The 72,089-nt window shown below is 36.5% G+C and overlaps 1 non-coding gene across 1 annotated transcript; it reads right to left on the bottom strand.

Annotated features, from left to right (window-relative positions):
* Positions 1-33,506: 33,506 nt before the first annotated feature.
* LOC126023301 (U1 spliceosomal RNA) lies at positions 33,507-33,670 on the bottom strand. Its single transcript, XR_007500474.1, has one exon. It is a non-coding gene; the product is annotated as a U1 spliceosomal RNA (small nuclear RNA).
* Positions 33,671-72,089: the final 38,419 nt, after the last annotated feature.

Raw genomic sequence — 72,089 nt, 5'->3', positions numbered from 1 at the left:
ACATAAGTATAATCTGTTAAATCCATGAGGCTATGAGAATTCCAATACACTGCTACTTAGGGACCATGAATGATTCTCTAAGACTCTGTGTGTGTGTGTGTGTGTGTGTGTGTGTGTGAGAGAGAGAGAGAGAGAGAGAGAGAGAGAAAGAGAGAGAGAGAAAGAGAGAGAGGGAGGGAGGGAGGGAGAGAAAAAGATAGAGGGATCTCTATGTGTTATATATGTGTGAGAGAGACAAAGCAAAGAGGGAAAGCAAGAGAGAAGGCTCTGTGTGTTTTGTGACTGTGTATATGTGAGGTAGATAGGTAGAGAGAGAGAGAAAAAGAGAGAAAGAGAAAGAGCACAAGTTCTGTGAGGCAGCGCCTGTCTAGCTTCACTTAAGCTGCCCTCTGTTTATTTTGACTTCCCGTGGTCTCCACAATAAGGAAGCATTATTGGGTAGTTTCTGAGGTATGAGGAGGCATAGGGGAAATCTTATCTAACTCCATCCTGTCCTCTGTAGTCCTGATTTCCCTGGAGCTTGGGTGTTTTGAGACAGGAAACTTTGACTGATGTTTTGACATTTTGTTCTATTACCAGGCTGTATTGGGTTAGGAGCAGGTTTATAACACCATTTACAAGGCGCTCAGTATTTTTTCTCCTTCATGAAATTGTTTACAGACACTGGCCCATTATTTTGTTTTCCATTAACTTATATCTGAATTATAACCCATTTCAGAGAAAATACATACAGAATAGGGACTGCTTAAAATATAAAGTAGACCAAGCAGTTCAAAATAAATTATCTGGGGTTGGAGTGATAGTATAGGTGATAGGACATTTACCTTGCATGCTGCCAATCTGGAACATCTTGAGGAGTAAAATAATGATGCAAATTGAGATAGGTACCTTGTTCACTAAAATCAAGATATGTCCAAAATCTGTACAGGGCCCCAATAAAGCAGGGCAAAGAGAAGATAGGGGCTCTACTGGTGAGACAATCAGGCAATTATAATAGAATTGCTACTAGTTTTCCTCTTCCCAGTACCTTTACTCTCTCCTTCTCTCTCCCCCTCTCTCTCTCTCTCTCTCTCTCTCTCTCTCTCTCTCTCTCTCTCTCTCTCTCTCTCTCTCTCTCCCTCTCTTCCTACTTCTCTTTCTAAATATACATATATATATATTTGGTAGGTTGGTTGACATTGGTTTAGGGGCTACACCAAGCCAATCTCAAGGTTTACTCCTAGTTCTATATGCAGGGATTACTTCTGGTGGGCTTAGGTGATAATATGGGGTGCACTGAATTGAATCCAGGTTGGCCTTGTGCAAGGAAGTTCCCTACCCACTATCTCTCTGATCTTATCTACTATCACATGACAGATACAAGTCAGGTTCATCCACTATCTCATAAGAAGGCGTTTAGTTTCTTAATTTAGATTTAAGAAACCAAGACTCAGACTGATAGCATCTTTTGCTTGAAAATGATAGCATATATAGAATTTTCATTTAAGTCTGCTTGATACCAAATCCCAAATTATTTTCAAGAGCAATTATATAGTATCCACACATTATAATCAATTTTAATGTATTATGTGCTTATAAACATCCATGTAAATGATCTGCATATATATATTTCTATATATCTGTGCATGCATGCATTTTTAAGTGTGTAAGCATATATAATGACATTTCCTATTTTCTAGGGAATTAAATGTATTTTCAATTACTGAAAACATTGGTAAAATCTATGTTCCAGGTTTGCTATTCTTAGAACTCTGATGGCATTTTTTGCTACTTATATAATAATATAATAATGTCTCACTTATCAATCAATGAAGGATGTAATGTCACCATTAGAACCTTAGAAACCTTAAATCTTAACACTTAAAATATGGGTATGTTATAGTCAGATGATATATTTGTAAATTAAAATTTTGGACATTGATAGAGATGAAAAATGTGTGAGTTGCATGTGCATAAATGTTTCTCTTTTGCACTAGCTGGCTAAATGTACTAGTAGTATTTTAAAAGAATATGTGATTATGTATATATTCCAAGCAGCTTGTTTATATTTTCCCCTAGGGTTTTTTGATTTCTTAGATGTCTAAAAGACTCTGAGGGGAGGGAGGGAATGCCATAAATTTTACAAACAGACATTGTCCTTGTTTCCCAGGCAAATTCAATGCACCTTCTGTTGGGTAATTGGAATCCAAGAAGGAACATGGAGTGTTTGAACAAAATGTGAATGAGCTGTATTTATAATGCAATGGCAGTGGGTTTTGGAAATGCAAGCTATTTATATGAGAGAAAGTGGTTTAAAAGACACAATAAGAGATCCCAAGTATGTTGATGAAGTTGTCGAATTTGGCATTAAATACATTAAACATAGGTAAATGTGAATAAATATTTTCCTAAGACAGGTATCATACCCTCCAAATTATAAAATATGGTTCTGCTGCATTTGGATGGCAATTCATTCTCTTTTTTTCCCCTAGGGGCCAATGGAAAGTATACAGCACCATCAAAAATATTTTTGTGAAACAGGACATTAAACTGAGAAGCTTCTGCACCTCAAACAAAATAGTGACTAGGATACAAAGGCTACCCACAGAATGGGAGAAACTGTTCACCCAATACCCATCAGAAAAGGGGCTAATATCAAAGATATACAAGATTCTAACAGAACTTAGCAAGAAAATAAAGCATCTAACCTCATCAAAAATGGGGAGAAAAAATGAACAAATACTTCCTCAAAGAAGAAATACAAATGGCCAAAAGGCACATGAAAAAATGCTCCACATCACTTAATCATCAGGGAAATGTAAATCAAAACAACAATGAGGTACCATCTCATGCCACAGAGACTGGCACACATCACAAAAACACAAGAACAAACAGTGCTGGTGGGAATGTGGGGAGAAAGGAACTCTCATTCACTGCTTTTGGGAATGCCATCTAGTCCAGCCTTTATGGAAAACAATATGGAGATTCTTCAAAAAACTGAAAATTGAGATCCCATATGATCCAGCTATACCACTTTTAGGGATATATACCCTAGGAACACAAAAAAATGCCTTCTGTACACCTATATTTATTTCAGTGCTATTTACAATATCCAGAATCTGGAAACAACCCAGATGCCGGACAACAGATGAATGGCTAAAGAAACTGTGGTGCATATACACCAGGGGTCTTCAAACTATGGCCTGCAGGCCACATGCGGCCCGCCAGCAGTGAGCGCTGTTTGGTTGCCAAGATACCTGCCAGCATATACACTCAGTGTATATCCAAATATCAAGAACCATGCACTCAAAATGGGAACCATCTTTGGTAGCACTTATGCCTGTGAACAGACTTTTTCAAGAATGAAACATCTGAAGTCTCCAACCAGATCAAGATTAACTGATGCCCACTTGCATCACTTGTTATGGCTGGCAGTGACAAATATGGAACCGGACATTGACCATCTCTTTAGCCAAAATCAGGCCCACAGTTCCCATTGAAATACTGGTGCATGCTCTTTTTATTTATAAATGGTTTTCATTTTATTTATACAAGATATGTGCAGTATGATTAGGAATTAGTAGCTCATATAGTCTGGCCCTCCAGCTATCTAAGGGACCGTAATCCGGCCCCCACTTTAAAAAGTTTGAAGGCCCCTGATATACACAATAGAATACTATGCAGCTGTCAGGAAAAATGAAGTCATGAAATTTTCCTATACATGGATGGACATGAAAACTATTATGCTGAGTGAAATAAGTCAGATAAACAGATAGACACAGAATAGCCTCACTCATCCATGGATTTAAGAAAACAAAAAGAAAATATAGTAATAATATCCAGAGACCATAAAGATGAGGGCTGGAAGGGCTGGGCCACAGTATAAAGCTTACCACAGAAAGTGATGAGTTCAGTTAGAGAAATAACTACACTGACAATTATCATGACAATGGTAGTGAGTGATAGAAATAGAATGCCTGTCTTGAATACAGATGGGGTAGGAGAGGGGCATTGGTGGTAGGAAAGTTGCATTGGTGAATGGTTTTTTTTAATGACTGAAACCCAACTACAAACATGTTTGTAGTCACGGTGCTTAAATAAAGATATTATAAAAAAGTAAAAAAGAAGGACCTAAGAAAAGAAAGAAGAGAAAAAATATATTGTGAAACAAAGTACATCTTTTATTTTTATTTTTGAGTTAATTTGATTGGAGAACAGCACTGGGAAAAGGGTGCAATTGTGAATAAGCAAAATATTGTGTGTATATTGTCATTAGATAATTTTAGAAAAGCCCCTTGCCTAGGTTGCATGTATGTGTGCATGTAACTGTGTCCGAGCTCCTAAGACTTTCTAATGATAGTACCATCCTAAACATGGTCAACAACTGAAGACACAGGTCAAGTGCCATGTTGCTATTAGGAAGGACCAGGTGGCTGTTCTGGGCTGTGCAGTGTGGTAGGAGGAAGAGAAAATGGAGCTGGTATTTCTAAAAATTTCATGAAGTTTCAATTTCAACTCATATTCATTTTTGAAACAATTGTTCAATAAATGTTTATGTGTGTGTGTGTGTGTGTGTGTGTGAGTCCTTCTTCCTAGTCATCCATTAGAGTTTTCTGTTTTAATGTTGATTGTTGTAGCTCAAGATTTGCAGATTCTTTGACTCTCTGAGTGAGAACAGTAGAGAAGTGCTTTGAGTTCTATGGATCTAGATATCTTTCTCTTAAGAAAAGAATACCCCCAAAATATCGGGAACTCTGTAGTTCCTTTCATCAATAGACCCTTGGTCAGAACTATCATTTTTGTGACCCTCTTTATTCATTTAGCTCCTTCTTCTTTTGTCATTTATTTTATTTAGGCATTTATGATTGATACAGCTTTGTATGACAGAGTTACAGACATTCAATGTTCAAACCCACCATCAGAGTTCACTCCTTTCCTCCACCCTGCTTACTTATCTTTAATGCTTTTTTTTTCTTTTTTTTTTTTTTTTTTTTTGGTTTTTGGGTCACACCCGGCAGCGTTCAGGGGTTACTCTTGGCTCCATGCTCAGAAATCACTCCTGGCAGGCTCAGGGGACCATATGGGATGCCGGGATTCGAACCACTGTCCTTCCGCATGCAAGGCAAACACTTTACCTCCATGCTATCTCTCCAGCCCCATCTTTAATGCTTCTTATTCTTGTTCTCAAGAGTCTTGGTTTGACAGTGCAATCTAATGTAGAGTGTGTAAAGATGTGCACTTCCTTTTTTTTCATAATCTGACCAGTGTCAATTCTTCCAGGCCATGATTGCTTAATAAGAATCTTCCAGGTTTGGGACCAGAGCGGTGGCACAAGCAGTAGGGTGTTTGCCTTGCACATGCTAATCTAGGACGGACTATGGTTTGATCCCCCAGCATCCCCTATGGTCTCCCAAGCCAGGAGCTATTTATCCCATCCAGTTCTAACCAGGCCTGACCCTGCTTAGCTTCCAAGACCAGATGAGATCAGGTACGTTCAGTGGTATGGCCATAGACAAGCCAGGAGTGATTTATGAGTGCATAGCCAGGAGTAACCCCTGAGGGTAACTGGTGTGGCCCAAAAAAGCAAAAAAAAAAAAACAAAACCAAAAACAAAAACTTCCAGGATGTTTGTTTCCCATTTCTTTTCTTTTTCTTTTTTTTTTGGGGGGGGGGGAGTGTGGGGAGGGAGGTGGGGGATCACACCCGGCAGTGCTCAGGGGTTACTTCTGGCTCTATGCTCAGAAATCACTCTTGGCAGGTTCAGGGGACCATATGGGATGCCAGGATTTGAATCACTGTCCTTCTGCATGCAAGGCAAATGCCCTACCTCCATGCTATCTCTCTGGCCCCTTGTTTTTCATTTCTAATGGATTTTTTAACCTGATAGAGCTGCTGACATCCTATTGTAGAACATTATTATTACATAAGTTTACTTGGAATGGGAACCAATTCTAATTAATAATCTTCAGCAAGGACTGTCCTGAATTTAATACTTTTTATTTTGTAAAGTGGCATCTTCATGCAAATGTATTTTTGATGTTAGAAGTGAGCAGGTTAACTGGCTTCCACAGGGATCTCATTCCTGAGTAAGTAACAGAATGGAACTAATAAACATGAATACTTCCTGTTTTTCTTAAACTGAGAACTATCTTTAAAATAGTACAGTTATTTAGGATTGTGCATTTCTTTGCTCCAGTGTGGAGCATGCAGAATTATGCATTATTTTTACTTTGGGGGAGGGGTACATCGACTGGCTTACTCTGTGCTCAGGGGTCATCGGGTGAGGCTGAGGGGCTAGATATGGTGCCGGAAATTGAACTGGGGACTGTAACATTCAATACTTAACCCCCTGTGTTATCTCTCTGGATCTATGGAATATTCTTTTAAGAAATTGATTTTCAGTTGACAGTTACAATGAAAAAGTTTTTATGTTAGAAAATATGATCCCCAAAGACATCCACATTCTTATATCTTGAACTTGTAAACCTGGGTTTACCATAAATAATTGAAAGGACTTTGCAAAGTTGTTGTTGTTGTTGTTTTTTTTTTTTTTTTTTTTTTTTTGGTGTTTGGGCCACACCCGGCGGTGCTCAGGAGTTATTCCTGGCTGTCTGCTCAGAAATAGCTCCTGGCAGGCACGGGGGACCATATGGGACACCGGGATTCGAACCAACCACCTTTGGTCCTGGATCGGCTGCTTGCAAGGCAAACACCGCTGTGCTATCTCTCCAGGCCCGACTTTGCAAAGTTTAACTTTAAGTTTAAGATCTTTGAAACAGGAATATTATACCAATGAGCTCGATCTTATAAACTAATTACTTAGAACACTTGAAGAACCCACCCAAGCTACGGGTAGAGAAAGAGACTGGACAGCAGAAGTAAAATCAAGGAGACACTGCATTGCTATCTCTGAAGATCGAAGGAGGTCATTAGCCAAATAGGTTAATATTACAATGGCAAGAAAGTGAACTTGAATTCCCAGAAAGAAAGTTCACCTTGACTGACACTTTTATTTTAAGCCCAATGAGACATGGATCAGACTGGTGACCTCTGGAAATATAAAATAATAATTTTGTTCTTTTAACTAAGTAATTTTGCAATGACTATTATAGCAGTTATAGGAAACAAATATGGTGCTATTGTTAAAACTATTGAAAGATAATATATCGTTAACAGTGACATGAAAAAGTATATATATAATTTATGACTTCAACAGATGCCAGTGTATCCAAGGATTGTTGAGATACAAAGAATGAAATGCTGCTATATTTAAATATTTTAGAAGTAGTCTTAAGGTAGAATCCATACATTTTTTTCATCTGTGTTTTTTATGGGGTGACATTGTAAACTTTAAACTTTGTTGCTTCAAATATCCTTTTATAAAATATTTTTCTCCATGTACTGAGCTGTTTTATCTGATATTGTTTAAATTTCTCATCTCTCAACTCTCAGTTACCAACAGTAGCCTATAAGCGATGCCTCATGGCTTCTAGAAATGCTTCTATAGTCAATGGAAGTTAATTCTTTCTGGCAGGAGGCATTTATGCCACATCTGCTGATAGTTATGGGAGCTATTTCCAACTCTGTGCTTGGTGGTTTCTCTCGGAAGTGTTCAAGGAACCATACAGTTCTGGATATTGAGCCAGAGCCTCCCTCATGCAAAGCATATTCTCAGCTCTGTGAATTATGTCTGTGGCCACAGAAGTTAGGTAATTTTTAAAGATATAATTTAAAGTCCTCGTTATGATTACAATGTAGATTAGTTCATCTGAAATGAGATTCTTTCATGTGATAGGAACATAGCATCTCTCTAATGTGATACTTTTACTACTAGTTTGGTTATGTCATAATATGTCATTTGCATATGTGAGAAATATATATCATTAATACAATATTGCTGTTCCATTTTATATGGGGGAAGTATACTCCCAGTGGTGCTCAGGGAAAACTCTGGCTCTGTGCTTAGAGAAGAGGAGTGCCTGGTTGTGTTTGAGGTTATGTTTAAGGAATCATGTGGTGCCTGGGATAGAAACCAGGCTTTTCACATGGAAATCAAGCGTGGCTGAGCCTGTTCAACTATCTCTCTGAGCCCTGCTTATCCCCTTTATTGATAAAATGAGAGAGAGAGAAAGAGAGAGAGAGAGAGAGACATACAGGGAGATATAATAATAGGCCAAGAACGAATCATGAGAAGAATTGAGAGATCGTAGGTACATGGTTTGTATGCATCCAACCCAGGTTCAGTACCCACCACCCATATAGTTCCTTGAACACAGAGCCAGGAGTAAACCTATGGGCACCTAGGTGTACTTTACCCTCCCCAAAATAAAGATTTTGAGAGCTCGTACTTTTCTTCAGGGTGTTCTGAACAGATAATATCTATACTGAGAATAAAAATAGAATTCTCCTGTTAAGGGGGGTTGTAAAGAGATTTCAATCAGTTTATTTCCATAAGTCATTTAGATTGATTTACATAAACTATTTCTTGGTTTTGATTTTTCCTACAGTTTTTGACTTATCTAGATTTCACTCTATTTTCCCTCTCTCCACCCTACCCCCACTTATTTATTTGTTCGTATAATTTTGAACATTGAATGTGTACTCTGGGAATGGCAATGAGTCATGAGACTCTCTGATAAATAAAGCTCACAGTCTTACTCCAAAGAATTTACAGTCTACTGGGAAGCCAGAATGGAGTCTCAGAAAAGGTTAAATGACTAAACAAGGCATGCTTTTAAATCAGTGAACAATTATGTGCAAAAGAAGAATAACCAATGGCAATGGCAGGATTAGTTTCTACTGAGGACCTACCAAGCATCCTTTGTGTATATTATTACTTAATCCTCAATCAACTTTAAAAAGTGAGATTTATATTCTCATTTATGTAATTGCAGAATATTGAATTCAGGATACCAACAGACTCAGATTTGTCTTAGTCTAAAATTCATGCCCAGAACATTGGGCCACACCATCTTTGAGGTGTAGACACAGAAGGAAAGACTCCTTGAGGAAAGAGACACTCAGAACAAGTGTGGGAATCAGTTTTCAAACATCTGCTACGTGCCAGGCCCTGGCTAGGTTTAGATACTCCTATTTGAAGAATGAGGAAACAATGACAGACAGTTAAGTAACTTGCCCAAAGGCACAATTGTAGTCAGTGATAGAGTCAGGACATGTAGCCAGTGATCTGATTCCAATCTAACATTCTCTGGGCCCTGAAATAAAATGTTGAGTGCAACAGACATCTGGTCGCTACTTTCCAAATTAGATGGAAAGGAACAACTCCAAAGTTACACCATCAAGTGTGATAACTCACTGAGAAGGGTTTCTGAACTCTCTGGTGACACAGAAAGAAGTTTCTAACCTAGACAGAAAAAGAGAAATTAAAGGAAGGTTTTAAAATTTTTCTCCTTTACATAGCCACCATCATTCTTGTTTTCATCTAGTTCTTCACATCACAGTCCTCTCTAATTGCCCTTTGTCAAATTAGACCACACCCCACTCTTCCCAAATTCTGTTTAGGATTTCTGGTTTGCTCCATGACATCTACATTACTTGCTATTATATTATTTATATATTTTTTTCTATTTTCTACCCTCTGGGTATGCCCCATGTGCTTGAGCAACTCTCTGAGGTGGAGCTCTGGGTCAGTTTCTACAGTACTTGAAGTAGTACATAGTGCTGGGGATCAAGTCTCAAGTCCTACCTTTTGAAGCACACCCTCACCCCGAGCAAAGGTTGTTTTGTTTTGTTTTTCATTTGTGTTCACTGTGGTGCCACTCAAACTTAAAATAGTGTTTATAAAGACTGGTGGGCTCTTAGTATATACTCACAGGGTGAAGGATAAGATTTCACAAGTTTCTCATTTCATGACTTTACTTTGACCTATGAGCTTTCACTTGAAATTTTCTGTTGCCTTGACTATGTCCTGCCACATTCTATATACTCTGTAAGCCACTAGGTCACATGTGTGTGTGTGTGTGTGTGTGTGTGTGTGGGATCACATTCATATTATAGGTTGCTCTTTATCTCCATAAAGTCTACAGACAACTACAATTGTATTCAAGTTTGTGTGGAGCAGAAGAGTTTTTGTTTCCACTTATCACCTGGATATTCTCCTCTCTGTATTCTTCTTTGGCAGACACTTATTTATAGATTTCTTTTCCTATTTCCTCTGAAGCTCAGTCCTGGGATATATCATCCACTGTGTCATGTTTATTGTACCAAAATTTTACAGGGCTCTTTCCATGTTTAGGATAGCAGGGCAACCAACTATGTACTGTTTTGTCTAACTTTTTAGGGTCTGTACTTTTGGAGTACAGTCCAGTTGGCTTTACTTTACAAACTTAGGCTAACAGTTGGTATTTTGCTTATTCTTTATATCCAGGTGGAAAAATTGAAGCAGAGTCTTTAAAGCTGTGTGAAAAGAGTTAATCTTGTAAAGGAGTGCAAAAGTGTGTGAGAAAAGAGTTTGATGATAAAGGGTGGAGTGAGAAAAAAAAAGTGTGGACTAGGAAGCAGAGGTAGAGACCTAAGTAGTGTAGTTGACTGCCCAGGAAACAACAGGACAAGGAAAGCATCCCTTTACACTTCCTATCAGAAGGTTTCAAAGATATTTGAAATTTGTAATGATTACTGTATGGCCTTTAATAGAATCCCTAATTAACTATGCCAGATCCACTTATCTGATATCATTATAATAGTTGAAGACTAGCATCTTAGAAACCAGAACTGGAAATAAAACTGCAAGACCCTTTTCTCCTGTCTGTCTTCCCAATGGGGCCTAAGGGAGAGTGGGCCAAAAGGAGAGTATTAACCTCCTTCTATTTATTACCTGTCACCTCAGTCTCCAAGAATCATTCTTTCCTTCAAGCCTCACTCTTGCACTTGGAGACGAAGTGAAAGTGATTTTCCTAGTTACAGAATCACCAGCAACCTCTCAAGACTCCTTTCCTATAGTCTTTGTCTTGCTTCTCTAATATTAAATAAGAAACAAAACAAAACAAAACAATAACCAGAAGATCAGTTTTATGAATCTTTAAACCAAGTTATATATTTTCTATAACCTTTGAGCAAGCAACTTGAATTCCTGAAGTGCAAATGTGTGATTCTATACCAAGTATTGAAGAGAGTTTTGGGTTTCGTAACTGCTGAATTTGAGGATAATAGTTTCCATGTGTTTCACTGATGAATCTATGTATAGTCATAGTCATTTCATAGTTTCCTTAGGTCTTTTCTTTATTTTGCCGTGCCATTTGTTTACAATGTGTTTGTCCTCTTCCTATGTGAAATCTACTAGTTGCTGAGAAAATTTATGAATGAGAAGAAAAAATTCAAAAAAAAAGTTCAAACAATGAAGTGTTTTGATTGTCAGTTAGCCAAATCTTAAGACGCCAACCATGAAGGAAGAACAGGGTGGGGGTATTCAGGAAGTGGGGAAAACAGTGGCTGACTCACTTAGGGACTAGTATCCACATTTGGGTCAGACGACTTTGGCAGGCTTGTAAGGACTTGCCTGCAAGTCTTTTCCAAGATTATTGTAATGCCTAAACTACTTCTTCCAAATATGGTATCCATCTTTGGAGACACTTCCTTTACTTCAAGGGCCCCTCTACTCAATAAAGATTATTTAGGGAACTATTTGTGGTTTGGAAAAAGAGATTACAACGTTGGGTAGCCCAAGGTAGATTATAGATCTAGTAAATTAGTTAATCTGATAAATATTGGTTTCCCACTCTGATTGGTCATAAATAAAGTTTTTCCCCTAGGAATCAGAGTTCTAACTCACTGATCCATAAAGCTTACATTCTAGTGGTGCATGGGGAATAATAAACAAATACACTCAGCAGGTAGGTCAACAACAAAGACCAATATGAATATTTCTAATGATAATTTTTAACCAAGGAATAGACTTTGAAGTTATGATGGAAAATTTTGAAGGTATTATTGGGTAGAATTTTCTAGGAAGAGGGAAAAGAATTTTCAGAAAAGTAGTGATATACAAGAGAAGTTTTCATTTATTCTTCCTTTCTGAGAATAATGGTAGAATATCTGATGTCAACAAATGTCAGATTCAACTCCTCAGTTGTTTCAAACCTAAAGAAACACAAGTATACTAGCAGCATACTGTGGAAATGTGAACAAAGAGAAGAAAGAAATAGAAGAGTAATTTGGTTGTTTTCATTTTGCTATTTTACTTCCTCACTCAGATTTTTTCCACTCTTAGAACAGTTTTATCCTTAGGGATGCTATGAATCCTCCAGAGAAATATGGAATAAAAGTGTTTGATTAGCTTTCGTAAGTAACTGTGAAGAATTATATGATGACAAATAACACTGAGTTGAGGTAAAAATATTACCCAATAGGATGATGAGTTTTAGGATATTGAGCTAGCAATTTCTGATTTGGGTAATCCCTCTTAATCCAAAGGCATTGTTTGACTGTGTCTGGAGAAAGCTTGAAGGTCAGAGCACCAAGTGAGTAGAAGTCAGATATGCCACAGAATGTGCAGGTATGCACAGGAAAACAGAATGGGATCTGACCCTCTGCTAAGTGCTAAATTAAGGTTCTTATTTGCATGAATTTAATCTTGCACATACATCTCCAGTTTTTCATGGTACAGAGGTTAGGAGATTGTTGATCTTTAAAATCCAGTTTTGGGATTCAAATCCCAGCTCTCTATCTTGCCAAAGTTATAATACAATATGCGTATAAGAACTTGAGCAAGTTATCAACATTTAGTGCCTATTTCCTTTTATTGCAAAATGAGTTAATGAGTCATTCCCTATAATAATAAAGTTACTATTGAAGGAAAAGTACAGTGGCATATTTATTAACTAGCAGATAGTGGTTGCTCTATAAATGCCAAATATTTTATGTTTCTGTGACAGTGGCCTGATTTTTGGTCATGTTATTGGCAACTATTGGAAGAGTAAGTTAGATCACTTATATTATTATATCCTGTCTCATAGATTCATTTCACCCCTTTGTGCTGGATATTCTGAGATTATGACACTGAGTGGTAAAGAGGAACAGACAAATGCTTAATTAATTAAATTTCCTCTCCCTCTCTAATCTTTGTTGTTGTTGACATTACTGCAATGACTAGGGTTTGCACACATGCCTAATTGTAATGATCACACATGGATAAATATTTTAGAAATATCCTCCTTGTTTGCTGCAACATGATGACTCCAGAGAAAATAAGCAGAACACATTTGCTTCTCCATTGAAACTAGAGGTTATTTTTGAAGTCTCACTGAGGCATCTTGACTATCTGAAGTGTGTGTCATTGTACCACTATTCTCAGCAACCGGTCCTCAGGCTTTCTACAAAATGAATTTGATGCAGCTTTGGTATCTGCGAGGCTTGTTAGACAGCTTTGGGGGACAAGTTCACAAGTGAATGTCTCAGGCAGGGTTCTTTAGAGAAAACATAGCTAACAGGATGTGTGTTATTTATTTTAAGAAATTATCTCATGCAATTATAGAGGCTGGCAAGCTTAAAATTAGAAAAGATGGGCTAGAAAGCTGAGTGCCATGGAATAGTCAGTGTCGCCATTGAAGTCCATCTGTTGGCAGGTAGAAGTTATTGCTACTCAGGAAGTCAGGCTTTTGATGTTGTCCTATCCAAACCTTCAAGGGATTTGATGAGACCTCCTGTGGTGGGAAATATGATTTATTTTACTGAAAAATCACCAATATAATTATTCATTTTATGCAAGGATGCATTCATAGAATTATGAAGAAAAATATTTGACCACCTTTTTAGGAACTATGGTCCAGTTAATTGACTCATGAAAGTTATCCATGGAAGAGAATAAGGACCTATGTATGATACAACAGTAATCAGAAACAGGGTATGTTCTGAAAAAAATGGCTGCTTCTAAGGTGTCATTGTTGGTGCTATACTTAACAAGATCAGACAAGTAGAAAAGTGTGTCTTTTAGTCATATGTGTTACCTGGCAACAGAAACCATCATTACAAAGGGCAACAATTTCTTCTTTCTAAAAGAGTTGAGAGGCTCTGAATTTTATCTCATTTTATTTCACTTATTTTTCTATGTTTATATTTATTCTTTCTTTTCTTTGCTTCTTTCTTTTGTTTTTCTTTCTCTGTTCCTTCTTTCTTTTCCTTCCTTCCTTCCTTCCTTCTATCCTCCCTCCCTCCTTTCTTTCTTTTCCTTCCTTCCTTCCTTCTATCCTCCCTCCCTCCCTCCCTCCCTCCTTTCTTTCTTTCCTTCTTTCTTTCTTTTCCTTCCTTCCTTCTATCCTCCCTTCTATCCTCTCTTTCTTTCTTTCTTTCTTTCTTTCTTTCTTTCTTTCTTTCTTTCTTTCTTTCTTTCTTTCTTTCTTTCTTTCTTTCTTTCTTTCTTCCTTCCTTCCTTCCTTCCTTCCTTCCTTCCTTCCTTCCTTCCTTCCTTCCTTCCTTCCTTCCTTCCTTCCTTCCTTCCTTCCTTCCTTCCTTCCTTCCTTCCTTCCTTCCTTCCTTCCTTTCTTTCTTTTCTTCTTTCTTTCTTCTTTTACCCAGTTGTATCAGGGCTTGCCCTTAAATCTATTGCTCACACATCCTGGAGGGAGTCAGAAACCATACAGAGTGGTGGCAATTGAACGAGAGTAGGCTGCATGAAAGGAAAATGCCCTCTCTGCTGTGCTATCTCTTTAGCTCTTTCATTTCTTTTAACTTGACAGAGCAGGATTTTCAACTCTATCAAAGATCACCCTATGCAGCATTTTCCATACCAATTATTTTGTCGTCACTGTAAAGGAACAAATTCCATGTTTGGATATTTTTCTTATATTCCTGTCATCTTTTAAAAACATATTGATATGGATAAGGTTAAGCTTCCTTGTCATATTTGAACCTCAGGCTTCCTCAGAATACTGATTTAATAGGCTCAAAACTTACAGGAAAATTCCCTGAGGAAACAGCATATATATGAAAAGAAAATTGTCATTTGTTTATAATAAAAATCATCCTTTCTTAATAAATGCCGAATTAGAAGCTGTCAAATCTAGTCAGCATTTTGTTCTTCCAGTGATCTGTACATAAAAGTTTCATTCAACCACTACTTCTAGTTACTGATTTTTACCACAACCACCCAGCATGCAATGCCATCTATTCACCTTTCAGTTTTTTGAGCATACATTTCTTCCAAAATTAATAGCTAAAATATTTTGCAAAAAAAAAAAGCCATATGAATATGTCTTCAGACAACAGCTAACTCCAACTTAATTCCAAGAACTAGTGTTAACTCATTATTCTCTATGAAGAAACACAAGAGAATATAGTCTGTTTAAATGCATGGCCCAAACCAGCTGCTTATCAAGAGTGCAACCATCTTGAAAGGGATTATTGTAAGCTGAATTTCTGTTTTTCTTTTGTTTTGGGGCCACACCTGATTGTGGTCACATATTAATCCTGGCTCTGCATTTAGGAATCACTCCTGGCAGGGTCAAGAGATGATATGGGATGCCAGTGATCTAATCTGGGTCAGCCAGCAAGTAAGGCTAATGCCCTATCTACTATACTATTGTTCTGGCCCCACAATCTGAACTTCTTTATCTAATGATACAAAAGGACATTTTATTTGTTTGTTTGCTTGCTTGTTTTGGGGTCACACCCAGTGCCCTCAGGGGTTAACATGGCTCTGCTCTCAGAAATTGCTCCTGGTAGGCACGGGTGACCATATGGGATGCCTGGATTCGAACCACCATCTGTCCTGGATTGGCTGAGTGCAAGGCAAATGCCCTACTGCTATGCTATCTCTCTGGCCCAACTAAAGGACATTTTAGAGGCACAACCTATTTACTCTTTTACTTATATGTTTTCCTCAAATCTTCCCTTTTTGTAGACAGAAGTTCCAACATCAATCATTAATATTAATTTTTTATATTAGGCCCAGCCATTTTTGTTATGCTAGAAATATATTTTTTTTCTTTTAATATCTTTATTTATACAATTTGATTACAAACATGATTGTAGTTGGGTTTCAATCATATAAAGAACACCCCTTTTCACCAGTGTGACATTCCCATCACCCCATCTCCCTACCCTCCCCCTGCCTGTATTTGAGACAGGCTTTTCACTTCCCTCGCTTATTTACATTTTTAAGTTAGTTTTCAGTGTAGTTATTTCTCTAACTGCACTCACCACTCTTTGTGGTGAGCTTCCTTTCATGAGCTGGACCTTCCAGCCCTCATCTCTATTGTCTCTGAGAATTATTACAAAAATATCTTTTATTTTTCTTAAAACCCATGGATGAGTGAGACTATTCTGTGTCTATTTCTTTCCCTCTGACTTATTTCACTCCGCATAATAAATTCCATGTACATCCATGTATAGGAAAATTTCATGACTTCATCTCTCCTGATGGCTGCATAATATTCCATTGTGTAAAAATACCACATTTTCTTTAGCCATTCATCTGTTGAAGGGCATCTTGGTTGTTTCCAAAGTATGACTATTGTAAATAGTGCTGCAATGAATATTGGTGTGAGGAAGGAATTTTTTGAATTATATTTTTGTGTTCCTAAAATATATCCCTGGAAGTGGTATAGCTGGATTATATGGGCGTTCAATTTCCAGTTTTTTAGGAACCTCCATATTGTTTTCCATAAAGGCTGGACTAGATGGCATTCCCAATCGCAGTGAATGAGAGTTTCTTTCTCTCCTCATTCCCTCCAGCACCGATTGTTCTTGTTCTTTGTGATATGTGCCAGTCTTTGTGGTGTGAGATGATACCTCATTGTTGTTTTGATTTGCATCTCCCTGATGATTAGTGATGTGGAGCATTTTTTTCATGTATCTTTTGGCCATTTGTATTTCTTCTTTGACAAAATGTCTGTTCATTTCTTCACCCCATTTTTTGATGGTATTAGATGTTTTGTTTCTTGTAAAGTTCTGTCAGTGCCTTATATATTTTGGATATGAGCCCCTTATCTGATGGGTATTGGGTGAATAATTTCTCCCATTCAGTGGGTGGCTGCAAGAAACATTTTATGAATACCTTTTAGGAAATTATAAATATATATTCTCGTGATAGGTGCAGTGAAGTACATGAACTTATCAATGTTTGAGCTTATCTATTTTCCTGAAATATATGAGTACTATAAACCCATTCTAAATCAGTTGAATTTTATTTGTACGAAGGAAAACAGTAGCAATAACATAGAACCTAAGGAGGAAAGTAAAATGAAGGGAAATTCCAGAGTTTACAGTATTTTCCGGCATATAAAACGACTGGGCGTATAAGATGACCCCCTAGTTTTGCACTTAAAACATAAGTTTAGGCCTATATTCGCTGTATCAGACAGAACGTTCCTGTGTTGCAACTGTATGTACCACAGTGAGCCAATCACAACAAGCAAAGGTTCAAAGGTTATACTGTAATAGACTTCCTCTCTGACTCTGGCCAATCTGAGCAGGCTTTTTACAGTGTAGATTCGGGTCCAGAACATTGTCTAATTTGCATGCATAAGAAGCCTGCTTGGATTGGCTGAGTTAGAGAGGCAGTCCGAGCAGCCTTGCAGTGATTAGTCCCTTATCATAGGCACCTTTTCTGGCAATTCCCTGGTGGCTTTAGTTAATCTCCCCACTACATGAACCAAACAACACCCCATCCTTGGACCCTAGCACAGAATCACCAACACAGTTAGCTGGGTTTTGCCAGAAGTGGCCCCCAGATCTCCTGAGTACTGTGGGTAGCCCCCAAGAAAGAGATTTGGAAACTCTGCGGCCTGATTTTTTTTTTTGTTTCGTTTAGCCGCATATTGAAACATTTTTCGGGATATACTCGGCGTATAAGACAACCCCCGATTTTCGTTTGACTTTTTTTTGTTTCAAAAGTCGTCTTATATGCCAGAAAATACGGTATCAAATATTTCTTCTCTTTGGAGAAGATGTGCAAATGCAGGAAGAGGAAAATGTTAATTTGGAGGAGGTGATCTTGGAAAAAGCCCAAATGTATTAATTTGCTAAAGTTACCATGAAGTATTGTGAAGTGAATGGCTTACCATACAGAAATGTTTGTCATATGTGGAAGGTAGAAAGAAGTTCAAAACCAAGGTATAAGCAGGTTTGGATCCTTTGAAGCTGCAAAGAAGAATGTGTTTTTGTCTCTTTTTCTTTTCTTTCTTTTTTCTTTTTCTTTCTTTTTTTTCTTCTTCTCTCTTTTCTTCTTCTTCTTCTTCTTCTTCTTCTCTTCTTCTTCTTCTTCTTCTCTTCTTTCTTCTTCTTCTTCTTCTTCTTCTTCTTCTTCTTCTTCTTCTTCTTCTTCTTCTTCTTCTTCTTCTTTCTTCTTTCTTCTTCTTCTTCCTCCTCCTCCTCCTCCTCCTCCTCCTCCTCCTCCTCCTCCTCCTCCTCCTCCTTTTTTTGGCCACACCCGATGACTCTCAGGGGTTTCTCCTGTCTATGTGCTCAGAAATTGCTCCTCGCTTGGAGGACCATATGAGATGCAGGGGTGTCGAACCAGTCTGTCCTAGGTTAGCGCATACAATGCAAACGCTCTACCGCTTGTGCCACTGCTCCGGCCCCCTGTCTCTTTTTCTTATTCTGGGGATTTGCTGGTAATCTGGAAATTCTTGGATTATAGATTCATGACCCTAATTTCTGCCTTCAGGTTTACATAGCTTTCACCCTGTGTGTGGGGAGAACTTGCTCAACTGCAAAGATTCTATTTATTTCCAATAAGGTCACATTCAACTATAATGAGCTTAAGGTATTTAACTTACATTTTTTGCTGTGTATGATTTAGACTGAAACACCACTATAGGAGCTTGAAAAAATATTTTTCCTTCTGTAACAAAACTTGAATATGAAAGATATCAGGTGTGTAGATGGCAAATGTGAACATTCTTCTTAGTGTTATCAAAAAAACAAAAATACTGACTCTACTCTTTTCCAAATGTCTTGCACCATACTATTTTCTTACATTATTTTTAAAATTATTATTATATGATTGTCTCATTGTAATTTTTACAGGAGAAGAACTGCATGTTAGTCTTGGAAAATATTCATGAAATGAGACTTTACATTTCATGTATAAACAATTGATTCAAAGAGTTTAAATTTAAAATTATTTTGGGGTCCTTATTTATGACTTGGCTTTTGGATTTCTTTGGTTCACAGCTTCCCACTCACATAGCCACATGATCCTAAAGCACACACATAAATATGTTGATAGACATGCATAATATCCACAAACAAATATGTAAACAGATAAACATGCATAGTACACACACACACACACACATACACACACACACACACACACACACACACACACACACACACCATGGAACTTTTTTTTTGTTGTTAAAGAAATCCTTATCTTTGTCTTAAGTAAGCCCATCTGGTTACTGGTTTTAATTATTATCCTATGTAAATCCATGGTTCATGTTTCTTTTTTTTTATTACTGTCCACTTGCAGAAAACTTTCAAGTAAATATCCAACCAGCTGGATGCGAGCAGCAGAGCAAGGAGATAAACTGCTACTGGTTTCCTCCTCACCCCACCCCCAAAAACCTACTTTATCTCAAGAAGTTGAAACACCAGGTGGAGTTGAGTAAACTTTGGGTTGCAATACAGTTGAGGCACAAAGTTCACCACCAACGTAAAACAGCCAGCCCAGTTCTGCTTTTTGTTTTTTTTGATGTCTCCTAAACAAGAGTGAAGCAAGTGTTTCAGGAGGAGGGCTGTGCTGCCTGAACAACTAATGAGTTGACTTTATGTTAATGTCTCTGGGCAGCAGAAAAAAAATATTTTGTCAAATGCTGCGAAGAGAAAACTATGTGGAAATTATGTTATAAATGCTCTTTCCTGCTAGGTCATTGTTCATGCATGGGCTTAAAGAGATAGATTTTTTTTAATGCAAATTCGTTCAACCATATTGCTTTATTCAATAAGGAGCCTAAAATGTGGGTAAATTATCTGGCATGAAGTTGCATGTGGTTTCATAAAAAACACTGGGGACTTTGATTAAAGTCTCTAACGTTGCAGACTAGGAATACTACTTTGTAGTTTTTTAGGTTGTTATGGGGTTAAATAAGAAAACATTGCTTGAATTTCTCAGTTACCTTTTTGCTTTATGACCAGGATCACTCAGATAATGAGTCCCACAGAAGGGATTAAACATTTCTTCATTTTGAGTTTTAACTATGTTCAGATTGTTTTAGTATTTGAAGAACAGGATTCTTCCCAAGCCCCAGATAAATGAACTTATGGTGAAACAAAAAGCTCTTTTCAGTGAGTTGTTTCCAATGGCCCCATCAACTACTTTTACCAGAGCTGCTAATAATTAACCATAGGGAGTGACTGGATGGAAACTTTTCCAGACCTCTCCAGAGAGTTCCTTGCCAAAACTGGTAGGAGAGGCAGCCAAGGAAAGGACGAGAAGGGAAAGCCAGAGGCCTGCAAAAACACACATGGGTGATTGAACTTCTTGGCTCTTGGACAGACAGAGCTGTGAGACAGCACAGTACTTTCTTCATGTGTGTTTTCTAGATTTAAAACTTCATTTAAGATCTGCCTTCAGTCACATTTCCTAACTTCAGTGATTTAGTCACCTTCTGCTGTCTTATTTGAATCACCTTTCTATTCTGACCTCCTACTTATTAGGAAACCATACACAATGGATTTTGGAGTAGAATGGAGGTGAGTGGAGGAGGGGTGGTGAGTTTTGAGCATAAATTACTTTGTTGTTTTGTCACCCAGACATGCTTAATTTAGATGTAAAGCTATAAGAGACTAATTTTCTATCTCTATATTAGATATAAAAACAGAAAAATAGACAATAAGAATGTTTCCCACCCAAAATTATGGGTAGTATACATTAGGACAACCCCAAACTATAAGGCAGAGACTCTAATGGCCACCAACAAATTCCCATGGAATAAATTTGTTGAAAAGTTTTGAATGATTCCTTGGTGGAAGATGTAATTCTGAAGAAACTTGCCCTTGACAAGATGACTCACTCAATCTTAGCTCTGTAAACAAAACTTTGTTTATGGCACCATGCCAGATTCCATCTTTTTGGTTCTAGATACACACAACATACACAAATCAATATCACTACAGAAAAAAAATGAGATGATTGATTTAATTGAAATGTTTTTAACTTTCTGCCAAAAAGTTATGGAGCTATAAACTGGAATCTTTTCTAGTTGAAAGTGTGGAGAGTCTATGTCTAGAGAAATAACATCCTGACTTGCAAATGTTGAGTTTAGAACTGAGTTCAAATCCTCAGTTTCAACACACGAATTGATTGTGATTCTGACAACTCTGCAATGCTGTGTCCCAATTAATTCTGACCACAGTGCACTCAAGTTTGTGTAAGTGCCACAGTGTATATAACAATGAGCAGCGCAATGAAATTGAGGTGTGAGTGATGTGGTTAGAAAATGTGACCCCTGGGGCCGGAGAGATAGCATGGAGGTTAGGCGTTTGCCTTTCATGCAGGAGGTCATCGGTTCGAATCCCGGCGTCCCATATGGTCCCCCGTGCCTGCCAGGAGCAATTTCTGAGCCTGGAGCCAGGAACAACCCCTGAGCACTGCCGGGTGTGACCCCCCCCCCAAAAAAAAAAAAAAAAAAAAGAAAATGTGACCCCTGTCAAGCACAAATGTGAGTACCACATTAACTACTCATGAGCAACACAGCAAGAATTTGTTGCTTCGACTGACTGCTGAGTTCTATTTTTGGTGAGTGCACAGCTAAAGGTATGCAAACCTCATGAGCACTGTGGTAGATTTACTGATGAAATTTCATGTGTTTTTGATCCTCTGTTCAGCACTATAGCTGAACAAAGCAAAAAATTGCAACATCTATAGCCAGGCACTTATGCAATCACAATAGCAGTGGAGTACGGAGTGTGAAAAAAATAACTTTTTCACCTCGAATCTAAAGAATGATATTCTAAGACTGGTGAATACTTCCAAGTACATGCAATGAAGTGACTAGCCTTCTAGTCCCCAAGCCAGAAAGACAGCTCACAACAAAGAAAACTACAGATTGATAACTCTAATAAATATAGATACAAGTATTTAGAACAAAATCTTGGCAAACTGACTGAATACTCTATCAAGAACTTCATTCATCATTATCAAGTGGAATTGAGTCCAGGGAGGCTGATCAATGAATACAGTACAACACCTCACAACAAAAAAAGATACAAATTAAATTATCATGATATTAAGTGGTTAAAAGAGATTTGACAAGATTCACCATTAATTTTGAAACAAAACTTCAATAAATTGGGAATAGAAGGAACATACCTCAGTATAATAAAGGTTATGTGTTATAGGCCCACTCAACTCAATGATAAAAAATTGGAAAGCTTTATGCTTAAAATTTTAAACAGGATAAAGATGTTCACTCTCATTAACTACTTTTAAACATGGTTTTGGAAGTTCTATCCAGAGCGATTAGAAAAGAAATCTAAATACAAGAATTTTCAACCAACAAAGAAGTAAAACTATAGCTGTTTGTGAAGACTTCATAATATTCAAAGAGAGTTTAACTCTGGATCTGGAGAAAGAGTCCAAGAGATAAGGCACTTGCCCTGTGTGTGGTTATGGTGGTTCCAACACTGTTTTGAATCTTTAGTCCCACATAGAGACCCTAGAGTATAGAATAAGAATAGCCCCTGGATACCACTGTACCATTGGGAGTGTCCCATCTACCCACCAAAGTAAAAAATCAACCCCCAAGCCCAGTAGAGATAATAAAAAGTTCAGTAATGTGATAAAATACAAAATCAGCATATACAAATTCATTACATATCTATACAAAAATAATGAATTGGAGAAAGGGGAAATTTAGAAAACAGTTACCTTTTAAATCGCATGAAAAGAGATTATATATGTGGTAATCAGTCTAACAAAAGGGGCAGAGGAGGCATATATGGAAAACTATAAGAAATTGTTAAAATAAACAAATACACAATGAAATATCAATATTTCATATTTATGGATTGGATAAATAATAAAATAATAAAGAATATATATTAAAATAATACATATTAATAACACATTATTGTATATTATTATAGAATGTATAATATATAATTAATAATATATAATAACAACAATGGTTATTATTATTATTATTATGTAGGCTTTACCCAATGGAGTTCAGAACTTACTCCTGACTTACTCAGAGATCAATCTTGACAGACTCTGGGACAATATGGAATGTGAGGGATTGAAGTTGGATTAGCCATGTGCAAAGCAATGCCCTATTCTTTATACTATATCACTCCAGCCCTGAATTGAATGATTTATTGTTAACTTATCCATATTGGAGCAGGGATATAGCTCACAAGGTAGATGTCTGTCCAAGGCCCTAAGTTGGAACCATGGCATAGCTAGTTCAATTGTGGTGGACCTAAGCATTATTGACTGTGTCCCTGATGGTTCCCAACACTTCTTAGCCAGAGTCCTGATGCATTAAGCCCATATCACTGGATCCAGGTTTGCTAGGAATTGTTCCCAGTCCCATAAGCAGAACTGGGGATGATCCCTATTTTAAAAAATTCATACTACCTAAATCAATATAAATGAAATTTTTAGAAAATAAACAAAGTATTCTAAAATTATATTGAACCATAAAGGATCCTGAAAGGACAAAGTAATCTAGAGAAAAAAGAAGAAAAATAGAGAATTCACAAGCCCTAATTTCAAACTAAATAACAAAGCCATAGTAATGAAAACAATACATTATTGAATAAAAAACAGTTACATAGGTGAATAAACTAGAAAATAATATAAAAATAAATCCACATGCATATATATGTATATTTATAATAATCCAAGATCATATCTGGAGAAAGGAAAATCTTTTCAACAAATGATTTTGGGAAAACTGGACAGCAGCTTGCAAAAAAAATGCTTTAACAGAAATTACTTCAAAATAAATTCAATTTAAAATGAATGAAAGATTTGGATATTAGTCGCAAAGGCATGAAATGAATAGAACCTTCCAGATTCCCAATATAAAGAATAGGGTTGGTGACACAACTCTACTCCCAAGGGAGACCACAGCAAATCAAAGAAATAGGACTACATCAAAGTAAAAAGCTTTTACACAGTAAAGAGACCACTACAAAACAAACCAAAAATACCAACCTAACAATTGGGAGAAAATATTTGCACATAATATGTCTAACAAGGGGTTTCTATAAACCTATGTGAAGAACTCATAACAACTTGCCAACAAAAAAGTAACCGAGTTAAATAAATGGGTGAAACATCTGAGCAGACATGTCTCCAGAGAAAACATACAACTGGCCCACAGACACTTGAGAAAATGCTGAGCTTCACCTGATATTAGGAAAGTGCACATGAAAACCAGTAAGACAAAGCACCTCACAACTGTGAGAATATTAAAGATCAGAAGTAACAAATTCTGGGAAGGATGTGGAGAACAGAGAATCCTGGCACAGGGTGGACATGCAAATTGATGCAGCCTCTATGCAAAAAAGTCTTTATTGTCCTTGAAAGAATGCAAAAGAAAATGCTATATGATCCAGTGTTACCACTGTTGTTTATCTAGAAGGTATAAATGCAAACCCTTGAAAAAAATATCTTGACCACTATGTTTATAGCAGTAGCATAAAAGCCAGAATACAGAGTCCATTAAATTACCCACAATCAGATGACTGAATATGAAGCTGTGGAATTACATATTTAATGTATCATTTTTATATTTTACATTTATATTAAACACATATGTAATTTCCCATAAATATATATAAGTTATCTCACATCTATATTTTCCTGTTATTTGCTGAAGTCAGTTTGTGTTTCGTGTGTGTGTGTGTGTGTGTGTGTGTGTGTGTTTAGCTTTAGTTTCCTTTACTTTTCTGCTTTTCAACCTCCTGAGGCCCTCTTTCCAATGCAACTATTGTTAGAGAACCTATATGTGTTCCTATAATTTCCATTTGTTTATATAATCTCACATATATCTTATATAAGACACTTACACATAATGGGTAGTGTTGCTTTGGTCTTTTGCCTTGTGGATGTTGAAAATGTGGCCTTTCTTTAGTCTAATTTTTTTCAGTGCAAATGTATACTATATAGAATTTTTGAAAATTGCCTCTTCAGCTCTATTGCATTTGTTGGAATGATTGTAGTCTGTGTTGTGGAAGAACTGGAACCGATTAAGTTTTTTTATTGGCATTTACTTTATTCTTAACTTTTCTACCCCCATTTTTTACAGCTGCAAACACTGGCATGACGTGTCCTTTTTACATGTGCTCTTCTGCACTGGGAATCTCAAAGATGCCAAGGAGGGAGACAGAACCTGAAGTTAGCACATGTATATTCTTTCTTTTTTAATATATGCTGCTAAAAAAACTTTCTAAAACTGTTTTAGCATTTTAATTTTTTTTCTAAGTGTGTATGACTATCCCTTCCTCAACATAGCAACAATCAAGAGAGATTATTACCACCTCAGTGCTTGCCAACTGAAATCTAAACGACATAGTTTTTGATATAAAAAGATACATCAATGAACAGGCATCAATCAACTTCTCACTACAGAGGACTATAATAATGTTCTAAATGCCTTTATTCACAGAAACAGGTACAGAATGCATTTGGAAACCAGGGACTCCCACTACAGTGCTCTCTATTAGTATGTTTTAGAGTCTTAATTCTATTATTTCTAAAATAACTCTTCAATTTCTTTGTCTGCAGTGATTCTTGGAGATATAGGTTGGTCATCCTAGTTTCACATTTCAGTGTTTTTACCATATCAGATTCCTTATAGTGCTCATTATGACAATGTCTTGACAAATATGCTAATTTGTGCATTCGCTTTTGATTATATTTGCTATTATGATCTAATGCTTACTCCATAGAGACCACTGAAACAGGCAACTGCACACTATAAACTTATCACAGGACCCTTTCATTACCTCTTTTTTTTTTTGCAAATTATTGTTTTTCAATTCAAATTACTTTACTATTATATCATACTGCTCACACTGTCAGTTTGCTCTCAGGAGAGGAACCTGAATACACAAGACAAAGTAGATGATACTACATGGAGTAGACTCTTCTTATAGTGCTCACTACCATATTGCTTAGTACTCTATAAAATCATGTTTATCCTAAAATGCTCCATGCACAATCTAACCTTCGAAGCTTTATTTAGTAAAGTTTACCCCCATTATTTTTGAAGTGCCTAGAAATTGTAAAACTTTTCATCCCCAGGTGCTGGCCCATTTTTTAAGCGCTCTGACCCATCCCATAAGGCTCAGGACTCCAACTTCAACCTACAAATAGATCTCCAGTGTTTGTTTATGTGTGTGTGAGTGTGTGTATATGGTGGACCTCTCTATGTTTGTCTAATCTGCATTGTACATACTCCCTGCCTATATTGTATATAGTCCCTGTTATATATTATCCCTCCCCCTGACCTCATTCACCACCTTAAAAAAACTCTTCTATCTTCTCACCCTCTCAAAACTGACACATCATCTCTCCCTGTAATCCTCTTTACCCTCAGTTCTTAACTCCTCAGGAACTAAGGAAATTCTCAGGAATTTTCTTCCCTCACCCTAGCGAGCTGATATTCAGTTCCCAAAGTGAAAGGACACCTAGAATCACCCATCCCTCACCCCGGAAGAAGCCGTTCCTGCTGACTCATTCTTTGCGGCCCTTTTCCTCCCAGCTCCCCTCACTGCTGCTTGCTACAGGATTGGATTCGGTTCCAGAAGAATCCTTAGCTCGAGTACACTACCTGATTCCTGACTGCTGAGAACCATTACTCAAACTCCACAAGACCACAGTGAGGAATGAAAATGTGCTCTGTATTTTATACCACCCCCCTCACACTATCTCTTTTTTAAAGATTTAAAAAGGATATCTATATTTTTCTTTGTATGTTTCTGTAAACACATTTCCTTAATAGTTATAATCCTTAGTGTTTATTTCCATATATAGAGGTTGCTTCCCCTGTCTTCATTTTTTGGATCTGCTTAGGAAATTCTAGTAGAAAAGGCTTGCTTGGGATGTGAGCTCAGGTTAAAAGCAGGTCATAGAAACTGTTTAACTTGTTGTTTTTATCCCCAAATGCACCAGTAGTATCATATGGCATTGTTTCTTTTTGCATAGGCACACTAAAATGAGGAAATCTTACATACAGAAAGAAGTTCTTATCTAATCTGGATAAGAAACCATAAATTTTATAGTAAAGGAAAACCTTTTACCCTGAACAGTTGTAATGGGGACTTTACTTAGGCCTCAATCAATCAAACATTGACCATCCAACTCCAAACCCTAGATCCCAATCTTAAAACTGGCACAATGTTCTGCATCAGAAATCAAACTCCCCCAGGGGGAGGCCCTAATGTTGCTCTGGCACCAACTCGCTTTAGGGTAGGTTCATATTGACACCCTGACGACAAGGAATAGCAACAACTTGATTTAAGGGCAGGTTTCTCTACCTTGTTGCCCAGTCAATGGTGAGATGAAATCAGAAGACACTCCATGGCACCCCAGCTTTATCATAGGATCTGTGCAAAAACCAAGATCTTTAATTACAGAAGACTGACTATGACAACCATGACTGAGTTGAACTTTTCCTGGGATGGTGAAGAAAGACCTTGGGGTCCCACAACTAATATGTCTGGAGCCTGTAGTCAGTTTTGTGACAGTACGTTTCATGTGTAGAGATACCCTGTATCTCTTAGGCCCGAGAGAATTTCCTTTCTAATTTCCTCAGCATTTTCTGTGCCTATGCAAAAACAAAAAACTCTGCCACATTTGCCCCCCCCCCCCTTTTAAAATTTTATTTAAATCTTCTAAATAGGGACTCCCACCTTTTCCACAGAACCGTGGAACATGAATCATTTTGTTTTGCCTCATATTTCTATGTCTTCCTACAAATTGAGAAAAGAAAAGAAAAAAAAATTGGATGGAACCCAGTGGTCTCAGATGCTTTGAGTGGGGGGAAAAATGGTCAGAACTAAATACCCAAGCCAAAATCAATGACAATATAATCAAGAGACCCAAACTACGACAAGGTAAAAACAAAATGAATCTGGTACACTGTAGTCCAGGGGGCAAAGGGTGGAGGTATGGGATGCATGCTGGGAACTCTGGTGGAGGGAGGTCAACACTGTGGTGGCAATGGCTCTAATTCACTGTCACTATATGCCTGCAATACTAATATAAAACCTTGTAATTCATGATTATCTCAATAAAAATTATAAAAAAAGAAAAAAAAATAAAAATTGATACATTAAAACCACAGAGTCTAAAAATATAAAGGAAGAGAAAGAGAGAAAAGAGAGGAGGAGAGCTCAAGAGGCAAGGGGGAGGGTGGAAGGAAAACCAGGGATATTAGTGGGGGTAAATTTCACGGATGAAGAGTGGTATGTTGTGAGACTGAAACTCAATCGTGAACAACATTGTAATCATGGTGTTTAAATAAAAAGAAAAAGAAATGTATCATTACTTCTTTAATTTATATTTCCCTGACTGTGACTTAATATGAGTATATTCTCTTTTGTTTGTGGGTCTTTTGAGTCTCCTTTTTAAACTCCCATTCCAAATTTTTCTTATTTTTTTATGACTTTGTTATTATTGATTTGACCAATTTATTAAAAAAGAAAGCAAAGAAACAAAACCTTCTTTGTCATCTATGGTATAAATATTCCTCAACCTATTATTTGTTCATTGGTCTTATTTTGGAAGTGTTCTTTTGCCTAAAAAGATTTAAAATACTTTGTTAGATGTGCCCAACATTTTTTCACAATCATTGCATTTGATCAATAAATAGTAAAGAGATATACACACATATATTACTATAATAAATTTTTCATTCAAGTTCTTATTTTTGCAACCTTCACTAATACAATATTTACTTCTTTTTGTGAATACAATGAGGGAATGAGTTTTTGAAAAAATCCAGTTGAATAGATGTGTCAAAACAAATTAAAAACCTATATAAATGCATGTACACACATATGAGCTTCTTTGCAATATTTATGTTTCTAGGTATCTCCACATATGAATATGTATATATGATATATAACTAACTCTCTACATTTCTATATCCACAATTATATCTATCTTTAATAAATGTATATACATATCCATATATTCATGTACACATCTCCACAAAACTCTCTGCATGGATTTATGTAGATGAGGAACTATGGAGGTCTTGCATATGTGAGGCACAGGATTTTATTCCTAGCACTGTAAAAAGTGTCATCTACCTGTATGTAGTGTTTTCCTATATTTTTCATCACCTTTTTTTTTGTTTATGTTTTTGGGTCACACTCGGCAGCGCTCAGGGTTACTCCTGGCTCTATGCTCAGAAATCGCTACTGGCAGGCTCGGTGGACCATATGGGATGCCGGGATTTGAACCAACGTCCTTCTGCATGCAAGACAAATGCCTTACCTCCATGCTATCTCTCCAGCCCCTCACTTTTTGCTTCTACTTATACCAATTAATTCAGTAGTTAAAGAGAGGTTTGAATAAGTTGAAGAAGACAAGAAAGCTGCAATAAATTCCTCACTGATCCCCACACTTCTTTTTCAAATACTTTAATTCTGAGTCACCATAACCTACACTCTCTTTCAACAACAAATAAAACTCTTTAAACATGGATGTTCCTTCATCTTCTCACCTCTATATCTTGACAAGATATTTATTTTATTTTTGGGCCACAACTGACTTCACAGATCCCTCCTGGTGTTAGGCTAACATATGTAGTGCTGGGCATTGAACCGGCTGGCCTGCATGCTAGGCAAACACTTCAATCTCTTAAATTTCTTCACTTGGAAATTTTATTCAAAAGTATCTCCATATACTTCTTGGACACTTACTTTTCTAGAAAGGGGTGGTCATGCTTAGGTTACCAATCTGATTAGAGTTAAAGCAAAATGATAAGAATTAGCAAAATTCCACCCCTTCCTCTGAATTTTCTTTCACACATACACAGTTTTATATATTGCTACTGAAGATTCAATTTTCCTTATATCTGCATTAAAATGTGAGTATCCTTGCAGAAATATGCTAGCAACAATTATTTCAGCAAAATCACAGAGTTAACATATAAGTATTTTAGAAAAAATTACAATGGATAACCATTAGGCACATTTAGAACCATTTGGTAACAAACCAGGTACATTTCAACTTAAATTTTATTTACAGTCCTGGTATGGGGTTGTGGGGTTGTGGGGAGAACAAGGCAGAAAAATTTATTTAATCTTGGGTCCAGACAGATAATACAGTAAGCAGAGCACTTGCCTTGCACCCTACTGACCTAGGTTTGAACCCAGCATCCCTGGGCATCCCCCAGGAGAAATTACTGAGTTCAGACGAAATATCTAACCAACGAGCATTGCTGGGTGTGGTCCAAAACAAATCAACAAAATATTATTTAATCTAAAACATTAAGTGCAACTGTGTTTAGCCTTTATCTTAGAACAACATGTCTCAGATTTTCATGTGATTAAAGGGAAATGCATCTTTATGGAGTTTCCCTCTGATTTTTTTTTTTCCTCCTCCCTCTCACTGCTCTGGAGAGTCATTTTGGAGAAGTGTCATTTCTACAAATCAAGTTCTGACTCAATACCGAAGAGTTTTAAGAAACAGGGGAATTCCCATGGCTCATCCCAAGGCACACGTAATCCAAGCTAGCCTTATTTATTGATTTAGATTTTTTTCATCCTTATGAAATTTTGTTAGACTCAGGCTATTCTTTCTTTGCAGGGCAGGACTGTATTTAAGTTAATATATAATATAATATAATATAATATAATATAATATAATATAATATAATATAATATAATATAATATAATATAATATAATATAATATAATATAATATAAATTATATATAATATATATTAACTTAAATACATATATATATATCCTCCCAGCAAAGTAGAGGATCACAAAACAGCAAAGGTTACAGAAATTATCTAGCATGAGACATTAGCTGCTTTCAAGTCTTCTTGTTTTCAAGGTCCTGTGAATACCTGGGCTCTGGTACACTTCTATTTTCTTCTGAACTTGGTTACAAGGCTGCTGCAGGAGGACTTTCCCAGGGAGGAGACTGTTCTAGGACATTCGTGGCAACCCACTGGGCGTGCATTCTTCCTCAGGGCGGCAAAGCACAGGGTAATTTTTGGTTCAAGGAGGGAGGCTGGAGCAGTGCATTCCCTCCACACAAGCACAGCACAGCTGGCAGCTCCCTACAGACTGGAGTTTGTTTTGAAGTCACATGGTAAAGGTTTTTTCCTGCCAGTGTTGACTCAGTACACAGTCAGATACAACGCCCTGACTTCCAATCGTGAGAGAAATTCAGTGTTGCTCTCTAATTCTCCTGCCAGACACGGCAAGTTTACTCCCAGAGTGCAATTACTTTCTTTGAAGATGTGCGAAGTTTTGTGTTTGCCAGGCATATTTTATTTCTTGCTTTATTTAGTTATTTGTTTTGGTATTTTGTGTTGGGACCATGCTCCCAGCTGTCGTGTGTGTGTGTGTGTGTGTGTGTGTGTGTGTGTGTTGTAGTTGTTGTTATTTTTCTAGTTTTTGTTTGTTTGGGGACAGGGGCTGTTCCTGGAGATGCTCAGAGGATCGTGGTGTTCAGGGATCAAACCCAAGTCTCTCATACAAATCTTGGGTTCATTCCATTAAGCAAAAGGTTCAGTACTAATCAAGCATATGTTAGAATCGTTACTTTTGTGTAGCATTCATTGAATTATTTAATGATTTAAGAGATATGCTGCACTGGTTATATTTAGAATGTCCTTAATCAGTAACACATTTCTTAAAGAATAACTTTATTCTAGGAAGGTAGGCTGCAGTGGCTCTGTAGTTTACAACCTTAATAGACAGGAACAAGTTTGTGTATGTGTGTGTGTGTGTGTGTGTGTGTGTGTGTGCGTGTCCTGGGAAGGATAATACCTTTATGTTAGATTGTATGTGGACAAGGCCATGTGGGTCATTTTGACCAACAAACTTAATATGATAGTGCCATTTCTATTGAGGCAACATTGGTTTATAACTATGCATAGATTTCATTTATATAGTAATATAATTTGGCATCTATGTACTTATATATATGTGTGTAGTATTTGATACTCTACGCAGTTTATAGTTTATAGTATATATAGTGCTCTATAGATGACATAATTATGTATTATGCTTTCACCAAATGTCCAGTTTCTCTTCTCTATCATATGTTTGGTTCTTTAACCTAATTTTTCTAATGTTCTTTCTTCCTTCCTACTTTTCTTCCTTCCTTCCTTTCTTCCTGCCTTCCTTCCTCTTTTCTTTCCTTCCCTTTTCTTTATATTTTCTTTTTCTCTCTTGTTCTTCCTTCCTTCCTCCCTGTCTTCCTGCCTGCTTTCCTCCCTGTCTTGCTTCCTTCCTGCCTTCCTTCCTACTTTTCTTCCATTTTCTTTATTTTTTCTTTCTCTTTTGTTCTTCCCTCCTTCCTCTTTCTTTCTTTCTTTCTTTCTTCTTTCTTTCTTTCTTTCTTTCTTTCTTTCTTCTTTCTTTCTTTTTCTTTCTTTCTTTCTTTCTTTCTTTTCTTTTCTTTCTTTCTTTCTTTTCTTTCTTTCTTTCTTTCTTTCTTTCTTTCTTTCTTTCTTTCTTTCTTCTCTTTCTTTCTTTTCTTCTTTTTTCTTTCTTTTCTTTCTTTCTTTCTTCCTTCTTTTTTCTTTCTTTCCTTCTTTCTTTCTTTTCTTTCTTTCTTTTCTTTCTTTCTTTCTTTCTTTCTTTCTTCTTTCTTTCTTCTCTTTTCTTTCTTCTTTCTTTCTTTCTTTCTTTTCTTTCTTTCTTTCTTTCTTTCTTTCTTCCTTCTTTCTTTCTTTTCTTTCTTCTTTTCTTTCTTTCTTTCTTTCTTTCTTTCTTTCTTTCTTTCTTTCTTTTCTTTCTTTCTTCTTTCTTTCTTTCTTTCTTTCTTTCTTTCTTTTCTTCTTTCTTTCTTTCTTCTTTCTTCTTTTCTTTCTTTCTTTTCTTTCTTTCTTCTTTCTTTCTTTCTTTCTTTCTTTCTTTCTTTCTTCTTTCTTTCTTTCTTTCTTCTTTCTTTCTTCTTTCTTTTTCTTTCTTTTCTTTCTTTCTTTCTTCTTTCTTCTTTCTTTCTTTCTTTTCTTTCTTTCTTTCCTTCTTTTCTTTCTTTCTTTTCTTTCTTTCTTTCTTTCTTTCTTTCTTTCTTTCTTTCTTTCTTTCTTTCTTTCTTCTTTCTTTCTTCTCTTTCTTTCTTTCTTTCTTTCTTTCTTTCTCTTTTCTTTCTTCTTTCTTTCTTCCTTCCTTCTTTCTTCTCTTTCTTTTTTCTTCCTTCTTTCTTCTTTCTTTCTTTCTTTCTTTCTTTCTTTCTTTCTTTCTTTCTTTCTTTCTTTCTTTCTTTCTTTCTTTCTTTCTTTCTTTCTTTCTTTCTTTCTTTCTTTCTTTCTTTCTTTCTTTCTTTCTTTCTTTCTTTCTTTCTTTCTTTCCTTTCCTTTCTTTCTTTCATCTCCTTAACCCCTGGGCCCCTTCTCTCTAAGCCACAATTTTTAAAGGAGAAAATATGAATGCATTCCCTTTCTACAACAAATTATTCAGTTGGGTTTTCCCCATTTGGGAAACTTGCAGGGGTCAGCACATTTGGAGTAGAATAGATAAGCTTCACCCTGAGAAAACCACCTTTATGATTGTGGTATCTCTCCTGCCAGATAAGTGACCAATAGTCACTTTCTATCAGATGCCTTCATAAAGCATTATATTTTCCTCCATCCTCAGAGAGTAGTCACCTCCTATAAGGGGCTCTAACAATTTCTGTGAGATATGGCCATGCCAGCTTAAGTTCCAGTTACAGGATGATCTATAAGCTGGGTCCCAGTAAAGGACTGGGTAGAACAAAGTCAGTATGGAGCATGAATGAGCTCCTGATAGCAGAAGGACATGTTGTTACTGCATCATAACTTGGCTCACCCTAACTAAGGTAGGGCATACATTACTGCAAGAATACTAAAGACCTAAGCTCAATCCTAGCTCTTTCACTGTTACTATGCACATTACTAAAGTACCAGAGAACTTGACCACTTGAAAATCAGCTTTTCAGAAATGAATCAAGAATCATATTTTACAGGAGATAAATCAATCATTCATTGTATATAATGGATTTGGTACTAAAATAATATTAATATTATAGTTCACTAAAAAGGGTAACTTCCTATATAAGTATAAAACAATACTACATTTGTGTATTTTCCCTTTAATATATTGAAATCACTTTTTCACTTTTTATTTTATAATAAATATGCAGTTTTGAAATATAACATCCTCATAGAGTTTTATATGAAGCCATGTATTGATTCTCATATGTTCTTCATTGAGAATGAAACTTCTCACTGTAAAGGATTGTTCTTCCTCTTTGATTATTTTAATTTAGTCACTTTGAAATTATAAAGCTATTTCTGATTGGGTTTCTGGCAAATCCTATTGTTTGATTTCTAGATAAAAATTTTCCATCTTTTCCCAACCTCACTATTTCTCTTTCTCTGCTGGTATCTATCTCTTTAATATACTTTCAGGTACTTGATAGAACCTTTTGTAAATCTTCCTCAATATCAGAACTAGGAAATTACCATTAGCAAAATCAAGCTAAATGCAAACTCTTTAATGATCTGCATCAACAAAGGGAGAAAGGAAGGAATTTGATGCTTTCACAGTATTTACAATTCATTAAATTCTTATAACAACCTGGCATGATAAATGACTTTTTTGCCAGTATTTTTTTAATAAAAGAAAATATTAAATACAAAACATTTCAGGAATTTTCCCGAAGTATGCAATCAGTAAGTAAAGCAGGAAACCACATATAGATCAGTTTAATTCCCAAACCACTTTTTCTCCTTGAGTTATCTGGGCTCACTGTGTATTTATTATCTCAATGAATAATGTCACAAAGAAATCCAACATTATGGTGTGGAGCTAGCCTTGAAAACCCAGGGGACCTGGGTTCTCACACTGATAATGTCATTTACTAATTATGTTGCCTTGGGCAGTTTGCTTATCATCTCCCTGCTCCCTGCATTACATTTGTAAAAAGAGAAAAATCACCCCTTTCGGGTCATTTTAGTAAGAAAACTATTGACAGTGTGAGAAGAGTGCCTATGAGGTGTGAGTGGAAGCAGCTGATGCTATTGTCCTTGTGATTCTCAATATACAAATTCTGGAGGAGGATGATTAGCTAAACAGAGCTGTACTTGATATGTCAAATAGGTGATACAGATACCACGCATGCTGGAAGAGTGGCAAGGGAGAGGATTTCTTGTTTGAATAATTGGGACAAGATGGGAGGCGAGGCTAGACTGCAAATTTCACTATGATGGTGATTAGACCTGTGTTTCTCTTGCTGGTCTTTCTAGGATGAAAGACAATGAAAGGACTACATAAATGAATGCTGGGTTATTTAATGAAAATTGACCCCACTAATGAATAGATTTAGAGAGGTAATAAGGGAGACTGAAGGAAATTCAAGAAGTTATTTAATAAGTTAGGATGGACAATGGGATACAACTACATTATAAGAAAATATGAAATTAGGCAAAGGAGCTAGTTCAGAACAATGGAGCATAGATTTTGCATTCCAGAGGCCTTGGTTTTATCCTTGATACTAGAGATAGGCCCAGGTTTTATTTCTGGATCCCAAGGGTGCTGCTGGTAATGGACATTTCCCTGCGAGTAACCTCCCCGAAAAGTGAAATTATTTTTTTTTCTTTTTAAAAGAACATCCCCTTCACCAGTGCAACTAACTTTCTTATCACCAATGGCCCCAATCTCCTCCCCCCCACACACCCGGCTTGTATTGAGACAGGCATTCTATATCTCTCACTCATTAACATTGTCACCATAGTTGTCAGCGTAGTTATTTCTCTAATTGCACTCACCACTCATTGTGGTGAGCTTCATATCATGAGCCAGTCCTTCCAGCCCTCATCTCTATTGTTTCTGGGCATTGTTACAAAAATGTCTTTTATTTTTCTTAAAACTCATTGGTGAGGGGCCAGAGCAGTGGCCAAGTGGTAAGGTATCTGCCTTGCCCACGCTAACCTAGGACTGACTGCGGTTCGATCCCCAGGTGTCCCATATGGTTCCCCAAGCCAGAAGCAATTTCTGAGCGCATTGCCAAGAGTAACTCCTGAAATCCTGAGCATCACTGGGTGTAGACCAACCCCCCCCCCAAAAAAATCCACTAAACAAATAGCAAACAAACTAAAAACTCATAGATGAGTGAGACTATTCTGTGTCTATCTCTCTCCCTCTGACTTATTTCACTCAACATAATAGATTCCATGTCTATCCATGTATAAGAAAATTTCATGACTTTATCTCTCCTGATGGCTGCATAATATTCCGCTGAGTATATGTACTATACATACCACAGTTTCTTTAGCCACTCATCTATGGTTGGGCATCTGGGTTGTTTCCAGATTCTGGGGATTGTAAATAGCATTGCAATGAATATAGGTGTGAGGAAGGGATTTTTGAATTGCAGTTTTGTGTTCCTAGGGTATATCTCTAGGTGTGGTATAGCTGGATCATATGGGAGTTTAATTTCCATTTTTTTGAGGAATCTCCATATTGTTTTCCATAAAGGCTGGACTAGATGGCATTCTCACCAGCAGTGAATGAGAGTTCCTTTCTCTCCACATCTTCCCAATCACTGATTGTTCTTGTTCTTTGTGATGTATGCCAGTCTCTGTGGTGTGAGATGATACCTCATTGTTCTTTTGATTTTCATCTCCCTGATGATTAGTGATGTGGAGCATTTTTTCATGTGCTCCAGTGAAATCTTGCACTGTATGAAAACATGTATAGAAGTAATGATTATGTTAAATAAAGTAAAGGAGAAAAATAATTACTAGATGATCTCTCTTACATATGATAAATAAAGAAGAATATCAAGGGAGTATATAATATACAATGATAATAAGCCCTTATAATTCTAATAGAATTGACTATAACTCTTCAGAAGAGGTGTTACATATAGTCTGTGGTGGAGGTATAGTGACTCTTTGGTCATAGGTATGAAACTTAAGCATTTATCCTTATAAAGCATTGTTGTCTCAGTAAAAAAAATTATTATGGTCAGAAAACTTAATGTATTTATGGAAGATGATCTATAAGACAATATGGCTGGAGAAGAATTGGTGTTACATACATATTTGAGAACTCACCAAAAATGGGAGTTTCTCACAAAGCATAGTGATCAGCAATATGTAACAATGCCTAGAGTTTGAAGAAGTATGTCTTTAATAATTAGTTGATTGAGAGACCAATGTCAGTTCTTATAAAACAGACAACAAATTCATCCTTTTGTTGCAAAGAAAATAAAATTGTACCTATAAAAAGCTGGGTTCAGAGTTTGGCATCTGCAAGGCATTCAAAATATGTTATTGTTCAAGATCATATTATTGTTTATTATTTATTTGTCAAATTTTGACATTTGTATCGTGGGTGGCAATAGTCAAAGTCCCATTTGGAGTAGAAACAGTGAGCCAAAGAGATTTTGGATATTGATGTTAGGAGGAACCTGTAAAAACCAAGCACATATGCAGTCTTGCAGAGTTTGCTCAGACTCTTTTTGAAGGCTCAGGGCAAATCCAGGGTCTCACACATGTAAGACTTTACCACTGAACCACATGCCTGACCCCACTGACTATAGTTCAGAAGGACTTTTGATGGACATGGCCTCAAAGATCTTGTGGCCAGTGTAAAGGTAGTGTCTTCTCTGAGTAGAATGCAGTTATCTAGTCTTGTAAGTTCATCTTGCATGACCTTCTCCTGATATTTTCCATGCATTGTTCCTCTCTTGCTCTCAAATGCTATCTTGAGGGGGAAAAGAAAAGTAAAAGACTTGGGGTATGACATTAATCTGAATGTGAGTGGCAGAAAGCAACTGATAAAATTACCCATATACTGAGGAGGATATAATTTGTAGTTATGACTTTACTTCTACACTTACTTGCAACAGTATGGAGTTTTGTGAGAAAGAATTGAAATTGAAATGTAGACCAACTCAACAACAGTTTTCTAGAACAAATGTTCTGTGCATAGCTGAGTGTTGCATTGGGAATTTTATGACCACTCTGATAGTACTTAAATTAGTCCAATACAAGGTGAAAGTGATACACACATAGTACATCAGTGCTTGGAAATTTGTTGGGGTTATTTCAGCTAATTTGGGGAAATATTTGTAGAGGAGATAGAACTAAAAAACATAGGGGCTATTTTTCTCTCAAGAATTGATTCTGGGGGCCAGAATGATAGCATAGTGGTAAGGCATTTTCCTTGCATGCTGCAGAACTGGAACAGATCCAGGTTCAATCCCTGGCATCCTATATGGTCCACCAAGACTGCCAGGAGTGATTTCTGAGCACAGAGCCAGGAGTAATCCCAGAGTGCCACTGGGTGTGCCCCCTCAAAAAAAAAAAGAATTAATTCTGAAAAAGTATAAGGCCTAAAGAAAAATGAAAAGTTATATGAAATAAATACCTGTTTATACTTTCATGAGATTCAGTATTTAGCAATATAACAGTGTAATAAATTTCTTTCTATGTTAAGAAAATAAACAGTCAATTGGGCAGTTCTGGGAAAAAAAAAGTGTGATAAGATCCTTGAATGTAACTTGGAGGTGAATACAAGCTTCACGTGTATAAATTTCTTGAATTCAATACTTGGCACTGCCAAAAAACATAAGAAATGAAATAATTTTGTGTGAAAAAAAAAGAAAATATTTTGTGGGCCCAGGGAGATGGCTCAAAGGGCTGGGGCATATACTTTGTACACTTGAGCCTCTGGGCCCAAAATTCTGTACTGGATGGTCCTTTGAGCACTACCAGGAGTGAATTTCAAGCACGGAGTTGGAAATAGCCCCTAAAAATAACATGTGTGCATTCCTCTTCCCCCCAAGACATCAAGGAAGAGAGCAGTGCAAAAAATATATTGTCTTCTCCCCTTATCTCAATAAAATATATGTATATAAATAGTAGGCATATTATACATATTTGAGAAGCATTTAAAATTTGACTCCACACATTATGGCACTATACTCATACTTCAGAGTGCTCAGTAGAAAGTTTCTCCTACAAAACTGTAGCATCACCAAAGAAGATGAGGATCATGATAGGGATGTAGTATAGGGGTAGAGTATCCTGCCACCATGCATGTATGAAGGCCTGTGTTTCAATCCCTGGAATCGTATATGAACGAGAGACTGTGAGAGATACAGAAAGAGACTGAGATAGAGATAAGAGGTATATAGAGACAGAGGAAAGAGAATGGAAGGGAAATCAAGTAAAGGAAAATGAATGAAAGGAAAGAAAAAGAAAAGAGATTGGAGGATAAGTTCAAAGAAAATTTATATCTGAGATGGATTCTTGGGGATTTGTAGGACATTTCTATGATTAACTACAGGGCCTCTTGGGCAGATGACATTGGAGGATGAAGTCCAACACCATCTTCATTCACTAAAGATCATAGATATAGATATAGGGAAAGTTAGTGTTCAGAGCCATGTTTCATGCTTATTCTCAACTTGCTTTCAGTTATACTTCTCTTCCTAGCATGGTGCTAAATTGACATCCTCCTTTTGAATTTCTGCATAGGGCACCTCTAAGTCAGTCTCAGTTTAAGCTTTTTGAATGGCTCCATTTTCTGTCAGTTTCTAAGGTGCTTCAATTTGAATCATGCTGGTTCTCTTGGAAGATGAAGGTGGAAGGAGATAAAGAAATATAAACTGGGGGTGGATAATGATAAATCATAGAAAAAGAGAAATAATGTTGATGTTTCCCACTGCTTTGCCCCCAAAGTGACCTTGGTTACACTTTGTTGTGGTGTGGGCTGTATTATCTCTGGCACACTTGGCTTCTTATCTATGTGTCTTTTTGACTATAGTGGTTTCTGCCTCTTTATACTTCTTGTTTTTATTTGGTTTTAGTTCAAACCCAGTGATGCTCAGGGCTTACCCCTGGCTTTGTGCTCAAGGATCTTTTCTGGTGGGGTATAAAACCTGGGTCAGCTGCATAGACGATAAGCATCCTACCTTATGTATTGTATCTTCAGTTTCTCCACGTGACCTCCCACCCCTCAACTTCATATATTAAAAAGAAAAATCAGCAGATTCAGATATTGTTGTGTTGTGAATTTGGAGCTGTCCTGCTGACAATTTCTGATTTTGATGACTTGAGACTCCATTGGGTATTTTTCATTGGGGATGTCTTTGTAGGTATTTGGTCCTAGCTAAAGACATCTTTGGTCATCACATCTCTGAGGCTGACATTGTCATATAACTTGTAAAGATCAGAGTTGGCCCTAGATATACTCTAACATTCAGGCTAATCCCTAGGTACAAAGGACAACACAGTAACCAAAGTTAGGAATTCTGAGGTTAAGACTCTTCACACTTTCTTAAGAGAAAATCATTTTCTTTGAACCTTAACATCTTCACTGTGAACTGGGAAAAGATTGGCGAGCTCAACAGTTTTGAACATGAGAGTGCTTGAGAGAGCCCCATGATGCTTATTGAAAAGAAAAGATTTATACCCCATATTTAAGGATTCCATAGTTGCCCACGGAGAACCTCGGAACATCTCAGGAGAGGTTTTCTAAATTGTTTCTCCACATCTTACTTTCCAGTTCTAAAAATGCAGGTGATTGACAACTTTACATAAAGTTTTTGGCTGAATACAAGATAAATATGGGCACAAGAAATAATAATTTTCAAATATCTCACATTCCCACCCACAGTTCCTACACAAGTATCAGCTTTGTACATGGTGTATTTTGAGACTAACTCCTTTCACCCTGTCTTGAATCTGGGCGTTCCTTTGTGATTGAAAGTAATTTTATTGAGATAAGATGAGGAATGGTAGAGAGATTGAGAAAGAGTAACATTCAAGAGATAATACAAACTTCTCCAGAGAAGAGATCGCCATGGGTACCCCCCACAGAGTAAAAGAATGAAGTTACTCATCCCAACTAGAGGTCTCGCTGATTTCAAAGAGGAAGCATGCTTGACTTGTTTTTGCAAATTTGGCACTATTGAGTTTTCCCCAAATTCCTGTCCTGCCACATCCAGCCAGATAAAATTTTGCTGCAAGAATCTAGTCAAAGGGAAAAGCTTTGGCATTTATTGGCCTTCTTTATTGTTCTTATCATAGCCATTTGTTCCTCTTCAAACTTCTGCTTTCCTGTAGGGGCTTCACCATTTTCTGGTTGGTGCTCAGAACAGGACTTATCAGTCCTCCCTTTCTATACCCTAAAGGTTTTTTTTTTTTCCTTATTGACTTTGTGCTTCTTTGAGGCTGGTGATAAGCAACTTCTCTAGTGCTCCTTTAGAAACAGGGCCAGGAGGCCCCTAGTAGCTGCTATGGGTAATCTCTGGATGAGCGACATTGCTGGTGTTGCTTCCTGAGGTTCTGGAAGGTTCTCTTGTACTATTAAGACAAAATCTTTCTCAGGCTGTTCAAAGTGGTTGTTCAGTTTACAGAGTTCCATCAGAAGAGGTACAGGCATATTTATTTATCTAGGAGTGTGAAGTGAAGGCAATGGGAGAGGGTAAGAAACCAAGGTTAGCAGTTCTGACAGCACTAGTGTGACTTCCAGTTCACTTAGGCCATGGATAAATGTCTTTGATATGGCAGTTGATTTATTGATATGTGTTCATTCTTTCAAGTAGAAGGTACTCTCACTCTTCAGAGGCAGAAACACTTCTTAACTTCTCAAGAGCACTGTGTTAGTAATAAACAGTATCCACAAACCAGCTCAGCATACTGGACTCTAGAGTCCATGTGTTTGGGTAAAGTCTATCCATATTATCCAGAACATGGGAGAGCAATGGGATTTGGGTGGGTTCATTATTGGTGTTACTCCTTTTTAGTACCCTTGGAACTGAAGTAAGACTAGGGATTGATTAAAGTACGTGCCTAAATCAACACAATTACTGTCCAATAAACTGAGTCTTGCCTTGATGTATTCTCATTTACCAAAATATCATGAAAATAGAAATATAATGATTTCTTTAAATATAAGAATGCAATGCTAATGACTGACTGCAGTCAGTATGAAATAAAATAATGAAGAGGAATGATATGCCAGCAGTACTAGGAGGTCAAACTTGTCATTTAGTCTAGGTTTCTTTAATGTAAGTGCATTTCAGACCAGTGTCTTTTACTATTTATATGATTGCTATATCTTTGATTTCGATTTTTGTTTTATTTTGAAAGCTTGTATTTTATGAATGTAAAACATTTCTTGTAGAAAATAGAAAATTTTAGGCTGCTTTGCTTATAACTACTAGAAACCAACAGGATTTATGTATATTGAATGCATTTTTGAGAATTGTCTTAAAATTATAACTGTAATTTAAACACTAGTTAAGTGTTCTTAAGTAAATTGACTTCTAGTAATATTGCATATTATCTTACTTATAATGTGGAGGAACTTATAAGTAACCCCATTAGAACATGCTGAGTTGGAAGTTATTGTGTGATATTCACATATATACTGATGTTTAGGAAAAGATCTAAAGGATGAGCAGTGCAGGTACTTTTTTTTTTTTAAATATTAGGAAAGATGGAAAGAAAGCAATTAAAAGGGAGAGATTTTTAAGCCAATGCAAAAGAGAATTCACTCATATATGCATTTCTTCATTTACTCATTCACCAAAGTCAAACAAAGTATCTTCTATAAATAAGATCGTTTCGTGAACCATTGATACAAGAATACAGGAATAGGCAGATGTCTTGGGCCTTCTTGCTTCTGTCCTGCTGTCTGTGATTTTGATCCTCTTCGCCATTGTTCCCTGAGGGCTCTTCTTCCTCAGAGGTGAGCAGTCCCGCCCACAGAGATTAAAGCTGGTTTCTGCTGTGTGACCCAAAAAATGGAAGATGTCTTGGGCCTTCTTGCTATTGTCCTGCTGCCTGGGATTTTGATCCTCTCTGCCATTGTTCCCTGTGGGCTCTTCTTCAGAGGTAAGCAGTCTCGCCCACAGAGAGTAAAGCTGGTTTCTGCTGTTTGACCTGAAATACAGCAGATGTCTTGGGTCTTCTCTCTGCTGTCCTGCTGCCTGGGATTTTGATCCTCTCTGCTATTGTTCCCTGAGTGCTCTTTTTCTTCAGAGGTGAGCAGTCATGCCCAAAAAAGGTAGAGCCAGAGGAGTGCAGTCAATCCACTTCACGTCATGACCAGACATATCTTCTAGCCAAAGAACAACACCACAACATATAGAAAAATCCACAATACAAGAGGGAAAATGGGTAAACAATGCGGGCCAACACCGGGCACAGAGAATGAAGATGGCAACTCTCATGATCTAAAAACTGCCAACCACCTAGTTAGTCTCTTAGATATGGAGTTTAGAAAAGAAATATGGAGGATGTTCATAGAACTCAAAGAAAGCATAGATCAAGTTGAATGGAACACAAATAAGAGTCAAGAATATAAGAAGATAGAAATCAGAAAACTCCAAACTGAAATAACAGGTCTGAAAAATTTAGTAGATGAAATGAAAACCTCAGTGGGAAGCCTATCCAACAGGGTAACAGTAGCTGAGGATAGAATCAGTGAGCAGGAAGATGAGATGCATAACATCTCCATAAAGCAAAAAAGATATGAAAAAAGCCTTAGAGCAAATGATCATACCATGGAAAATTATTCAAAGAATGTGAACAGATGAAAATAAACTTATTTGATAAGCTCAAAGGAAACAACATAAGAAACATTGGAGTCCCAGAGACCCAGAAAGAAAATTCCCAGGAAGAATCAACAGTCAAAGACATCAGTGCAGGAAACACTGAGATAAAGGCTGCATGCAACCAAATCCTGCATGCTGGAAGAATACCAGCTAAGAGACTCAAAGAAAAGAACCCCAAAACACTTCCTAGTCACAATGATAAATCCCATAATAGAGATGGAATACTGAAAGTAGAAAGATCAAAAAGGGAAATTACATTCAAAGGAGTATTCTTAAGATTTACAGAAGACCTGTCACAAGAAACTCTCAAAGCCAAAAGGGAAGTGGTGAGACATAGTGACAAAACTCAATGAAATAAATACTTTGCCTAGAATACTGCACCTTCAGGTTTTAAGGAAGTATATATAGCTTAGAATACTCACCTTCAGGTTTTCAGGAAGTATATACAGCTACACAGATAAATAACAGCTGAGAAACTATACAGACTCAAAACCAGCCTTAAAAGAAAACTGAAAGGTTTCCTTTAAGACAAGACTGATCAACAAACACACCAAATTTCTACACAAAGATGGCACTAAATCCCATGACAACTCTCTCTCTCAGTGGACTAAATGCACCATTGAAGAGACACAGAGCTTCTAAATAGATTAAAAAAAAAAACTGAATCCTACAAGAAACACCTAAATAGTCAGAACATAGGCTCAAAATCAAAGGCTGAAGGAAAATCAAAGGCTGTAGGAAAATCATACAATCAAACAACACCTTTAAAAAAGCTGGAGTGGCCATATTAATATCAAATGACACAAACTGTAGACTCAGCAAAGTTGTAAGGAACAAAGATCGACATTTTGTACTAATCAAGGTATATGTAAAACAGGAAGAAATCATACTCATAAGTATATATGCTCCTATTGAGGGACCATCAAAATATTTATTAAAATTGTTGACAAATCTGAAAGAAAATGTCAATAGTAGCACAACAATTGTGGGAGACCTGAACATATCCCTCTCACCCCTCAATAAGTCAATCAGTCTGAAACCCAACAAGAATTTAATGCTCTGAAAAGAGAAATGGAAGAAAGTGGACTAGTAGATATATATAGAATACTCCATCCCCAGAAACTTGGATACACATTTTACTCCAATGCTCAAGGGTCATTCTCCAGGCTAGAATACATGCTGACACATAAAATATATTTTTATTAAACCAAGAGGATAGAAATCCTGCTGACTACCTTCACTAATCATAAGGCACTGAAATTAGTTGGAAAATAACAAAGAGACACAGAAGAAAAACTTTAATATCTTGAAATTAAATAGTTTACAACTGAACAACCAGTCAGTAAGAGATGAAATCAAAGAGAAAATCAAAACATTCCTGGAAAAAAATGACAATGAAAACACAAATTATCAGAATTTATGGGATATAGCAAAAGTGGTATTGAGAGAAAAATTTATAGCTTTACAGGCACATATCAAGAGGAAGAAGGGGCCTACATAAATAGCTTAATAACACAGCTTATAACATTAGAAAATGATCAACAAAATAAAAATAGGTAGGTATAGGAAACAACAAAGCTTAGAGTAGAAATCAGTGAAGGGGAAATCCAAAAAACAATCTGAAATATCGACGAAAGCAAAAATTGGTTCTTTGAAAAATAAACAAGATTGATAAACCACTGGAAAAACTCACCAAAAAAGGGAGAGATAAAATTGATATACCAGATTAGAGATGAAAAGAGGGAGATCACTTTAGATATTGCAAAGATTAAAAGGGTAATCAGAGAATACTTTAAGAAACTCTATGCCATGAAACAGGAGAACCTGGGAGAAATGGATATAGTTCTTGGACTCTTATCATCTTCCAGGGTTGAGTAAGAATGATGTAGTATATCTAAACAGTCCCATCACTATTGAAGAAATTAAAATGGTATTCAAAATCTTCCAGAAAACAAAAACGCAGACTCAGATGGATTCACTAATAAACTATTTCAAACCTTTAAAGTGGAACTACTACCAGTCCTTTTTAGGCTCTTTCATGAAATTGAAGAAACATGAACACTTCCAAATAGTTTTTATGAAGCTAATATCACGTGATACCAAAGCCAGACAGAGATGCTGCAAATAAATAAAATTACAGACCAATATCTCTTATGAACACAGATGCAAAGATCCTCAACAAAATTCTGGCCAATAGAATCCAATACCTCATCAAGAAGGTCATTCCCTACAGTCAAGTAGGTTTTATTCTTGAATGGAAGGATGATTTAACATCCATAAATCAATCAAGATAAAAATACCATATCAACAAAAATAAAAATAAAAAGCACATGTCAATAGATCAGAGAACGCATTTGATAATGCCCAAATCCATTCTTGATAAAAACTCTCATCAAGATGGAAATGAAAGAAACTTTTCTCAGTATAGTCAAGGCCATATACCACAAGCCAATGGCAAATATTATTCTCAATGGAGTCGAACTAAAAGCCTTTCCCCTAAATTCTGGTACAAGACAAGGTTGCCCTCTCTCACCACTCCTATTTAATGTAGTAATGGAAGTACTTGCCTTAGCAATTAGGCAAGGGAAAGATATCAAGGGCATTCAGATAGTAAAGGAAGAAAACACGCTCTCACTGTTTGCAGATGCGTACTATATTTACAAATCCCTAAAGACTCTGCCAAAAATATTCTAGAAACAATAGATTCATATAGCAAAGTGGCACTTACAAAATTAACATGCAAAAATCAATGGCCTTCAAAAAACGCTTATGATAGAAAAGAAATAAATTTAAAAAATACAAATAAATAAAAAAAATCCCATTCACATTAGTGTCACACAAACTCAAATATCTTGGAGTCAACTTAACTAAAGATGTGAATGACCTATACAAAGAAAACTACAAAAGCCTACTTTAAGAAATAAGAAAGGGGGACCAGAAAGATAGCATGGAGGTAAGGCCTTTTTTCTTTCATGCAGAAGGTCATTGGTTCAAATCCCAGCATCATATATGGTCCCCCAAACCTGCCATGAGCGATTTCTGAACATGGAGCCAGGAGTGGCCCCTGAGTGCTGCCGGGTGTGACCCAAAATCAAAAAAAAAAAAAAAAGAAATAAGAAAGGGCAACAAGGAAACGGAGACACATGTCCTGTGTCTCCAATCTTCATGGATTGGCAGGATAAACATAATTAATATGTCAATAATTCCCAAAGAATTGTACAGATTTAATGCAATCCCAGTAAAGATACCCATGACAATTTTAAAGAAGTGGATCAAAAACTGAAATTCATTTGGAACAATAAACACTCATGAATAGCTGAAGCAATCCTTGAGAAAAGGAATATGGGAGGCATTACTTTCACCAATTTAAATTGTATTATAAAGCTATAGTTATTAAAACATCATGATATTGAAATAAAGACAAATCCTCAGATCTTTGATAAAGGGACAAGAAATAGAAATGGAGCAAGAAATCCTCTTCAACAAGTGGTATTGGTACAACTGGTAAGTAACTTGCAAAAAAAAAATAACCAACTCAGACCCCCATCTAACACAATGAACATAAATCAAATTCAGAAGGATTAAAGACCTTGATATAAGGCTGAAATAATAACGTATATAGAACAACATGTAGGTGAAACACTCCATGATATTGAGACTAAAGGCATCTTCAAGGTGGAAACAGCACTCTCCAAAACAAGTTGAAGCAGAGAAAAAGAGATGGGAATATATTAAGCTGAGAAGCTTCTGTACCTTAAAGAAAATAAATAATAATTCAGATACAAAAGCCACCTATAGAATGGGAGGAACTATTCACTCAATACCCATAAAATAAGGGGCCAATATAAAAAATATACAAGGTACTGGGGCTGGAGAGATAGCATGGAGGTAGGGCATTTGCCTTCCATGCAGAAGGATGGGGTTCAAATCCTGGCATCCCATATGGTTTCCTGAGTCTGCCAAGAGCTCTCAGTGTATATCCTGGTGTGACCCCTGAGCACTGCTGGGTGTGACCCAAAACCAAATAATATATACATATATATGTATGTATATATGTATATATATACAAGGTACTGATAGGACTTAAGAAGATAAAACATCTAACCTAATCAAAAAATGAGGAGAAGAAATGAACAGAGAAGAAATACAAATGGCTCAAAGACACATGAAAAAATGTTTCACAGCACTAATCATCAGGGAGATTCAAATAAAAACAATTATGAGGTACCATCTCACAACACAGAGACTGGCACACCTCACAATGAACAAGAACAATCATGACTGGCGGGTCTGTGGAGAGAAAGAAATTCTTATTCACTCCTGGTGGGAATGCCATCTAGTCCTACCTTTATGGAAAACAATATAAAGATTCCTCAAAAAAAAAAATGGAAATTGAGCTCCCATATAATCCAGCTATACAACTCCCAGGGATATACCGTAGGAACACAAAAACACAATACAAAAATGCCTTTTGCACACCTATATTTATTGAAGCACTATTTACCATAGCCAGAGTCTGGAAACAACCCAGATGCCCTTCAACAGATAAATGGTTAAAGAAACTGTGGTACATATACACAATGGAATACTATGCAGCCAATAGAAGAGATGAAGGCATGATATTTTTCTAATCAAGGATGTACATGGAATCTATTTTGTTTAGTGAAATAAGTCAGAGGGAAAGAGATAGACAATGATTGAGAGAAGTTTAATGCCTGTCTTGAATACATGGCTGGTGAAGGATGATTGGGGACATTTTCAATAGGAAACATTTTCTAGAAGGAGAAAACAGTAACCACAATAAAAACACATGTATGGCATGATAATATTATTAAATCAAAGGATGAACATGTATAGTACAGCATCAAAACAGAATTACTGTTTTGTAATGTGACTATTTTGTTTAGTTACTCTTGGGTAGGTGATAGTTAATATAACATTTATATGACAAGAAGATCATCAGGCATAGATGAAATCGAATAAATACCTAATAGCAGCAAGCTATAATGCAATTATTTCAAGATGAGCTTGGCCTATCTAGGGAGTGTAAAGTGTAAAAAGGTGGATAACGAGATGAGATGGAACTTACTCAGGAAGGAAAACAGACCAGACCTTGACAGATCTTGTTGGTTATAGTTTACTTCTAGGTGAGATTATATATCACTAAAAATCACTTTTACTTCACTATGTATAATTTATTTACTTTTATGATGCTGTATTTTTATAACCTTTAAATTAGAACATGACTGGGCACTGAATTTTCATGAACAAAAATTTTTGAGCTTCTTTTTAAAACAGTTCACAACATACTTAGGGAGGCTGAGAATTGTGCCTTTGTGAAGATATATTTTAAGAGATAGAAGCAGAAGATGTGAGCCAGTTAAGATGCTGTTGTAGTAAAAGAGAGAGACTGTAAAACTTGCATTCTGTTGGAGAAGGCAAGAAATAGAAGAAACAAAGTCCTATTTTAGAATAGAGTCAAAGGATATGCTGACGTATGAGACATGAAGAGGTGCTTCTGAGGAAAAAGAGCTCATTGTAGGAGGACTGGAGTGGATTATGAATCCTTGTGACTGAGAAGTCTGAAGGGTATCTAGAGATCAATTCAATTATATCCCAACAGAGTTAATTTTTTGAAAGAGTTCTGTGCCAGAGATAAGGGATGAGTGATGGGCAGATTACTCGCAGGGATATGAATAGCTTTCAGCTCTGAAACTAGAGCAATATCTCCATTGCTTAGGTTGCATAAAAGCAATTGTCTCATCCATGTTAGGTTTCATTCTCTACTTAATGAATTCATTTGCCATCTGTTTTCTACTTGCACCATTTTTTGATTTCTGATTTACCCATCTGGCTCTAAAATTTATATCATTTAAAAATAATTTATTACATAGATACCAGTTTGAATCTCTACTCCTTGATCTACTTCCTTGATCTCAGTGTGATACTCAGTTTTAATATACACCATCATATATTACTACTTGTGTTTCTTACCCAGTTCACAATTCCATAAATATAGGCTAAAAGAACCATTCCAGGCTTTATTCCCCACAAACTATGGGAGAAGTCATCTATTTATAAGTAAATTCTTTGACAAGTCTAGCCAATAGTTTACATATCAGTTATAGTTATTTATATATATATTTATATGTTTATGTCCCCTGGTGATGCCATCATCTGTCACCAGCTCTGAGTATCTCACAGCAACACTTTTTTCTGGGTACATTAACCTGAATTGAAAATGGTTCTTTTGGTTCAAAAGCTGCCATCTGTACCTGTCTCTTCTCGTCTCACTGACATGCTCTAATCTGGGGGCAGTAACCTGAGTTCAGAATGGCTATTTGACATAAAATTCTGCCTGACTTTGCCAGTGTGGTTTACAATTCCTGGCCATCTCATGGGCAAGCTCTTCTGTGGGTGCACTAACCTGAATTATAAACAATTCTTTTATTATTATTATTATTATTATTATTATTATTATTATTATTATTATTGTTATTGTTATTATTATTGGCAGGCTTGAGGGACCATATTGGATGCTAGAGATCCAAATTGGATCCCTATGCTTTGCCATAGCAAGGTAACTGCCCTACCTATTGAAACTTTAGGTTCAAAATTGCACTCTTTCTCTTAACGTCACTGGCTCTATATGTCTTATGGCCACAATCATAACTTCAGACACTGACTTGAGTTCAAAAAAATCTCTTTTGATTCAAAAAGCTGCCAGCCAGATCTGGTAACTGACTTATCTCAATGGCCACACTGTTTTCACTTTTATTTATTTTTTTATATTATCTTTCTTCCAGCACCTTGATTATAAACATGATTGTAGTTGGGTTTCAGTCATAAAAAGAACACCTTCCTTAACCAGTGCAACATTACCATCACCAAAGTCCCCAATCTCACCCCGACACCCCACCTGTATTCGAGACAGGCATACTACTCTGTCACTCATTGACATTGTCAACATAGTTGTCAGTGTAGTTTTTGCTCTAAGTGCACTCACAACTCTCTGTGGTGAGCGTCATATCCTGAACCGGTCCTTCCAGCCCTTATATCTATTGTCTCTGGCATTATTACAATAATGTATTTTATTTTTCTTAAAACTCATAGATGAGTGAGACAATTCTGTTTCTATATCTCTCCCTCTGACTTATTTCACTCAACATAATAGATTCCATGTCGATTCATGTATAAGAAAATTTCATGACTTCATCTCTCCTGATGGCTGCATAATATTCCACTGTGTATATGTACTATATGTACCACAGTTTCTTTAGCCATTCATCTGTTGAAGGACATTTTGTTTTTTCTAGAGTCTGGCTATTGTAAATAGCTCTGCAATGGATATAGGTGCGAGGAAGGCAATTTTGTATTGTGTTTTTGTGTTTCTAGCTTATATCCCTAAGAGTGGTATAGCTGGATCATCTTTTCTTCCCATATTTTGATGAGGTTAGATGTTTTTTTTTTTGTTTGTTTTTTTCTTCATTGACTTCTGTCAGTACCTTGTATATCTTTGATAGTAGCCTCTTATCTGATGGGTATCGGGTGAATAGTTTCTTCCATTCTGTGGGTGGCTTTTGTATCCGAGTTACTTATTTCAGGGGTGGGAGTTACTATGTCAGGGGTGGCGGACAAGTTCGACACGAAAAGCCAAAATTTTAAACTGTGAGAGTCAGAGAGCCACAGCACGCAGTGACCTGCCAAAACAGACAAACACTCACACAAAAGCATATCATTTTAACAATAATCTATTAAACACATATTGCATTTTGAGTGAGGGTAAAAATCCTGCAGTGATGGTGAGGGTGTGCTGCGTCCCCCACACTAAGAACTAACGGCAAGATGTGACCCAGCATGTGACACATGGGTCCCCCGCTCGCTGGCCAGAGCAGTTGTTTCATAGGGATGGGAGATGGGATGACACAGCTTTGGGGTGGGGCTAGGAGCTCGGTGATCTCTCCTTAGAGGTCTCTCCTCAGAAGCAGAACAAAATCCAGACTTGGCAAAGAGCCACAGCATACAAAATAATGATAAGAGGCAAAGAGCCACATTCATTTTGGCCGGGAGCCGCATGCTGCTCGTGAGCCTTGTGTTCGCCACCCCTGTACTATTTATTTCCTTTGAGGTGCAGAAGCTTCCTAGCTTAATATAGTCCTATCTGTTTATCTCTGCTTTCACTTGTTTGTTTGTTTGTTTGTTGCTGTTTCTTCTTTGAAGATGCCTTAGTCTCAATGTCATGGAATGTTTTACCTACGTGTTGTTCTATTTACCTTATGGTTTCAGGTATGATATCTAGCTCTTCAATCCATTTGGATATGACCTTTGTGCTTGGTGTTAGATGGAGTTCTTAGTTCGCTTTTTTGCATGTTGCTGACCAACACCACTTGTTGAAGGGCTTTCCCTGCTCCATTTTGCTTTTATTATCCCTTTCTCAAAAATTAATTGATTGTATTTCTGGGGAATATTCTTTGAGTACTCAAGTCTTTTCCACTGATCTGAGGTTTTCCTTATTCCAATACTATGCCATTTAAATGACTATAGCTTTGTAATACAATTTAACATTGGGGAAAGTGATGCCATATTCCTTTTCCCAAGGGTTGCTCTAGCTATTTGCTGGTGTTTATTCCAAATTAATTTCAGGAGAGTTTGATACACTTCTTTGAAGAATGTCATGGGTGTCTTTAAAATGATTGTAGTAAATCTGTATAATGCTTTGGGGGATTATTGCCATTTTAATGATGTTTATCCTTCCAATCCAAGAGCAGGGCATGTGTCTCCATTTTCTTGTGTCCTTTCTTATTTATTGAAGTAGGCTTTTGTAGTTTTCTTTGTATAAGTCCTTTTCCTCTCTAGTTTAATTGACTCCAACATATTTAAGTTTGGGAGACATTAATGTGAATGGGATTATTTTATTGTCCATTTCTTCTCTATCATTATTGGTGATGTTTGAAGGTCATTGATTTTTGCGTGTTAATTTTTTTTTTTTTTTTTTTTTTTTTTGGTTTTTGGGCCACACCCGGTAACGCTCAGGGGTTACTCCTGGCTATGCGCTCAGAAGTCGCTCCTGGCTTGGGGGACCATATGGGACGCCGGGGGATCGAACCGCGGTCCGTCCGAGGCTAGCGCAGGCAAGGCAGGCACCTTACCTTTAGCGCCACCGCCCGGCCCCTGCGTGTTAATTTTTAAGTACCACTTTGCTATATAAATCTATTTTTTTACAATCTATTTTTTAGAGTCTTTTTTTTTTTTTTTTTTTTTTTTTTGGTTTTTGGGCCACACCCGGTGACGCTCAGGGGTTACTCCTGGCTATGCGCTCAGAAGTCGATCCTGGCTTGGGGGACCATATGGGACGCCGGGGGAATCGAACTGCGGTCCATCCAAGGCTAGTGCAGGCAAGGCAGGCACCTTACCTCTAGCGCCACCATCCGGCCCCGAGTCTTTAAGGTTTTCTAAGTATAGTATCATGTCATCTGTAAACAGTGAGAGTTTGATTTCTTCCTTTCCTACCTGGATGCCCTTGATATCTTTTTCTTGCCTAATTGCTATGACAAGATCTTCCAACATTATGTTGAATAGGAGTGGTGGACAAGGAAGCCTGTCTTGTACCAAATTTTAGAGGAAAGGCTTCAAGTTTATCTTCATTGAGAATCATACTTGCCATTGACTTGTGTTAGATGGCCTTGACTATATTGAGAAAAGTTCATTTCATTCCCCTCTTGATGAGTTTTTTTTTTTTAAATCAGAATGGGTGGTGGACCTTTCTCTGCACCTATTGATATGATCATATGGTTTTTATTTTTCTTTTTGTTCTTATGATTTATTTTGTAGATTGACATATATATTAAGCCATCTTTGCATTCCTGGAAAGAATTCTACTTGATCGGTTGTATGAACTTCTTGATGAGGCGTTGGATCCTATTTGCCAGAATTTTATTGAGGATATTTGCTTCTGTGTTCATCTGGAATATTGGTTTGTAGTTTTCTTTTTCTTTTTCTTTTCTTTTTTTTTTTGTAGCAGCATTTCTATCTGGTTTTGGTGATGTTAGCTTCATAAAAACTATTTAGAATTGTTCCTGATTTTTCAACTTCATGAAAGAGCCTGAAAAGGATTGGTAGTAGTTCCTCTTGAAAGGTTTGAAAGAATTCAATTTGTTAGTGAATCCATTCAGGCCTGGGTTTTTCGGGGGATGATTTTTATTTACCATTTTAATTTCCTCAGTAGTAATGTGTCTGTTTTGATATGCTAACTCATTCTAGTTTAACTTTAGAAGACCTTAAGAGTCCAAAAATTTATCCATTTCTTCCAGGTTCTCATGTTTTGTGGCATAGAGTTTTTCAAAGTAGTCTTTGATTACACTTTGAATCTCTGCAATATCTGTAGTGATCTTCCCCTTTTAATTTCTAATCTGGTGTATTAAGTTTCTCTCTCTCCATTTCTTTTTGAGTTTTATCAACCTTAAAGTTTATCAATCTTGTTTATTTTTTTAAAGAACAAACTTTTGTTTTCATTGATCATTTGGATGGTTTTATTGATTTCCACTTCATTGATTTCTGCTCTAAGCTTTCCTTCTGCCTATTTTTGGTTCCATTGTTGATCATTTTCTAATTTTATAAGTTGTGTCATTAAATTTTTATATAGCCCCTTTTTCCTTTCTGATGTGTGTTTGCAAAGTGATAAATTTTCTTCTTCCAGATTTGTCAACAATTGTATTATCAGTTATAGTTATTTTAAAAATCCTTTTTTGTTATAAGTACCAATGTAATAAAACAACTTGCTTGTATACTTATAAAATGTCTAAGTGTTGTGTTTATTAAACTAATATAATAAAATTACCATATTGAAGCCACCATATTTTAGTTGATTTTTTGTTTGTTTGTTTTGGCCACACCCGTTTGATGCTCAGGGGTTACTCCTGGCTAAGTGCTCAGAAGTTGCCCCTGGCTTGGGATGACCATATAGGATGCCGGGGGATGGAACTGTAGTCCTTCCTTGGCTAGCACTTGCAAGGCAGACACCATACCTCTAGCACCACCTCTCCAACCCCATTAGTTGATTTTTTCTTTTTTTTTTTACATCTAACTCTTTTTACATTTATCTCTTTTTGTTCCACTAATAATTCTTTGCAAAATATCAGTAGTTGATTTTTTTACACTAACTGATCTTTTTGTTCTACTAATAATTCTTTGCAAAATAACAGTGCAACTTCTAGAGCATAAACAATCTTAATTGTTTCCTTATGGCAAAGACTAAATGGGATTTAGTTACTCTGATAGTAACTAAAGTTGGTTAATTCTTTTATTCTTTTTGTTTGTTTTTTTTTTTTTGGGACACACCCGGTGACGCTCAGGGGTTACTCCTGGCTAGGCGCTCAGAAATCGCTCCTGGCTTGGGGAATCTAACCATGGTTCGTCCTAGGCTAGTGTGGGCAAGGCAGAAGCCTTACTGCTTGCACTACTGCTTTGGCCCCAATTCTTTTATTCTTGACAGAAACATTGAGGATCACCAATTATGGCAAAAAGCTGTTCTGAAATGTCATCTAACATGCATTTAAAATGAACAGAGAACACAATATTTATTGGTTAAGGCACTGAATTGCTCACTTTCCAGCCTATTAGATTAATGTACATGGCTAATACAGTTACAGACACTATCTCCAGCCCATCTCTCCTGAGTGTTGAAATCTCTGGGCATTCACATCTTTTACTTTCTCCAGGCTGCCCTGATTTTTCCCATCTCTAGATATTTCTCACATATTGTATAGTACTGCCTCCATTTCTACTTCCAATACATTTTCCCTTAGATATCAAAAGGTGTATTTGTATACATACACACACACAAATTGCTCTTGACAGTCTTAGATATTATGTTAGGAATCTCTTCTAAAGTAAAATATGTCAAACTTGACAGTTCTATACCATGTATATACTTTGGCTAAATCTTACTCATCTTTCAGAGCACAAGTAAACAATCACTTCCTCTTGGAAGCCCCATAAGATTTTCATTATCTTTTCAACACACATCAAGACAACTATTTGTGCTAAAATAAGTCTGCCTGCCTTGCTGTTTTTTTGATTCACTAGGGTCCAGATACTACCCTTCTGTGTGGTAATATTTGACTGCCACTAATATAGTGCCTGACATTTGAAAAGGGTTCAATGAATGCAATTTAGGAATATGTAATTCTTGGAAGCATATACCATGGTGCTTTAGGATCTCCAGGTGGGAGAAGAATAAGATTCAGCAGTTACACAACAAAAGACACAGAAAGACATCTTTTTATATGGAATGTAGTTGTTTTCAAATTTGCATGGTATAGAACTGTCAAGTTTGACATATTCTACTTTAGAAGAGATTCCTAACATAATATCTTTGACTGTCAAGAGCAATTTATGTGTGTATGTGTGTATGTATACACATACACCTTTTGATATCTAAGGAAAATTGAATTTAAGTTTACAGGTATAAAGTTTTTAATACTCAGTCAGGTGACCATGGGTTTTGTCATACTCAGCAGTCTTTTGTCTAAAGTACTGACACCTTAATAAAAAGTAAAATGTAGATTCATCAAAAAAGACAAGATTACTCAAATCATAAGTGAAGAACATTAGGGAGGCTAGCAACAACAACAACAATAATAATAAATTACAGCTATTGTCCACAGAAACTTGCTTTTCTAAGGTGCTTTTAATAATTGCCTGTCAATGTTTTAGTTTCAACACCCATTCCTTGAATTAATGGCATCTATTTATATCCCATGAAATTCTTGTACTTGCCTTCTGAATTGCATTCCATTTCTAGTTGAAAACAGGGCAAAAATTGCTTATTTTTTTTTCCAGGAAGGGAAGGTTGTTGGTTTGGAGCTGAGGCATGTAAGCATTTCTTTCTAGATGAAGTGATGCAAAACAAAGGAACAAATAACTATCCAGCTCAACAGGAAAGAAAAACGAAAGGGTTGAAGAGAGGGATAAATTTTCTTAAGGCATAATGCTTTTTGTCTCTCAGGGTATAGTGCATATTCCTTTTATGAGGTTATCTAGCTCAGGTGATGTGGCACTTACTATCTCTGTCATACCAGAGATGTGTTGAGGCTTAAAAGAAATACCTATTTAAATAAAAAAAAATCTTTAAGAATATGGAAAAAAGAACCTAAGAAGATCATTTTTAAAATATAGGAACCTTGGGGATTATAGTGTATCTTTATTGAAAGAACATCCTAACATGTATGACTAAATTTAATAAAACTAGAGATATAAAAAAGATGGGGCCGGAGCAATGGCATAGTGGTAGGGCATTTGCTTTACATGCGGCTGACCCAGGATGGACCAGGGTTTGATACCCAGTGTTCCATATGGTCCCCCGAGCCAGAAGCAATTTCTGAGCTCATAGCCAGGAGTAACCCCTGAGTGTCACCAGCCATGGCCCAAACACCAAAAATAGAAAAAAAAAAGATATTCCAGTAATTCAGTCCTTAGTTATTTTATTTATGAAAGCAGAGATGGGGAGATTGATGACATAGGGCAGAGAATTGTCACATTTTCTTCAAAAGAGAGTACCCCAAATTAATTGTGTATTCTAGTATCTATTGTTTCATGGTATCACTTAGGAAACTGGTTTGTCCTCATATTATTTTTTTAAACTTTATTGATTGATTGATTGGTTTTTGGGCCACACCCAGCTACACTCCGGGGTTACTTCTGGCTCTGCATTCAGAAATCACCCCCGGCAGGCTCGGGGACCATATAGGAGGCCAGGAATCAAAATGGGTCCCTCTTGGGTTAGCCACATAAAAAGCAAATGTCATAATGCTGTGCTATCTCTCCGGTCCCCATATATATAAACTAAGGAGCCTAGGACCAGATCTTATCCAGTTCTAAGATTCCTTTTGAAAAGTATTTTAGTTTCTTGGGGCTTGGGAGGTAGGTGGCTCAAAGGTTGGTGATATATTTGCTTTGAATCTGGGTTCAATCCTCAGCACCACATGGTTTTTGACCTCCTCTATGCATCTCTGAGTGTTGCCAAAACAAAACCCCAAAATTAAAACAAATAGAACATACTAATTATTTACATAGAATTTAACAAAATTGGAATTCAACCTAATTGTTTATTAAAACAATAAATAGTGTTTCTTTGAGACACTATTTATTTAACATAAATTCAGAAATACCAAAGTTAAGCATCACCACAAAAGTAATTTGTAAAAATTTTATTTAAAGCATACAGTTTATAAAATAAGGATACTCAAATCAAGCATGAATTGAGGCTCAGCACTATGTATAATGTGGAGGTACTATATTACCTTCACATTGATTAGTTATACCTCTATATCTTCTAAAGCAATAGAGAATTGGGCATATCAAGCTCAATAATGAGTTTATATTTTGTTTCTGATTTTCAGAGGTATAGACAAGAATCATCTCAGATTGATGTCCCCAAACAATTGAAATAATATTTTGTTTGTCTGACTATACTGATTTTGTTAGCTTAGGGAATTTTTAAGGCTGAATTGTCTCTGCTTTTTATTTTAGCATGTGTGTGGCCTTATTTCCAATTATTGGGTGCATAGTTTCTCAGAATTTTTGGTTTATTTGGTAAGGAGAACACACTTAAAAAAAAGTTTACCACAGGGGAAGATAGAAAGAGAAAAGTATAGGGTGGGGGATGACATTGGGCCAATGGTGGCAGGAAGTGGACACATAGGTGAGGGTGTGGTGCTAGAATATTTATGTATGAAATCCTGATGATAACATTTAAAAAATCACAGTGCCCCCAAATAATCATTTTTCCACATATATATATTGATTGATTGATTGTTTTATTGACGTCTTTATTTTAGTATAGATATTGAAGTTGATGTCTCCTTATTTATTTTATATTTTTTATCTTTTCTTTCTTTTTCTTTTTGCACTCTGGCATGATTTGAATTCAGAACTGAGACTATTGTGTGGTGCTTCTCTTTGCTCTAGGGCTCACTGGATATTTAATTTGACATTTATTTCTGTATTGTTATGGTGTTTCAATTACCTTTTTCATGTCCTCTCTCAAACTGAGGCTGATAGCCACTAGAAGAACTCCGCCCATTTTCAGCATATTTTTTATTAATTAATTAATTTTTTTCAAAAAAATTTTTTGCTTAATCTTTACCTCATTCTATTGCCTTTCTTTCCCTCAAACAAAACCACATAATGCGATTTACCTAGGTTAGCCTCTCAAATAGAGGGAGAAACAAGGGAGGGCACCAGGACCAAACAGATGTATGATGGCTGATAGTAAGCTAGACAAAGAGGGGACCTCCTACCCTAGCAGCCTGGGAGGTGATGGTGGGGGATATGGGTTGCAGAAAGTGAACAGGGAAGGGAGGAGGACAAATTTGATGGTGGGTATTCCCCTGATTCAATGTTAATATGTACCTAAAATACTAATGTGAAAGATATGTAAGCCACTATGATCAAAATAAAAATTAAAAAAAAAATCACAAGTGCCCAAAATAAAACAAAAACAATTAAAGAACCCATCATACATTTTACATGTGACTGGCAAAATATTTTTCTGCTGCAAAAAGTACTGTTGTATAATAATTTTATAAAACAAAAATACTTTCCGAAAAAATGTCCATTTTTTCCAAATTCTTGCTATGTGGAAGGAAGGCAAGGCAGCACCAGAAATGGCCAGGTCTGCTATTTACACTCTTATGCAATCTTTTTATTGTAAATGGATGCACTGACCCCCATTTGGTCATTACTTTCAATGTTAGGTTCCCTCAAATATTTTGCTGTGTTCTCTATTTCTGTTCATTACCTTTGAACCTTTGCTCTTGGGAAATTCTCCACCATGTGAAAGGTGTTTTGTGAAGAAGGTCATATGGCAGAGAATTGATGTCTCTAGACACCATCTAGGCAGTGATATCTTCTGATGGTCATATGAGTGAACTAAGGGCTAGATCCTCCTATAGGTGAACCTTAATATCTTATGGCTCTTTGAGACAAAGGCTCTTTAATTGGAGTCTCTTGAGAGTTATCAAATCATGCTTAAATATCTGACACCCTTTTTCAAAAAATTTTCTAATAATAATTTCTTATTTTTTATTTAATTTCGTTTTGTTTTGGGGCCACACCCAGCATTGCACTGGACTTATTTCTGACTCTCCTTACTCAGAGATCACTCCTGGTGGGTTTAAAAGACCATATGAAGTGGCAGTTTAGGTCAGCAAGCAAACAAGGCAATAACCCTACCTGCTGTTTATCTTTCTGGCCCCTCTCATTTTTTTCCATTTATAATCTTTGGGGTTGTTTGTAACATAACAATAAATAATAGATATGCTGTGCTATGAAAGGAAGTGAACCTTGAATGATATTTTAAAATATTATAATCTAAATTTGCCATAGAGCAAACACAACCATCTAACCTCCAATAATTCTAGAAATAAGTGAGTACTCAGAAATAACTTTGTGCCCCAAAATGAAGTACATAACCATTAAAATGTATTAACTCATTTATTTCTCATAGTTCTCAAAAAGACATGACATGGCCAGTCCACTTTGGAGATAAAACAAATAGATTCACAGAAAGTTGAAGTAAATTACCAGATGTCATACAGTAAAGACTGAAAACAGGATAGCTGGGGCTGGAGTGATAGTACTGCAGGTAAGGTGCTTACTTTTATTCTCAGACTACTCAGATTCAATCCACGCCATCTCATATGGTCCTTAAAGCCTACTAGGAGTGATTTCAAATCAAGAAACCAAAAGAAAACAGAAACCCTATGTTTTAAATCCAATGTTCATGTAGCTTATTTTTTAATCACTGCACCATAGTACATACCTGTTATTTTATTTATTTAATATTTTTTATTTCGACCGAAGTGGATTACAGATCTTCCACAGTAATATTTTAGGTACATAGTGACATTGAATTAGGGGCATTCCCACCAATATTGTCCTTCCTCCATTCCTCTTCCCAGCATGCATCCAATATCCCTCTCCTTTGCCCCTGGATGCTAGTAAAAAATGTATAGCTTTGTGTAGATTAGGTATTGATTCTATTGTCATTGGCTTTGGATTTGGTGTTTAAGTCTGATCACTTTGTATTTCTACTGAATGTTCATATAACTGTTTGCTCTTGGTACCTTCCATTATTTCCCCTCAAAATGATTCAACTTCTGTGGTTCTATTTGAAGGAAAAAAAGGTGGGGGCAAAAATCAAACAAGGAAAATATGGGATGAGTCCTTCTAGAGGCTATAAATATCAATTTAAGAAAAGAAAGGCAAAAAAGAAAGAAAAACGTCAGAACAATACAAAAAAAAATCAAAACAAAATACCCCCAAAGCACCACAACAATAAAGACAACCAAACAATAACCATGACCCTAAAATAAAAATAAAAAGAAAAATAAACACATAGCAACAACAATAGCAAAAAATTTTTTGTGTTTTTTTTTCCATAGGCACAGAAAATATTGGGGAGATTAGGAAGTGAATTCTCTTGGTCTAAGAGATACAGGGTTTCTTGAAGCATACTGTCATGGGACTAACTCTGTACATGCTCTTTTACTCTCCCCTAGGTTCTTTTGTGGTCTCTGAAAACTTTCCGCTCAGTTGTGGATGATTAAATCTTGCCTCTGTAACTAGAGATCTTGGTATTTGCACAGGTCATAGGATGGAACCTAGGATGGCGTCTTTCTTTACGGTTCTAGAAGTTCTGTTCCATCACTGTTGTTTTAAACAGTTTTCTGTAGTTGGTGATCTTGGTTTTTGCACCAATCCTAGGACAAACCATAGGATAGTCTTTCATTGTGGTTCCAGAAGTTCTGCTCAGTTGCAGTTGTCTCAATCAGACCTCTGCAATTAGAGATCTTGCATACCTGTTATTTTAATATATAGAACAGTTTACATTTGTAGGTAGTGGTATGGTGAGGCCTTTCTTGGCTCAGCCCGAGCTCCTGCAGCTTCTATGGCCTAGCAGGCCTGAAGGTTGCAGGGTGACAGTGAAGAAATTCACAAAGCAGTCTAATGAAGTTCTAGGAGTCAGCCAGCCTTATTTCATGGTCCTAACCACCGTGTACAATTTCTCACATGACTTTTTTCCAAGCAGCCACTTCTCTGCTCCTTCTCTGGCTCTCTTTGCCTGTTTCCATTTCAGCTGCTCTCCAAGGTTCCTTGCTGACTGACTCTATTTGCTGACTCCTCTACCAGTCCATTCTAGATGTGGGCGGTTTTCATCATTCAGGTGGGATAAACAAGAATTTGGAGGAGGGGATACCCACTTATCCCCATAAAGACAAAGGAACTCTCATGAGATGAATATATATTCAAAAGTTTTATATCAGAGAATTTGGAGGAAAATAACAGGTTTTTCTGGAGGGAGTGAGTAGTAAGATGAGTAATTTTGCCTGTGAGTTAGACATGTGATATAAACAGAGTTCTCTGTCTCAATGGACTGAATGCTTTCTTCCCCAAATTTACTTTATATTTTGTTAATTATATGTAGTTATTCTGTTGATAATAATTTCTTTATTTATTTGTGCCAGCCCTGTGGAGGCCTTTGCAATCTCTTCAACATTATCAGTATAAACTAAAGCTAATGAAGTGAGTCTGTAGTGAGGGAAGAGACTATGGTTTCCCATTTTCTTGATGGGTATATGGTTTCAAGACTGCCACATCACAGGCTGGGATCTCAAAAGTTCAACTGAGATGCAGTCTCATTTTTAGAGGTGTTACATTTACATAATCTTACAACTTATACAAGTTGCTCAGGTAAATCAAATAATGTTTTGCTACTGCAAAAATTATTATAGACTTGCTCCTATTCTCCAGAACCCTCTCATCACTTACAAACATTTCCTGGGTTCTGGCTCCTCTACCCACAGTGTATCTTATGCTCAGAAAGAACTTTGACCCTGACACCTTTTCACCTTGCCTCACCTCTATGTGACTTCTCTAGCAATATAGAATTTAGTTCTGGTGGTGTATCAAGGCAGGAGTAACCAGGAACCAGTTTTCATTATGGTACCATCAATAGCTAAACCATCTCATTAAAATCCTGTATGTCTGATAACTTTTTCTCACCATTCAGTGGATAAATGAGTCACCTAAAAACTGTTAATGGTTTTTCAAATTAAAAAAATAGTCTTTGTTATAAATCATAGTGCTTCAAATAAAATATTAGAATTAAACTAGAAAATAAAACAATTTACGAATATTTAAGGAATAATTTTTTTAAGTAGCAATAAAAAGAGGCACAAGTTCAAAAGTTCAGGCTAAGTCTTTGTACTAAACCAGCCTACTAGTTCCATGGATTTCCTTCTGTAAGGAGAAACATTTTTGTTTGTCTTTTGTGTGTCTTTTCTTTGTCTTTTGTTTACTTTTTTGTTTGTTTTTGTACCACAAGTGGTCCTCTGGGACTACTCTTGGCTCTGTGCTTAGGAATCACTCACTTCATTTACTTTATTTCTTTTTGTTTACTTGTTTATTATGGTGAGGGAAATTGGATCCAGAAATTTATATCCAGAAATTCATAATTCCTTCTATTTACTTTAGGATAATGTTCAAAATACGTAATATGGCCTTGAAACTTCTGTGTAAAGTTTTTTTTTCCTCATGGTGTGACTTAATCTTAAGTCAGCAGTCTTTCAATTTTCTGTTCAGCGTATTCGCATCTGATCTTCAGTTATCTAATCTAGATAGCTCAGTACTTTTTTTTGGAGATATATTTATCTTTGATCAAAATAAATTACTATCTGGAGTGAAATTTTTGGTCGTCTCCATCACACATAACCCATCTATACTTAGCAGCTACATGGGCTAGATGGAATGATGGAACCATCCTTGGATCTAAAATTCTCCTTACCCAAATTAATGGTAGAGCTAAACAGGATTCAAGTTAACCAGAGGTTGATAGAAGGATTGGTTCAAGGGAATTTTTTTCTCTTGGATATCAAAATTACACAATAGATGGATTTACATAGTTTTAGCTATTTTTTAAAGTCTTAGGTAAGAATCAAACAAATGACCTTGCCATTAGAACATTTGATTAGCTCTAGTAATTGCATATTTTACTAGATGTACTAGTTGTACTCTAGTTTCTGTAATAATATGTCTATGGGGAGCATATGTGGGTGGTAACTAAGAATCCCATTGTTTGGTGCAGGTAGAAGTCTGGGATTAGAAACTGAAATTTTTCATATATTGTTTTTTCTCTTGAGCAATACCAGAAGTTTGCTGAACTTTAAAATTATTTTATTAAAGTACCATGATTTTCAAGGTTATTATTCATAGATTATTCATAGGTAATTTAGACATTTAGTGTTTCAGCACTAATTCTACCACCAGTGTCAACTTCCCTCCAGTGTTATCCCTCCACCATATCCGTAAGCTCCATCCACCACCTTTGCCCCCTTTAACAGTCACATTTTTAAGTTTTATTGCTGCTGCTGTTGTTTGGGGGCTACACATGGAGGCCCTCAGTGATTACTCCTGGCTCTGTGCTCAGAAGTTACTCCTGGCTGGCTCGGAAACCATATGGAATGCAGAGATCAAACTCCAGGTTGGCCAGGTGTAAGATAAATATCCTATCTACTATACTATCACTCCAGTCCCAAGTTCCATTGTTTTGTTAAAGTTTGGCTCCTTAATTTTCAATGATGTTGACTCTGCATTTTATACATTTAACTATGTCATTCCTCTACACCACCAATGTACATGAACCCCGTTTCCCCAACTTCTGTTGTGTTCTATTTCTTCCTTTTTTTCTAGATTTCTTTCTTTCTCTCTACTTCTCCTCTCTATACTCTGAGGTCAATGGTGATCTAGAAACACCTCTCTTCCTTTCCTCCTTTACTATATCATATTCTCTTATTCAGTTATTCTATATACCACATAAAAGTGAGGCCATCCTTTGTTTTTGAGATTACTTCATTTAGCATAATGTATTTCCATTCTATCCCTATAGAAGTGAATTGCACAATTCCATCATTCTTTGCAGTATTTGCAGAGCATTTTTAAGTCTGCCTATTTTAGTTTTTCTTTGGGTGGCACCATACTCAGAGCTGCTCAATCATTGTGCTCAGAGACTGGTACAGGCTGCACTCAGAAGACTATGTGGAGCAGATGATTGAGCCCAGGTTCCCATGCATGTGTAAAGCATATTGCTCCAACCCTTTGAACATTAATTATGTTTACTGAATTATTGTGAAATTGTATGCATAATACATGCTAATGAACTTATTTGGAAAAATAAGGACTTGCATATATTTTAATTACAGTTAATAAATTAATATACCACATGATACATGTAGCTATTTCTTATTATTTCTTTTTTTGTGTTTTTTTTTTTTTTGAGGGGGACTCACACCAGCTATTTCAGTATTTATTCCTGACTGTGTTCTCAGAATTCACTCTTGATGGGCTCAAGGAACCATATGGAGTCCTGGGGATTAAATCCAGTTGAAGGCAAATGCCCTAACTATTATACCATCTCTCCAACCCCAATTTTTTTTTATTATTTCTTTTTAGCTAGACAATTGAGAATTTTTAAAAACTGTATTTCTGTCTTATTCACTTTCTGATTTGACTCTGTCATTTATAACATTTGTTGTTTGTCAAAACAAAAAAGAAAGTGGATGTAAAGGAGTATTTACTGATTTATTGTTGGTTGTCCATTGAAATGGAAATAGCTTTGAATGTGACACTCACTGGGACAAGGACAGTACTTTTTATAATGGACAAAATAGCCCTGTTTTACTTTAATAACCTGCTTGTGGTCAAATTAGTCATGGGATTCTCTACACACAGCAGAATGTTTGCGAGTATCATTTGCATATCAATGAATAGATAGAGTTCTGCTGGTGCTATTGCACTGCACTGCCTTTTCTCTAACTTGGAAGCTGTTGTGGAGTTGAAATGTGAAATATGCACTTTTTTTTCCCTTTAAAAAAGATGCAAACATATCAAGTCAAGGCAGTAGCTACTGAGGCAGTCCCACAACTTATCAATTGTGTATTTGTATAGATTCAAGAAATTAGAAATTAATTAGCTATTTTTAAATTCTTTGGGGCCACATCCTGTGATGCTCCTGGTTATGAGCTCAGAAATTCTGGCTTGGGAGACTATATGGGACTCCAATTGGTCCCATATAGACAGATCCATTTAGACCAACTCAGGTTGTCCTAGGTCAGCCACGTGCAAGGCAAACACCCTACCACTGTGCTATCTCTCTGGCCCCTAATTAGCTATTTTTATGGACATTAGCTTGATTTCTTTCTTAAATATACTCATTTCTTTAAGTTCTATTTTATGTTCTTTCATTTTTTACTGCTTGTTTGTTTTTGGCTTTGGGGCCAGAATGATGATACTCAGCATTCATTCCTGGTTCTGAGCTGAGGAATCCCTCCTGGAGGTGCTCTGGTCTAGTGAGCATCTGTGGTTCCAGGGATCAGTGATCGAACCAGAATTAATCACATGCAAGACAATGCAAGAGAAACCTCTACCCTATGTCCATGGCTTCTCCTTTGAATTTTCAGGATGAGTTCATAATCATCATTTTGCATTTTTGCATTGGTTGAAGAAGGATTAATAGGAATTTAAAAAATCTCTAATTTTACAGAAAACTAATTTTGGATCTTAAAAATCAGAAGAAAAATGTCCCTAGGCATATTTCCTTTATTGTCCCACCATTCCTGCCTATCTTACATTTAATAGATGGAAAAATAAATGAAGTCATCAGACTTTGGCTCAAAGGCCAAAGGTGTTTAGTTTGGATACAGAAGTTTGTTATTTTAGATCTATGTCCAAAGGAAATAAGGGCTTCTACTAGAGTGATCCAATCTAGGCCTTATTGACTAACCTTAGCATAATTATTTTAATAATCTAATTAAGTGACCTTAATTGCTGCTGTATCATTAAACAGCAGTTTTACCACTAAGCCATGATTTGGTTTTGAATTTATTGCTTAAACCAGTTTAGTAGGAAGAAAGGCTGAGCATAGAAGTCTATACAGCTTATCACTCTGTACTGATACCAGATGATGAAAGTATGGAGTACAGTTAACACCCATATTTTAGAAGATATTTTAAAAATTTAAATTAATTATCTATATTGTGTTCACATATAGAAAAATGTATGAAATGAAAACATTTATCATGCATATCCAGGAGAACGTTGTTCATACTTTTATCTGCTTGTTGAGATTCTGCCTAGAAATTAAGTCATTCAAACTCTTTTCTTCAACAACTCAGTATGATAATACAATTATCATAAATATTTTCCTCCTGAGCACCATGATAGAATGCTTTTCAGTAATTTCCCTATGGTAGGTATGGGAAAATGCTATTCACAGGCCTTCCATCACACTGTCATGTGAATATTACCTAGAAGTAGAGCTGGGGAGGCAGTTAAAGACCTTATGTTTTTTTTTATAAGTGTTGAAATACTAATAAGAAATAAGTTGCTCATTCCCAATGTCTTACTCTAAAATTAATCTGGTAAAGATATTTTTATTATGAATAATTTATGGGGCCAAAGTGGTAGTATAGTGGGGAAGGGTTTTGCTTTAAATGTGCTAGACCTACATTCAATCCCTGGCACCACATATGATTCTTTGAACTTTGTCAACAGTCTTTGAGTGAAGAACTAGGAGTAAGCCCTGATCACTGCTTGATATGAATTCAAAAAATAAAAAAATAAATTACTAACAGTAATTGAAGTATTCCTAGGTCAAGCCAGACATGTGTATATACCATCTTAATCTTCACTGGAGCCTTTTAGACTTTATTTCCGGATAGTACTGCTCTGAATCCTCCATATTTGAAGCAGGAGAGCAGGAATTTGAACTCCTAAACCTATGTCAAACCCACTAATCAGTAGTGTCTTTAGATGGGAAAATTCTTTGGCCAGGTTCCCAGGGAGAATGGTGTAGGTTTCCCTGGCCAAGCTGAATGCAAAGCCATTGAGCTATTGGGTTTCTTCTCTCTATGCTAAACCTCAGGATTCTTCCAAACCTGCCTTCTCATATTGCATAGCCTCAGTCTCACACTTGCCAATATCTTGGTTCTTTATAAGCTCATTCGGCCTTGTCAGCAGATGGCCAATCTGAAAAGCGTTCTTCAGAACCATCTCTAATGGGAGCCAATGAGTTAATGTGTTCCAGACACTTACATATTTTTGGCTTCAGCTCTAACCAATATAATCACAGCTTATTATCCCTCACAGGCAACAATCACTCTTTTATGCATTCAATAAACATAGATGACTATGATGGCTTGAGTGCTGGCACTGTCTTCAGCCTACATTAGTATTGGTGACAAGAGCATTTTGGAAATGCAAAATGCCCCATTCATTGGAGTGACTTTAATGGTGGATCCTGTAGGCACCTTGGCAAACAGACTTTTGGGCCTCTTTCAAAGCAAATTAACTCAATGGTCATTGCCTCTGCTTATCAGAAGGGCTGGTTTCACTGGCAGTGTTTGAAAATTTGAGCAAGTTTGATTTTTTTTATCCCCCAAAATAAGACAATACTTTGGTTTGGAGTGTTGTTGTTGTTGTTGTTACTATTATTATTGTTATCATCATTATTATCATTATTTATTTTAGTTTGGGAAATGGGTGGGGATTATGTGGTATTTGGGATGAGAACCAGGTTTTTCATGTGCAGAGGGAACAGACTTCCCATATTCATCAAACTATAGAATTCTTTTACTCAAGAGTGACAATTTTTCCTCAACTGTACTCCTAAAATATATAAAGTAAACCTTTGCTGACAAAAAATTTAGCTTCAAAAGAGAAATTTATTTACATTACTTTCTGTAATAGGATTAAGATAACATACTTATATATTTGTGTATTTTTATCAATCCATACTAATTTTTGTTATTTTTGGTTTGAGGTAACACTAGGTGATGCTCAGGGCTTACTGTGTTTCTGTACTCAAGGATCACTCCTGGTTGAACTTGGGGGGACTATATGTAGTGTCAGTAATGGAAACTGTGTGGGCCATATGCAAGGCAAGAACCCTTTTTATTGTGCTATTCCATCAGTCCTATTTATTTTTAGTTAGTTTAAAGAGCTAGTTCTTATATTTTTCTTTTATAAGCCAGTAGAGAGATTACTTTTCTTCTTGGTTAGGTCTTACCACTGCTATCCTAGTCTTCCCTAACCTTCCTCATCCCTTGTGCTTTGTCTTAGTATATCAGACAAGATGACCAGGATGACCATTATCTTTAAGTTATTTGCTAAGAGCCTATCCTGATTCTAGAAAAGACAATTCATGGTGACATGAGCAAGACAGAGGACTCAAAGTCATGATTCTGACATCTAATGAAGACTCAGTGGGTCCTTATTTGGATCTAATTAATGAGAGTCTGACTGAATTTAGTATCATTTGGGGTCACAAATAATTTCTGTTCTTCTGCACAGAAGCATGGATGAGGTCAATTTGTGAAGCATTTGTGTGTCACATGTTTTCGCATGTCAAGCATTTGGTGGATGACTTGCTAGTTCATCTTAGATAGGCCATTTAATCTTTTTGTGTGTTTGTGACTCCATCTGTAAAAGCATGATAACACACATTGGTTAATGATCTAAGGAAAAGGCTCTTAGAAAGACTAAAGAAAAAAAAAAAAGCAAAAAAGTGGTAATTCAGAGGCTTTTTCAGAAAAACCACCCTTACCTTATGTTTTGCTACAATTATGGTAACCCTGAAGAATGATAGCGACTTTACTGAAAGCTAGTTAGAGTTGAAGGGCTTAACAGGGAAAACTAGGTTTAAAGCAATGGAGGGTCATTTCTGGGATTTCATGCATATGTTAGTTGAGTGTGGGCTTACTGGAGCTCTAGTTTCTCTGTGACAAAAATGAAAATCATGAGATCCCCACGTGAGAGTCTAAATTAAACTCACCCTCAATTAAAGACAGATTCTTCTTTATTTAGCTTTAAAATATAAATCCTCAAAAGTACCTGGCCAGTCCCATACTGTTGCTTTGGAAATCTTGCTCCTAAAGGCAGCCCTATAATTACTTTTCAAATGGGAGCAAGTCTGTTGTTAGTATTTGTAAATATCTAAGCTGCAAAGTAACTTTCTCAGCCTCTATTATATGCTACACAGCCTTAGTTTTTCTAGAACTATTTTTTTTGAAGTATATAAATAGATTTGCTTTAAACACACTGAAACTCCTTCAGTTTTTTTTGTTTTCTTTTTTTCGGATGATTAAGTCTGTTTCAATAACTATCACAACTATATCCCTCAATGAAAATAACATCTGAACTCAAGAGTTTTGTTTCTCTTGGTTTTTGATTCCCACATTTAAAAACACTGATAGAAATCTTTTCGTTCCTATGTGTGATTTTTGTCTCTTTCTGGCAACCCTGCTCTCTTCTGCCCTCCTCCAGCCCCTAAAAAACTATCAGAGTGAGACTTGTTGATTTCATCTGTCTGAATTTCCCATTGGCAGCACCCCAAATCAAAATCACTGTTTCCCTAAAGGGAATCACTAGATGCTCAACTCTGATCAATGTGCAGTGTGTTATTTCACTTTGTCTGGGCTTGCAAAGAGGTAAACAGGCGCCATAGCTTTGCCCCAGAGTGACAGACAAGACCTTACAACAGTGACAAACTCAGACAAAGATAGGAAGTTCTGTTCCTTCCTTGCACAGCTGGTGTTTGTAGGAGGATGGACTTCCCTGCACTACAGTTCCAGAGAGCTCTGTTGTGATTTCTAAACAATGAGGGTTTTTCACCTTCTGTGAAAAAAAAAAACTGTGACAAATCATCAATCTTTATTACTCTTCATCTAAAAAATTTCCCAGCAATTTTATTTCTTGCAGTATCACAGGAAAAGTGTTCTGTGGTTAAACTTGAAAGCTACACTGCACCTTATATATAATAATCGAATTGAAAAGGACCTCAAAGTTTAAGAAAACAAATTAGTCGTGATATTTGTCTGGATAGTTCTCTGTCTCTATTTAAGTAGAGTATGAAATGCAGAGGATTAGTTTTAGATTGCAGACAACCCTGAAGAATTTATAGAAACATCCTCAATGTCCCAATAAAATGCTCAATTTCTAATGTGAGTAAAAACTCATTTCATGTTATGAGATTTAGCCATAAACCTTTCTATAATTCTATATACTTTATACAAATAACTTCAGAGAAAGCATAGTTAATGACTCCAATATAGGGAGTAGTCAAATGAGCCCTATCATAAAAGTGTTGAATCTCAATTTTGCCAAAAAATAGTATAATATAATAAAATATAATATATATTTATAGAAGTAACATAGTTTCCTTTGATTCTTCTATGGTCCCTGGATGGATTGGAAAGTTAACTGACAAAAGATAGATAATAGGAGAAAAGCATGTACAGTTCTTCAAAGTTTACATGACTAAGGAGCCTTCATATCGAGGTGAAGGCCCAGAGAAATAGATCTGAGTAATTTATATTAAGCCTAAAGAGTTCAAGGTCATGGAGGAACATAGTAGGTCAGTGAAGGAAATTAGACTGACAAACTTGTTCGGAATCACCAAGGATGTTCCATTGTCTTCTAGTATGGTTCTTTCCTCTAGGAAATTTTTTTTGTTTTTGTCAGGGGAGGTAGGGGAGGATGATTAAAAAAAAAGCTAGAGTTATTTTTTTGCTTCTGCTACTACCCTAAACTTCATTCATCTAAAAATTTCAATGTTGGGGTTGCATGTTCCGAATGCCATCACACAAAAAAAGTAGACTTTGAAAATCTATGATGATATATGCATTTCTTTCTTCTTCCTTCCTTTCCTTTTCTTCTTATTTGCATCTTCCCATTTTCCTACAAGCAGACAAAAGGGATACTAATTTTTATTTTTAAGTTCTATTTATTTATTTATCTATCTATTTATTTATTTAGGCTTTGAGGCCATACCCAGCAGCACTCAGGGGTTACTCCCGACTCTGCTCTCAGAAATTGCTCCTGGCAGGTTCCAGGGACCAAATGGGATGCTGGAGATCAAGCCCAGCTCTGTCCAGGGTTGGCCATATGCAAGGCAAATGCCCTACCTCTGTGTTATTGCTCCAGCCCAAAGGGATACTAATTCTAGTTAGATCTAGTTAAGTCATTATTAAAAAGTAGCAGGTTGACAGATTTCACCATATAATATGCAGATGAAACTTTCAAACTTCAAATGAATCATAATCCATAATAAAATGTCAGAATTAGACACAAAAATCAAGAAGTAAACTTTTGTTTCATATCAATAGCATTTTCTCTTTAGAGATATTCTTTGGAGTACCACAAAAATATAATGCATACTTCTGAGCTTTCTCTCTGTCTCTCTCAGTCTGTCTCTGTCTCTGTCTCTGTCTCCCTCTTTGTCTCTCTTTCTCTCTCTGATTTCTGGGCCATAATTAGCAATGCTCAAGGCTTACTCCTAGCTAGG

This window comes from Suncus etruscus, chromosome 11, assembly GCF_024139225.1.
Source record: "Suncus etruscus isolate mSunEtr1 chromosome 11, mSunEtr1.pri.cur, whole genome shotgun sequence".
In the NCBI taxonomy this organism is placed as follows: Eukaryota; Metazoa; Chordata; class Mammalia; order Eulipotyphla; family Soricidae; genus Suncus; species Suncus etruscus.
This window is presented reverse-complemented; position numbering and strand designations above follow the sequence as displayed.